Genomic DNA, 63,447 nt, shown 5'->3' with positions numbered 1-63,447 from the left:
AGGCTCTGGGGGCGGGGCCGCCAGTCTTGGGGGGGGGGGGGGGGCGTGGTCGCCACCATCGCCCCACCCCCCCCCCCCCCCCATCCCCCTCCCCCAACACACACACTCACATTGTCCCTGCGCCATGTGGCTTTGGCCCATCTCTCACCCACCAGCCCCACCCCCAACCCCACCCCCACCCCCACTCACTCCATGCCGCACACCGTGTTCAAGTCCCAGTCCCTGGGGCTTGACCCCACCCCCCCCCCCCCACCCCCACTCGCCCCCCCCCCCCCCCCCCCCCCCTCTCCCCCTCACTCTGTGTCAGGCACTGTGTTCAAATCCCACCCCCCTGGGCTTCACCCCCCTCACCCCTGCTCACTCTGTGCCAGACTCGCCACAGTCAAGCCCCTTTTCCCAGTTGGACTGTCTCCCCCCCCCACCCTCCCCCCCCTCCGGCCCCTCTCACCCACTCACTCCATACCACGCACCGTGTTCAAGTCCCTTTCTCTGGGGCTTACCTCCCTTCACCCCCACCCGCCCCCCCCTCTCTCACTCACTCTGTGCTAAGCACCATGTTCAAGTCCCACTCCCTGGGGCTTGACTCCCTTCACCCCCACCTGCCCCCTCCCACCCACTCACTCCCTGCCATGCACCGCGTTCAAAAACCACGCCCCAGGGCTTGTCTCCCCTTCACCCCCTCTTACTCAGTCACTCCGTTCCATGCACCGCGTTTAAGCCCCTTTCCCCGGGACTTGAACCCTCCCCTCCCCCACCTCACTCATTCACCCTGTGCCACATTCCACATTCAAGACCCACCCCCCAGGACTCGACTCCCCCTCACCCCTCTTGCTCACTCACTCCGTGCTATGCACCACGTTCAAACCTCTTTCCCTGGTGCAGTGCTGCGGGTGCTCTGCGCTGTTGGGTGTACTGTTTCCTGCATGAGACATCTTTTTAATTGACAAGGGAGTTGAGGGTTACAGTGAGACGGGGTGGAGGGAGCTGGCAGACAGGAAAGTGGAGTTGAGGCCACAATCAGATCAGCCATGATCTTATCATATGCTCTTCTCCCTTCACAATGGGCATGGGTGGTCGGGTTGAAGTGGGGTTTAGCAAGGAAGTTATGTTAAATCCGTTTAAAACATTCGTTCAGCCTCAACTAGAGTATTGAGCCCAGTTCTGGGCATCACACTTTAGTAAGGGTGTGAAGGCATTAGAGAGGGTGCAGAAAAGAGTCACGACAGATAGGCCGAATAGTCTCCAGTGCTGTAACCACTCTCTTGTCGAATGGCGGAACAGGCTCAAGGGGCCAAATGGCCTACTCCTGCTCCTAATTCTACGTGATCTTGTGTGTAAACCCGTCGGCCTGCTTGGTTGAATGTAAAATAACCCGTGGCACTATTTTGAAGAAGAGCAAGTGTCTTGGCCAATATTTATCCCACAATCGACATCACAAAAACAGATTATCTGGTCGTTATCACATTGCTGTTTGTGGGAGCTTGCTGTGTGCATACTGTACTGAATCCCCACATTTCCTACAACAGTGACGACACTTCAAAAAATATTTCATTGGCTGTAAAATGTGTTGAGACGTCCGTAGTCATTAAAAGTGCTATATAAATGCAAGAATGTTTTCTTTTCCCTTTTGGTTTCCCTTTTAGAGAAACACACGGACTCAGAGTAAGTTTGTGCTATGCCAGCCTTATAGATGGGGCAATTGGTCGTGGGGTGGGGGGGGGAGGGGGGAGCTTAGTCTAAAATATACAGGGTGATTTGGATCACAGTTTTCTAGATAGCGTGGGGATCCGATAGGGTGGATTGCGACTTACCCTGATTGCGTGTCTAGGACCAAGGTGGAGGAGGGCATAATCTAAAACGTGGAGCCTTTCAGGATAAGTGGTGATTTGATCAAAGTTTTCAAGATATTAAAATTTTGATCAAAGTTTTCAAGATATTAAAGGGAACTGATTAAGGTAGATTGGGAGTTCCATTGGTTAAGGAGTCTAGTTCCAATTGGGGTGAAGGCATTGCTTAAAACCTAGCTTAAATCAAATATTTCAAAATATTAAGGGGAACCGATAAGATAGATTGGGAGTCCTACTGGTTGATGAGTCTAGCACTGAGAGGGAGGCATAGTTTAAAACTTAGAGCCTTTCATTATCATATTGCTGTTTGTGGGAGTTTGCTGTGTACAAAAGGGCTACCACATTTTCCTACATAACAATAGTGACAACAATGCAAAAGTACCTCACTGTCTGCAAAGCACTTAGGAAAGTCCTGACATTGTGAAAGGTACTTTTATGTTAGTTTTCCTTTTAACCCTCCAAAATTATCTGAGGATTCTCCAGAAAGTAAACGATTTATCATTTTCTAGACACCAGCTGCAAGCAAATCAAGGGAAAGAAAGAAAAGCATCTTCAAATAGTATGATTCCCCCCTCCCCATGCTTTTTTCTTTGAACACTTCTTTATTAGTTAAAAAATATTGGAGTTCATAGAATGATACAATTCAGAAGGAGGCCATTCATTCCATCCTGCCTGTGCTGGCTTGTTAAAAGCAATATTCAATTAATTAATACCCTCACCCCAACTGCTCCCGCTCTTTGCTTGTCAGTCTATTTTTAGCATGTTTAGGATGACTATTGTGTAGAATGTCAGCTGTGTCTCAGTTGGTAGCACTCTTGTCTGAGTCACAGGTTTGTGTGTTCAGGACCCACTCCAGGACTTAAGCACAAATATCGAAGATGACATTTCAGTGCAGTATTGAGGAAGAGCTGCGCTGTTAGCGGTGCCATCTTTCAGGTAAGATGTTAAACTGAGGCCCTCCTTGGGCAGGTGTAAAAGATCCTGTGGCCATTATTCCGAAGAAGAGCACAGGAGTTATCCCTGGTGTCCTGGCCAATACTTATATCTCAATCAACCTCACAAAAACTGGTTATCTGGTCATTATCATGTTACTGTTTGTGGGATTTTGTTGTCATTGCAACAGAGACTACATTTCAAAATGTACGATATTTCAATGCCTGTAAATGCTTTGAGAAATCCGGTGATCATGAAAAGCATGGTACAAATGCAAGTCTTTCTTTCTTTTCCACACAATTTTCCTCTCCAAATATTTGTCCAATCTGCTTCTACCACCCTTTCAAGCATTGCGTTCCAGATCATAAGAACTCTCTGCATGATTTTTTCCCTTATGTCGCCTCTGGTTCATTTGCCAAAGATGCGGAAAAAATGTTGTTTGACTGGGTTGGGTAGTTGGAGGTGACAAAGCCTCCAGGGACATGACCGAATATGGTTAGCACCTTAACACACAGCAAAATGCCCTTTTGTAATAAAATCATAAGGAGACATTGGATTTGCTCCAGTGACATCAAACGAAAAATGGCCCCTTATTAAGATGGGCATAACTAATAAAAATTCAAAACCATAACACAAAAGGAAGCTTGTAAAATTAAATATTATCTCCTATGTCCGGTACACATTCCAATCCCTCTGTGTTGCTGCACCTCCTTTTTACGTTTTGAAGAGATGGGGAAACAATCAGTTTTTTTTTACGGTGGGCAATAAACACTGCTCTACAGAAAACATGAAAAATGTCACCTGTTTAAATGAGCTTGTGTTGAGTTTCTCACTTCAGAAAAAAAGACATTCATTTTTATAGTACACTGTAACCTCTCCAGTCTGGAAATCTATCGTTAGAAAACACCAATTGTCCAGAAGCTTTTAGAGCAGACCCAAGTAAGTCACGGCATCACTTTATTACATACTTTGAGAGCGGATACGTGGAAAATACCCTATTTGGATAATTGAATCAATTTTTGTTGCTGTTTACCTGAAACTTAAAACAGTGTTTTCCAGTTCACATACTTGTGGTTAGGCGTTCTGGATTCTACGACGCAGGAAATTCCAAAATCCAGAAATGACTTGGTCCCAAACATTTGGGATTGGAGAGGTTACAGTGTAGTACATCTTACACCCTGGGGATGTTCTAAAAAGTTTCACAGCCAATTAGTTACCCTTAGATCATTGCTGCATAGTCGAAGGCAGGAGCCAATTGTGCATAAACAGGTCCGAAAGACAGCAATGAGATAAATAAGCAGTTCTTCTGTTTTGGCGATGATGTAGGCTGAGGGATAAATGTTGATCGGAAGAACTCCCATACGTGTGTGGAATCAGTCACATCGCAAACAGGGCATCAGCTTAAATTTAACATCTCATCCCAAAAGAGAATCTTATATCACAAAATGAAGCTCTGCACTTAAATGTCAGGGGGAATAGCGTGCTCAAACCTCTAAGAGTGAAACTTAAACCCAGAACCATGTGACTCAGAACGCCACCACTTAACCAAACAGACACCCCTTGAGCAGCACTTCAGTCATGCAACAGACACCAAAGTATCTTAAGTCTGGAGTACAGTCTTGATAGCTGCTAACCTGGCCTGTCCCTTTTAAGACCACTGCTTGAATATTTCCTATGGGCAAATGATCTACATAGGTAAATGTGTTATTTCCTGATATCAACTGCAAGGTATCTAAATTTTTGCAGCTTTTTTGACTGCAGGTTAAAAGAGGCAATTATAAAACATTCAGCTTTCTTATATTAAACGTGTTTTAAATCTGTGACCATAGTGTAATGACTGGAATTTAATGGATGCAGAATTTTATATATATCTATATAGATATAATTGTCCAGTTACATTGCAAACTCATTTAACAAAGTTTATTTTTGGAACAAGAGTGATATGCATTAAAAATGTTGCTTAAAAATATCTGCCATTCCTAGCAAATGTGTTTTGGATAGTTTGCTTGTCCCTTGCTTTGTTAGATACACATCTGAAACAAAATCCGTCCCCTTCCACTCCACCAATTCCACCACCCACCCACCGCACCCCCCCCACCACCACCCCCCCCCGGCCCCCAGACCCTTCCTCCCCCCCCCAATTTTCTCCACTTTCTGGAAAGTTCTATCATACCGTACAGTTGTCAAAATTGTCAGTCCCCATCATAGTACATTGCCCAAGAGGCCAATCCTCATGAGATAGCCTTGAGTGAATTTTAACAGGCTACTTTATAGAAAGGTAAAAGTTAACAGAACAGAATGAGGCCATTCAGCCCATTGTGCCTTTGCCAGCTCTTTGGAAGAATCCAGTCTCACTCCCTCGCTCTTTCCCCACAACCCAGCAAAGGTTTTCCTTTCCAAGAATACATCCAATTCCCTTTTGAAAGTTATTATTAAGTCTGCTTCCAGCATCCATTAAGGTAAGGCATTCCACATCAAGAAAACATTTTAAAAATCCCAATTTACCTCTGCTTCTTTTACCACAAAGTCAAGCCTAACCCTGTCCTTGTCAAATGTCCCCACAATTGGATTTTCCAACAGGATAGCAATATAGAACAGGAACCCTGAACAATATAATGAGGTCCGTGTACTGACGCCAGCCTTTGATCACTACTGCCACACAACTCAGATCAGCAGTTGCAACTTGATTTAGCAATTGGTTTTTCCAAGTCTGTAAACTCAACCGAGAGGCTGCACATTTACCAATTAAGCCACTGGGAGAGCAGATTTTTGAGTGAGAGTGGTCATAAACTCTACTCAACAATAAAGCTGTTTTCTGTAGTGACTACAGTACTACTGTTAACAGCTGTAAAGACTTTATGGCATTTAGAAAGAGCTTCAAAACATACTTCACCCAGCAGGTGTAATAGGAAAATAAACGTGTACAATGCAAATCTCATCCGAAAAATATGATCCACTTTGATGTACATTACTTGTAAAAGTAAACACTTCCACATGTTCAGTCTTTCTTACCCTTAAAAATTCCCCTCTGTTGACAGATCTTTGTGTCTTAGAACAATAAAATGGAAAAAAAATGCGACAATTGGCAATAATTTAAAGAAATTGCCAGATTAAAGTGAAATAAATCAGGTTTTAAATATGTCAACATGTAGTATTTGAGAAGCAAAATAAGGAGAATCCACTGACATTGTCACTCTTTACATTCATGAACTGACACTGAAATAGCAATATTTTGCATATTGCTCAAGCTAATTTTCTCCATTCATCAGTTGCTGATTTTTGGGTGATTCTCAAGAACCTGGCATAAGATTAAAGATACTTTTGCAGCTGGTAACTCCACAGGCTGTCTTGTCAGCTGCACAAGGCATCTAGTGTAGAAAAAGAGAGGGAGAGCGAGAGACTTAATTTGTCACTACCTGATGGTAGCATGAGGTGGGTCCACTCCTGGTTTCTATTGGTGATTGTCAACATCAGACAAAAAAAATTGCTGTTGTTTCAATTCATTAGTTACCCATTACAGGCACAATACTTGCGAATGGCCAACTATGCTGTAAGATTGCATACCAGATATTGCTAATAAATTGTGCTGACTTCTTGAGAAGGGAAGCAGTAACTGTCTTGAATCACTAAGGAGTAAACTTCACTATGATTAGAATATGGTGAAGTATAAAAGTAGAGAAGTCTACAACTGCACAGGGCTTTGGTGAGACCACACCTAGAGTATCGTATACCAATTTAGACTCCCTACTTAAGAAGGGATATACTTGCATTGGAAGCAGTTCAGAGAAGATTGACTAGGCTGATTCCAGGTATGAAGGGGTTGTCTTATGAGGAAAGGTTGAGCAGATTGAGCCTATGTTCACTGGAGTTTAGAAGAATGAGGTGCTTTTATTGAAACATAAAAGATTCTGAGGAGACATGATAGGGCAAGATGCTGAATGTTTCTCCTTGTGGGGAATCTGGAACTAGGGGGCACAGTTTGAAAATAAGGGATCTCCCATTTAAAACTGAAATGAGGGGAATTTTTTTTTATGATTGCTGTCTTTGTAATTCTCTTCCACAGAGAGCAGAAGCTTGGTCATAGAATACATGCAAAGCAGACTTAGACAAGGGAGTTGAGGGTTATGTAAGCAGGCTTGTGGAATTGTGATCACAATCTGACCAGCCATGATCCTTGTGAATGGTGGAGCAGGCTTGAGGGACCAAATGGCCTACTCCTGATTCTATTTCTTATATTATGATAGACAGGGCAAAACAGTCATTCATTGGATCTGAGCATCATATATGCTACCACTACTGTAATATGAGGATTCTATGAGTGTGGAATAGAGCATCATATACCTCTGTAACTGTCACAAGTGGTGTAGTATCTTTTACTGCTAATGAAGCAGATTGAATGAGTCACTTTTGTTAGCCCATGTCTTAGAAGGATATTCAGATATTCATTTATGTAACGTATCAATTGAGCAGCAATATACGTACAAAGAATATGAGGATAGTGAATAAAGGTCCTGAGATAATGGGGAACTGAGGCACCTAGGGTCTCAGGATCCTTCCCCACTCATACTGAAGTAGCTAATCTGAGCCAGGGCACTGGGTGAAACACCACAACTGTCATTAGCACTCCTTGACTAGGGAGGGGGAAAGAGAAATTAACCAAGTCTTGATTACTACCCAGTGATCCCAGTTGCAAAGTACATCACGTGTGGCCATCTGATTAGGGAAAGCCTATTTCAGTAATCTCCTCCAGACCTACAACCTCTGGGAGCCCTGCCTTACTCCAATTCAAACCTCTTGTGCATTGCTCACCTCCTTTGACCTACCATTGCCATGGCTTCAGCGGTTTAGTTCAACTCCCTCCTTAAACCTTTCCTCCTCCTTTAAATTCTTGAAATCTACCTCTCTGCTCACGCTTTGGGTCACCTATCCTATTTGTTGGTTAGATATTGTTGACTTATGCTCTTGTGAAGTGTCGAGATATTTTACTATATTAAAGTATATATAAAAAATGCAGATTATTGATTCAGCTTAGATGTGATGCTCTTCACTGCTGAATAACCATGACAACATTCCATCTAAGGTGGCACTTGCCATAGGAGAAGTAGGCTCAAGCCTGCAATATCATGGCTGATCGGGTTGTGGTCTCAACTCCTGTCTGTCATCCAAAACTCTCAACTTCCTTGTCTATCAAATATATGTCTAACTCTGCCTTGAATAAATTCAATGACACAGCCTCCACTGCTTTCTGGGAAGAGAATTCCACATAGTAACAACCCTCAGGGGAAAGAAATTCTCATCTCCATCTTAAGAGGAGACCTCCTATTCTTAAACCATGTCCCCTATTTGCTATACCTGCAGACTACCCTTTTGAGATTCATGCACAAGGTCACCCAGATCCCTCTGTACCACCAAGATCTACAATCTCGCTCCATTTAAATAGTATATTGCTTTGCCAACGTCATACACCATCTGCCAATTTTTTTTTGTCCACTCTTAACCTGTCTCTATCCCTTTGGAGACTCGCTACCTCCTCTTGACAACTTACTTTCCTATCTTGGAGTTATCAGCAAATTTAACTACCATACATTCACTCCTATCATCTAAATCATTGATGTAGATTGTAAATAGTTGAGGCCCCAGCATTGATCGCTGTGGCACTCCACTATTTACAGCTTACCAACCCAAGAAAGACTCATTTATCCCTACTCTCTCCCTACACTGAAGAATGTCCATGTGTTACTGGAGGGTTAGAAATGCCTCTTCCTTATCCCAAAAATAGAATCAATATAAGAACAGGAATGAAAGTTGAAGTGGGGCAAAAAGGATAGTAAAACATCACAGACCAGACTAAACTTCAGACATGCAACAGAACTGGCTTCTCCACACATCGTAGACAATGTGAACGTTTCCAGCATTTTATTTTTGTATTAAATTTCCAGCATAGTCACAGTTTTTGTTTTGTTTTCTGCAGACAGGTTGCTTGGCTTGTCTTATTTGTTCAGTTAAATAAATTTCATCATTACTGCTCAGCAGACCACGTGGGAAACAATATCACATCATAAATCCAACAGTTCCGTTCCAGCAATCCGCAGCATCAAAATGAGGAGGAAAGCTTTAGGTTAGACACACTGTAAATATAACATTTTTGAAAGGGCTTCAGAACATCAACACCTCCCAAGATTGACATAGTTAGTAAGTCACTTCAAGGTTTGCTCTTGTGGTTTATGACATTATCTCAACCTCAGGCAGTAGGGAAGTGGTGTGGCCCATCAATGAATTATTTTTTCCACAAACAGATAAAAACCATCAACTGCTATACAGAAATGCAACATGCTATATAACACAGTCTGGGATAGCTTTGAACAAGGGAGTACAGAGAGCTGTAATGTACTTTGGAATTAAGGCATACAAAGACTCAGTGCAGTATGAATCAGATTTCCTCTGTTCCCCACTGTACTGGTATTATACTGGTATAAATTGTAATCACCTACAAGAGAAAAAGTTCAGTCACTCAACAAGCAAAAAGATAACCCATCAAATTCTTTTAATCATTTTTAAAAACATTTTCATTAGACTGTTTCAGCAGTGGATACAAATGTACAAAGACTTAACAGCCAAAATTCAGAAACGCACACAGCACCAGCAGTTCTTGCTGGTACCTCAGACAAGGGACCATTCATGTGTAAATCTACTGAGCAAACCACAGCAGGCTGTTTGGTCACATGGACCATTACAGTTAGATCTTGCCCTCTCCAGAAGGCCACATGCAAGTTCTCCATTGGGAGTCAATCGACTGATCAAAAATGGGAATACTAGCTGTACATTGTTTTAAACTCCCTCCCAGCCTGGCAGCACTGAGACTAAATGTGCCAGTGCTTTTGATTCAGCTTAGATTTTAACACTAACCAAGCTTTGAGTGACTAACACTGCCAAGCTATAAAGCTCACTAAGTGCATTTACCTATTAAACCATCATAACAAAGGAGTTACAAAGACCAATGCAACCTTTCAGTTCTAATCTAAAGCAATGCAATTTATTTTCATTGAGCTGGTTGTCTGTGCAGTCGCACAGGAAGACATTAAAGGTTATTTTAACAAAACAGAAAATGCAGGCAAACACACGAGCCAGGCAGCATCTGTGGAGAGAGAAAGAGTAAATATTTCAGTTTGATGACCTTTCATCAGAATATTTCTCTCTCTACAGATGCTGCCTAACCTGCTGAGAACGTCTAGCATTTTCAGTTATCATCTCAGATTTCCAGCGTTGCTTTTGTTTAAGGGTTATATTGCTGTCAGGAGCAAGAGACCTTTCCACTCTTTGCATCTTCCTCTGCTGCTTATGACTTCAATATTACACACTGTCTTCAACCAATCACTCATGTGACTTACAAATTGGTCACTGGATATGCGTGAGGACAGATAGGGCTGTACTCCCTGAAAATCTTCCCTGTATCCTTGTGAACAACTGGCTTCCACTCTTTCACAGTGGTATGGCTGAAATTGCGAAAGCTGTGGATGCAAACTTGAGTCAGCAGAATTCATCACATCAGGACTCTGCCTATTTTTAATTGAATGATCCTGGCCCCAAAACGCTGCAGTTATACAAGGGAGTACACACAAGCCTTGTTTGGGGGAGATTTAAAATTAATTACAGGGAAATTTTGCAGGTCAGTTTAGAACACCACCACCCAAATGTTGAGCAGCCACTATCAGCAGAGATGGAAACCATCTTTCTTTACTCCACATTCCACTCTTTTTAAACAGGAAGTATTGTGTAACATTTTTGTAGCACCTTGAGTGAATCCAAAGACATTCCATATTGAAAATGTGATCTTACTGTGATTCAATCTAGTAAGAATCAGCTTCACATTTTTAAAAATGAAACAAAACATAGAAAGTATGAAGTCCATATGTGGCTTAACGCAGATTTTCTACATCAAAGCAGACTATCTAATTCCGGATACTGGGGCCTGTTGTTGTTTCCGAATTTTATTGAACAGTTCCATATACTGAATAGCCGTGTCTGTCGGTGTATAAACCCCATCATGTTTTGATGAGAACACAGAAGGAGTTCCTGGTGTATGACTTCCCATGAAACTCTGCATGAATTCCATCATGAGATTCCAACAGTCATTGGATACAATGCAAGGGCAGTATTCCACCTAGAATTATGAAAAACACAGTATTTACTCTTTTATAAAAGATCCTATTTAACTGCAAATTATATCTACAGTATGCATCCTTGATCCTGGTCAGGTCCTCAGCAGAATGCGCCAAGTGGAGATCAAAGAACACATTTCCCAGTGAAAGAAGGGCAAAAAGAATACATCAGTGACATTAACCTAGCTCCCTCCTCAAACAGATGGATCAGGAGTTATTGAACTACTTTGTTTTTACATCACCCAGTCGCCTTGTAGTTTTCTTGATAATGTTGTAATTACCAAAAAGGATCAATCGATTTTTCACTACCCCCACACCCCACCCCCCGCCCCAGGATTTCAGGCCATTACTTGGTAACTATGCACGTGCATCATGCAGCTGTTTCTCACTGCGTTTGCAATGCCAAACCCAACTTCAAAAAACAAAACAAACTTCACAAATCAGCTGTCTCAGAATCATTCATGTAAATGGACCATGTGATTTTTAGACCATTTAACTGTCACCCAAAATAAAGGGAACCCCAAAATTCAGAGCGTCCTCAATAGAAGCCGAATATCACTTAAAAAGTATACTGAATTTTTGCTGGATGCAGACAGCCGCTTTCCCATTTGCCACAAGTAGCAATTCATCTTTGCTCGTCGATGGGTGGCATCAACATAGATCACACCTTCAACCACATGGGTCATACAGAGATACAGAATAAAATTCTATGGGGGAGGCACTGAGATTGCACCCAACATGGAGTATTTTAGCAAGTATACGCTTTGTGAAAACAGTATTAAGCAATCGCTATTTACTTCAAGCATTTTATTTGTTCCTTTAAAGTTCTTCACTCAGAAAACACATTGCTTTATTGTCAACAAAAAAATCTCCTAATTGTTTATTGCTGCATTAATCCGTCTTTTTTTGTTTTAACCACTGAATTCAGGATAAAATACCATATTGTACCTGAGATCATCCAAAACGCTGCAGCCTATACCTTAACTCACACCAAGCCTGTTCCCCTATCACCCTGTACTCGCTGATCTACACTGCTTGACTAGGAGCCAAAGTCTTGATTTTAAAATTCTGATCCTTGTTTTCAAATCCCTCCGTGGCCTCACTCCTCCCTATCTATGCAATCTCCTCTAGCCCCACAAGCTTCTGAGATATTTGAACTCCTTTAATTCTGGCCTCTTATGCATCCCCAATTTTAAATGCTCAATCATTGGTGGCTGTGTCTTCATTTGACTAAGCCTTAGGCTCTGGAATACCTGCCTTAAATCTCTCCAACTCTCTTTCCCTCTTTAAAACACTCCTTAAAACGTCCCCCTCTTTGACCAAGCTTTTGATCATGTGACGTAATATCCCTTTATATGGCTCGGTGTCATATTTTGTTTTATAATGCTCCCGTGAAATGCTTTGGAACATTCTAATACATTAAAGGTGCTATATAAATATAAATTGTTCTTATTATGTGGCATGTGGTCCCAGGATACTTCACAAAGTTCAGGGTCAAGAAATTATGGAGAAAATCTAGGGAAGGTGGCCCAAGGAGAAACATTTTTAAAAAAGGCTTTGTGATAATGACTAGATAATCTGTTTTTGTGATGTTGATTGAAGGATAACTGCCCTGCTCTTTGTTGAAATGGTGCAATGGGATCTTTTACATCCACCTGAGGGGGTAGACGGGGCCGTGGTTTAACATCATATCTGAAACACAGCACCTTTGACAGTGCAGCACCCCCTCGGTACTGTACTGGAGTGTCGGCCTTGACTTTTGTGCACAAATTCTGACCATAAGTCTCCAATCTATGCTCTTCCCTTCTTATAACTGCACAACCACCTTTGATAAAATAGAATGCATCAATCTTTCACCATGCTTAATTGGGCCCTTTCACAGATTAGAAACCAAAAGTTACTGAGCAAATTAAGTGTAGTAAGACAGTTACAATCATAATTGGAACACATTGCAGTACAGAGTAAGCTAAACAGCAACGTAAGTAAGGCAGGCAGTCCATCATTGTTCCTTTGTAGTCAAACAAGTAATGATAGAAAATGTTGGAAACACTCTCCATGGGTCAGGCAGCATCTGTGAAGAGAGGAAGGTCAGACTAACGTTACCCTGCCTTTCCCTCTTCACAGATGCTGCTTAGCTGTGTTTCCCATTCATAATGACATATGGAAAAAAACAACTCCAGGAAGAAATCAATGGGTAAATTTACTAGCACTCGCAGCTGCACTACTTTGTAGAATTATTTCTGTATCATTTCTTAAAAAAAAAGACTTCATAAAGTCCTATGGGCTCCCAATGGATAAAAGTCTAATGTTTTATTAGACTGAAACAGGAAGAGTTACAAGGCTGCTCGCTGTTCTGAATGAGCCAGTCCCAACTGGATTACTGGCGGAGGGTAATCGACCTCAGGGGCTTTAGACCTGGAAGGGTCAAACACAAAAGAAAAAGCACACCAGGGTTCTCACTTCTGACCGCATCCTGGGAAAATCACAAATGCTGGATGAAGGCAGGACTGTACTCAGTCATGATTGCACCCACAAGCAGGCTGTGTCGGTTCACAGATTAAAAATGGATACCTGGACAAGCTATTGGTGGGGCTGGTGATCTTCACTGGCAAATAGCCAGAGAGGGAGAGAAAACCTGGGATGAGGAGGAAGTTACGAAGGCAGAGCTCGAGACTTTTGGCTTGGAGATCACAGTTCAAGATTAAATTCCCATCTGTGGTTCACCAGCCAGGTTTCCCCTAGAGATTAGGACTTGCCAGACCAGGCAGGGGGTGGGGGTAAAGAGAGAGGAGCTGCGCATTGCTTGGCATTTGTTTTCACATCACAACTTTCGTTACTGTCAACCTACTGAACATGGAAAAATAAAAATGGGCATTGTAGGTGAGCAAATGGAGCAATTTTCTTCTTTACTAGCACAGAAGTGAAAATTTAAAATAAATGTTTCGATATATAACCCTGTAGAAACAATGCCAGAAAAATATAAAAAGTTATGAAGAGCAAGGAGCTACAGCTGAAATCAAGGCAAATAGTGAACGTACCTCAACAGATATGCCACGTACACTGGGTCCCATTGTGACTGTCCCAACCTTTACTAGGAAGTCACCGTACAGGTAGCGAGGTCCCCGGCTCTCTATCTTGCTGCTTTTTGCATTCTGGAAAAACCCCTTCAGTTTGATCATTAGCGTGTCAAAGTTTGAGTCTGCCACCAAGTAGGGGCCATTTTCGAAAAGAGCAAAGCAGCTGAGAGGGTATTCCGTGTTGTGCATAATATACATGAACTTTGCAGCCTGCCCTGATGAAAAGTAGGATGGATATCATTAGAATTAATGAGCACAAGGCTGATGAAGAGATTTGAGCCCTCGTTATACTTCCAGCCCCACAAGAGGTCACACTCAGTTCAGGCTGGGTGCTGCTGCTGTTTAACAAAGATGCAGTAAATTACTCACCCAACACACACACGCAGCATCTAGAGTTCTCACTTCACTCAGCAGGAGATTTACATCAGTTATTAATTGAGCTGCTTCCTCTTTTGAAAGCACTCACTCATTCATGCTAGCTTAAAATTCCATGGGCATTGATCACCTGCTGGTATTTCACCCCAGTAGCCATTCCTCATGTGTGTATTTCGATGGTAAGAGCTAGTAGGCTATTCAACCATGCAAGTTATCAGATCCATTTTCACGATTCCATCCTCACTCTGCACGCACAATTCCAATAGGAGTCAATGGACAGCAAACGAAAACCAGAATTCCAGCTGATTGCGCCCCCTCCCTAACCCAGGAACATCGAAGTCAAATGCAGATGTTCACCCATCTGACATCTCCGGCTGAGATTCACTTTCAGAAAATAAAGTTTAAGAGAATCCAGTGGACTGGAAACACTTAAGCAAGACAAAATTGTATTGTAGGAAGACTTGTGAAATATAGTCAGAGTTTTTTAAAGCTCTAATACATTTTATATAGTTATTAAAAAGAAAAAAAATTCTAAAAACAGTGTTCAGTTCTGGGCACCACACCCTCAGGAAAGGTGTATCAGCCTTGGAAGGGGTGCAGTGTAGAGGGATTTTTTTTCCCCTAGAAGGATGGCATTCTGTGAGTGAATCACCTGAAATCTTGAAGGCTGAGACTGCATGTCTCAACATCAATGGAAATTGCATTCAAAGACCAAGTTCTACTGCATTCCTGAATAGGTAAGCCCAAGGCATTAGAAGCATGAAAAACTGTTCAATGTTTCGACCAGCTCAGTCTTTCATGGCAACACTGAACCTCTGTACTTATTATAACAATCTTAGGGCCAATGTGATGGTTGTGAATGTGAATGGGCTTAACATTACAGAAGTCATCGTATGTACATCAATGCCAGCAAGCATTATACATAAAATGGTATGTGCTGTTGTAAGCAGCTGCAGTGAGGCAGACCAGTGAGAAACGCACAAAACTGAAGACGATCATTCCTTCTGTGCTGTTCTGACTGTGCAAATTGTGACTTTGAGAATGAGCAATGAACGTTGATGGCAGCATTCTAACTAACCTGATTGATCACACATGCACACACCCCTAATAAAAACCTATCAATCCCAGTTTTAAAATGTTCAATTGACCACCGAAGTCTCAACAGCTCCTTGGGGGAGAGAGTTCCAGATTTCCACTACTTGTGTGAAGACATGCTTCCTGACATCACCACTGAATGGCCAAGCTCAAATTTTTCAGCAATGCCTCGGAGTTCTGGACTTCCCCCATCAGGGAAAAATAAATAGGAGAGAAACTATCAACTCCTTTAATCATTTTAAATACTTCAGCTAGATCATTCTTTAATTTTCTACACTCAAGTTTGCAAATCTAGTCTATGCAACTTGTCTTCCTAATGTAACCCTTTTAGCTCCAGTGTCATTCTGGTGGATCATGGAAGAAATCTACAGAACAGGAAGAGGCCTTTTGGGCCATCATATCCACATACTCCTCAAGTAGCCATCCAGGCTAATCCTATTTTCCAGCTCTTAGTCCGTAGCCTTGCAGGGTATAGCATGCTGGTACTGTCTGTCTTTCATCTGTCCCCATTGCAAGGATTAGCCGCACCATGAACAATCTTTCTCCACTGTTTTCTATTCTCTGCTGCCATATTTGCCTGTCCCATAGAGAGGCCAGTCCACGTTCTGAAATTATCCATCCATCTTGGGGTCTTCCTTGTGCACGCTTTCCAGCTGTTTTGTCTTGCATTACCTTTTATTCCAAACGCATGTCCAAAAAATGAGAGCTTAGAACCATAGAAAGAGGCCATTCAGCCCCTTCATGTCTGCGCCAACCAAAAAAAAAAGAAAAAAGAAACTAGCTGCTCATTTTACTCCCACTTTCTAGCACCTGGTCGGTAGCCTTGCAGGCTACGGCACTTCAGGTGTCTTTTAAAGTGAGTTGAGCGTTTCAGCCTCAACCACCAACTTAGGCAGTGAATTCCATACACCCACCACCCTCTGGGTGAAAAACTTTTCCCCTCATGTCCCCTCTAATTTTTCTACCAATCACCTTAAATCTATGTCCCCAGGTAATTGACCTCTCAGCTAGGAGAAACAAGTCTTTCCTGTCTACCCTATCTAGGCCCCTCCTAATTTTGTACACCTCAATTAGGTCACCCCTTAGCCTCCTCTGTCCTAAGGAAAACAACCGTAGCCTGTACAATCTCTCCTCATAGCTGCAATTTTCAAGCATTGACATCATCCTTACAAATCTCCTCTGCACTCCCTCCAGAGCTATCATGTCCATCCTGTAATGTGGTGACCAGAACTGTACACAAAATTGCAGCTGTGGCCTAACCAGTGTTTTATACAGTTCCAGCATTACATCACTGCTTTTGTATTCAATACCTCGTCCAACATAGGAAAGCATTCCATTTGCTTTCTTTACCACCTTGTTCACCTACCCCATCACCTTCAAGGACTGGTGGACATGCATTCCAAGGTGTCTCACTTCTTCAATCCTTCTCAATAACTTCCCGCTTACTGAGTATTCCCTTGCTTTGTCTGCCCTCCCCAAGTGCATTACCTACACTTTTCCCGATTGAATTCCATTTGCCACTTCTCCAGCCACTCTTCACTGTCAACGATAAGGTAAATTTTGTGTCATCTGCAAATTTCCCAATCGTGCCTCCCACATTTAAGTCTAAATCATTAATATATATAACAAACAGCAAGGGACCCAACACTGAGCCCTGTGGAACACCACTGGAAACCGTTTTCCATCCACAAAAACATCAATCGACCTTTGTTTCGTGTCACTGAATCAATTTTGGATCCAACCTTCCATCTTCCCCTGTATCCCATGAGATCTCACTTTCCTGACCAGTCTGCCATGTGGGACCTTGTCAAATGCCTTACTGAAATCCATGTAGACAACATCCACTGCACAACCCTTACCAATTCTGCTTGTTACTTCCTCAAAATATTCTATTAAGTTAGTAAGGCACGATTTTCCCCTAACAAAACCAATATCCCTGATCAATCTATGCCTTTCTCAGTGACAGTTTATCCTGTGTCTTAGAATTGTTTCCAATAATTTGCCCACCACCGAAGTCAGGCTGACCTGCCTATAATATTCTAGCCTATCCCTTGCATTATTTTTAAATAATGGTACAACGTTTGCAGACCTCCAATCTTCTGGGACCTCGCCTGTATCTAGTGAAGATTCGAAAATGATCCTCAGAGCATATTCAATTTCCTCCCTGGCTTCCTTCAACAGCCTGGGATACAATCCATTTGGCCCTGGTGATTTATCCACATTCATGGATGCCTGTCCCTCCAGTACTTCCTCTCTCACTATGCTTATTGTATCTAATATTTCACACTTCCTTGACATCATGGTCTCTCAACACCAGCTTTCTTGAGCACCTGCTCATCTGTCCACTTGGCCATCCTTGACATGTGCTATCCATCCGAGTCTTTTAATTTTAATGCTCTTATTTGCGCCTTATCACTCTTCTTGATGGTCCAGCCTTTACTGCCATACGTTGTCACCTGCCACACAAGGGTTTTCAAAAGATGAATGTTCATTGTGATCAAGGAGTTGTGGCTACTCCATATTCTTTTAAGTGAGTTCACAACCCCATGACCCTTGATAAGTCTAGCTCGAATTTCTTTAATAGATTCTGCATCTTCCGTGGTGAGTGACCCAAGCTGCAGAAGGTAGGAACCTGATTAAGCTGAACTCCGTTAATCAGAACTCCAGTACTATCCAAGTTTTAAATGTTGATGGTTTCAGCCTCTACCACCCTTTCAGCCAGTAAGTTCCAAACCCCCACAACCCCCGGGTGAAAAAAATGTCCCTCCGCACTGCACCCCTTCCAAGGCCTTCATTCCTGAGAGTGCGGTGCCCAGAACTGAACACAGTACTTTAAGGAAAAACAAAGTGCTGGAAATTTTCTGTAGGTCTGGCAGCATCTGTGAAGTGAGAAGCAGAGTTAACGTTTTGAGTTGAATATGACTTTTCTTCAGAACAGTACTTTAAAATGGGGGTCTAACCAAAGCTTTATATAACAGTAACTTCCACTTCGTTGTATTCTAGCCCCTTGAGATAAAGGCCAACGTTCTGCTAACGTTTTTAATTATTTTTATTGCCAACCCAATGGAGATCAACCGTTTTAGCACAAAGCAAAGGATGGTGATCTTGTTTCATTTATACATGCAGAATTAATGTTCCTGGGGCTGTAGCATGGATGTATTAGAAATTGCAGCTCAACTGTTGGGTTTTATAGGAAGACAGTAAAATTCTCAGTCCACCACAATGTCGAATTGAATCACTAAATGCTGAAAGATTTACAGCTGGAGATTTTTCCGGTTTACTCTTTTGCAGTGTTATCAGGTTCTGGTTGTGAGAGGTTTTATTTATTTATCCAGGGTTCCTTTTGAGGCCATGCAGCCAATGTGGAGGCAGCGACTGGGGGACAAGCTTTGGCTGCTGCAGAAAACAATTTCAAGATGTGCACTAATGTTCTGCAGATAACTCATCCCATTTCACGCCTCTCACAGCAGGTAACTGACTGCCTGTCGGCCATTTGGTGTTTACTGGCTGTAATGAGGTTACGACTGAACATTTAGCAGCCTAAGGGGAAAAGAACATGACCTGCATCCCACCACATCCAACCCTTTAGCACTCAGTGCTCCCTGACTGACTTAGTTGCAATGAACAATTGGATGTGCTTTCGCCAATAAAACGATTTTGACTATTTGCACCTCAGTTTGCTGATGTATTTTCTGGAGGTGGGGTGGGGGTGGGGAGGAGGGTTCTTGGTAATTCTAGTCTGAGTACCTAGGAGATTTTGTAGTCTGGTTTTTCATCTTCTGTATGCACCACAACTTCAGCTGGTCAAAAGCCAAAAATAAGTCAGAGAAGCCAAACCATAACTTTAGTAGGTAATAGGTTCTGACCATCAGCGTATCATGTAATACAGCTGGTCAAAATTGGACACAAACTCCCAATGGCTGTGGCTACAACAGACCCACAGGGTTATGATCTAGGGTGGGCTATCCAATGGGGGATCTGGTTGGATTCTGGCTCCTAACCACGTCCAGTTTGCACTGGACCAGGATTGCAAGGTGAAAATAATTCTTTTGCTTTTCACCCTCAATGACTCTCCTAAAAGCAAAGGCTTCATTAGAGCTGAGTTCCACAGTTGACAATATCATCCTGAACAAGCAGCTAGTGTTCAAATGCAAGTCTTAACCATGAAAAGAAGCATCACAACCAAGCCAAACGCAGTCTTCACCTGCCACGTACACAACTTCCCTTCCAGCAGGCGTTGCAGGAGAGCTACAAAAAAAAAAGTGGGGTGCAGTGTCGTTTTCTCCCCTCTGACTCCAGGGCACTAAGGTCAATGTAATGCCCGCAGTACTGATCAACTAACACAGCAGAGGCTTGAGATCAAACCACAGACCTTTGTTGATTTGTACATTTCAACCATGAACACTTTGTACAGCTTGGGAAATCCTGCAAAATGAGTCTTAGAAATTGCTCCATTTATCAAAAAATTAGAAAAGTTACATGAAACTCCTACTTGCTTTGTGCTTCAAGTTTCAAAGAGAGTAGCGAGGGTGGTACAGAATCTACAACAATAATATACAGTTTTTGTTCATCCGCACTGTTCTGATTGGTTGGTGGGTCCAGTTGGTGGGTGAAGCCTGGCAGACGCAGAAGCACCTGGAGCGCGCAGAGGGCTGCAGCTCATGGTGCACGCGTGGCAGCCAATGGTCAGTGACAGCAGTGGGGTGGGGGAGGTTGGTGGGGAAAAAAAAAGAGCAGTGGGAGTAGAGGGGATCTCAACAACAAAGTACAAAGCCTGGGCGGTGGGGTGGGCTTGATGGGCTGGGGCTGCGCAGGAGGGGGAAATGACGAATGGAAATGAGATGGCATAGGAGGAATGGGGTTGCGATGGCACAGGGAAGAAGGGATGGGATGGGGATGGTATGAGGGTGATGAAAGGAATGGGATAGGTATGGCATGGGAGGGTTGGTACTGGGGGGGGGGGATACAATGGCATGGAATGGGGATTTAAAGTAGCACTGTTGCAATAAAGTTACGGATATTGCTGCAGATGTTTTGCAGGTCTCTGCTAGTTGTGTCTATTCATCTCATTATATTTCAAGTTTGCGAAGGAAAGATCAAATGTTTTGCGGCAGGCAAGGAGTTGTGGGCCATCAGTGTTTGTGATAATTACCTGGGATTGTCACAGTTGGTCCTGCATGATAGGTTTCACAATCCACGCAAAATGTTCCCTGCTTAACAGCACCCAGTATTTCCAGTTTTTTGGTAAGCAGTTCCACTGCTTGCTGAACACTCTTCCCCTCAACTGCTGGAATCTGGGAAACACTGCAAAAGACAATTAACAGATGAGCAAAACTCAGCACACATTCATGGGCAGCATTTGGCAAGGGAGAACAGTGTGCGGTGGGGGCTGTGAATTTAACATTTCCATTCTATTCCCCCCCTCCTCTACTGAAGGTGATGCTCTCTTTGCGACACAAATGCAGAGTGTTTTGGTAACCAGCCCAAAGAGCTATTTTTTCCCAACTTGGCAGGCTATTCAACCACAGAATGCATCACAGGCTTGTCTGATCAGTTTAAAAGCAAGGTTTACCATTTCCCTGATCAGCTCAACTAAGAATTTAAAAAAAATATATTATTCATTCACAGGATATGGGCTTCGCTGGCTGGGCCAGCATTTATTGTCCATCCCTAGTTGACCTTGTGATGGCGGTGGTGAGCTGCCTATGCTGACCATTCCAGTTCTCTGATATATTGAGCTGGAAAAATCCTACTGGTAAACAACCAGTTCAAATTCTGCAATTAATCACGGCTCAATTTTTTTTCCAAAGTGGCTCCACCAACCATATGGGCTCAATATAGCCATTCAAATAAAATCTACTCAGACCTACAAGCTAACCCGGACAGGCACTACAAGCAACCGAAAGACTGAAACATTCTACTTCTGGCATACAACTCTCACCTTGATTAATATAAAGTTCACAAAATATTAAAAAGCTAGCAGTTAACCAACATTCAGCTGGACTTACCAAATCCATTGGTTAATAGTTCTGGTCAGGAAACAAAGTTAGAAGTCACGACTTGCTGAATAGTGAGAAACACAATCGCCTGGAATTATCTACACACTGCACTCGAGAGTGTTTGAATAGATTTCACACACAGCAACAAAAACAATCGAGGATCTGAGGGTGGGGAGACATCTGCTGGAAGTTACTGATGTCTCCACCAGGGACGAGGGGAGAACAAACAGGTAGGTCTTCACCCCCAGACGATTGCCTGTACATCTCCCAATAGCAAGGCCATTCTAGTTCACAGATCCAGACAGAACCTACAATTCACCATCACAGCATCCAGCTCTTCTTAAATGTTTCCAGGGTTGTGACCCGAACTACCCTACCTGCAGGTCCACCTAAAGTATTGATCACTCTTTGTGTAAAGAACGCAGGACAAGAACTGACATTGGCCTGGAGATGATTTTTGAAATTTTAGCTGATTTTGTAGTGCAATCACTATTGCTTTCCCTTGTCAGAGGTAAAACAACACTATCTTTTTTTTTTAAATTCACCTTCAGAATGCTAGCAAGGTTGCATTTACAATCAATTCCCAATAATCCAAAAATTGTGGCGCTTTCTTGCTTCACAGTGGCTACTTCAGACAACAATAGTCCCACATGATGTAATGGATTCCTAGCATGACACGCAGGGCGAGCAGACTGCCTTCCCCGGAGGTTGGAGTGGTTTGCAGGAAGGTGGGGGGGGGGGGGGCGCCAGGCGGTTACTCATGACAACTCTGAAGCTTTCCCTCCTGGTGCCTGCACACAAATTCTATTTCACAATTTATCACTGTGGAATTTGAATGCATGACCATTCGATTTCTAGCCCAGAGCCGTTATAACAATTATTGTGCCTCAGCACCAATTAGCAATTAGTCCTGATTCTTGCACAGTGCAGTGGATAGCCACCTCGCAAGTTCCTGATGCTGGCCCCTTACAGCAGACCCCTAGATACACGGGTCTCCCTCTATATTGCACAAAAACCGTCAACATCTCAACCTACGGGCCAGTATTTGACAATAAAAATCACCAGATTAGTGGTTGTTGATACAAACCAGATCCGTTCGAAGGCAGGAAATGAGAACTGTCTGATCCAATCAGATCAATTAGAGAGCAAGAATAGAATCTGACAGAACCAATCAGATCGGTTTGAGGGTGAAACTGGACCCTGCCTGAATCATATTATATTCTCCTACTTCAAGCACTTGAGGATTCTAAAGTTAAGAAATAGGAGCAGGAGGCCATTCAGCCCCTCAAACCTGCTCTGCTATTCAATAAGATCACGGCTGATCGTCTACCTCAGCAACACCTTCTTGCACACTCTATATCCTTCAATTCCCCTAGTGTCCAAAAATCTGTCAACCTACACCTTGAATATACTCACTGACTGAGCAAAGACAGCTCTCAGACACACCACCCTTTGAATGAAGGAAGTTTTCCTTATCTCAGAGCTAAACATCTGACCCTTACTCAGACTGTGATCCCGAGTTCTAGTTACCCCAGCCAGGGGAAATATCCTCCCAACATCTATCCTGCAGAATCCCTTAAGAATTTTATATATTTTAATGAGATTACTTTTCATTATTCTAAGCTCTAGTGAACATAAGTTTAGGCTACTCCATCTCTCCTCTTGGGACTATCCCCCCATATGCCTGAAACTTTTATTGCACATCCTCAAAAATGAGTATATCCTTCCTTAGGCAAGACAACCAAAACCTAGTACCCTGGGAGTGAGTATCACTAAGGTTCTGTACAACAGCACAATATACTACACTCTAATCCCTCTGTAATAAAGGCAAACAGCATTCGCTTCCCTAACTGCTTGCTGTGTCCATGTGTTAAGTGTGAGGTCATACATTTAGGGAGGTCAAACAGTTACAGGGATTGCAGAATAAATGGGAATATACTAAGAGGGGTAGATGAAATGAGAGATCTTGGCGTACAAGTACACAGGTCCCTGAAGGCAGCAGTTCAAGTAGACAAGGTTGTAAAAAAGGCATATGGAATGCTCTCCTTCATTGGCAGGGGTATAGAATATAAAAGTAAGGATATAATGTTGAATTGTATAAAAACACTGGAGAGGCCACAACTGGAGTATTGTGTACAGTTCTGGTCACCACATTACAGGAAGGACGTAATAGCTCTGGAGACGGTGCAGAGGTGGTTTACAAGAATGTTGCTAGGGTTAGAAAAGTGTAGCTACAAGGAGAGATTGGATAGGTTGGGGTTATTTTCCTTCGAACAAAGGAGGCTGAGAGGTGACTTGATTGGGGTGTACAAAATTATGAGAGAAATAGATAGAGTGGACAGGATGAAATTGTTTCCCTTGGTGGAGAATTCTAGAACCGGGGACATAGATTCAAGATAAGTGGCAGAAGGTGTGGGGGGGGCATGAGGAAGAACTTTTTTATGCAGAGGGTAGTGGGTGTCTGGAATTCACTGCCCAAGTTGGTGATAGAGGCAGAAACTTTAAACTCTTAAGTACCTGGATCTGCACCTAAAGTGCTATAAGCTGCAGGGCTATGGGCCGGGTGCAAGAAGGTGGGATTAGAAAGGGCACCTGGGTGTCCTCGGGCTGGCATGGACAAGATGGGCCAAATGGCCTCCTTCTGTGCTGTAACTTTTCTATGGTTAACTTCCTGTGATTTGTGTACGGACACCCAGGTCTGTCTGAATACCAGCATTCCCCAGTCTCGTGCCATTTAAAATATATTCTGCTTTTTGATTTTTCCTACCAAAGTAGATAGCTTCACATCATATTCCATCTTGTTCCTGCGCACTCACTTCCCGTCTAAACCCTTTTGCAGCCTATTGGTGTTCTCCTCCCCACTTGGAAAGCCCAAATGCACTATATCCACTGGTTCCCCCTTATCGACCCAACTCACTATATCCTCAAAAAACTTGAGGGATTTGTTAAACACCATTTACCTTTCATAAATTAGTGTTGGCTCCACTTAATCATATCATGATTTTCCAACTCTCTATAATCATGCCTCTACTACTACTACTACTCTACTACTGATGTCAGGCTAACTGGCTCGGTTTCCTCTTTCCCTCCTTTCTTGAACAGCGGGGATAGTTTTTCCACCTTCCAAATCATGGGGACCATTCTAAAACCTAGGGAATTCCAAAGAATTTGCAAAACGAGTGGATGGTTTTGAACAGCTATGGTGTACTTATTGCCAAAGAAACCTACAGATAATAACCACCTACTAAAAATTCAGGTTTTTAAATCTTTTCTTTTCCCTGAAAGGTAATTTTCCCCAGCTTGGCTGGTGCTATCTTCATTAGCTTGATACAGCTGCAGCCACTAACAAGTGAGATATTCCTGGGAAGGAAACTGGCTTTATTTGAATATTCCAGTCACTGTGCTCACAGAAGAAAATCAGAAATAAACCAAGGATTAGTGTTGGAATGATCTGAAAGCAACCAGATGGAGATTACCAGGTTTAGGATTGCACTTGTGTGTCTAGTGTGATGAGTGATGCAGACTGGCGCTAAGTTTCAGCAGCCATTTCTGATTCCGTCATTTTGAAAGCTTTCAAGTTTTTTGAAGCTTTTTTTGTTCCTTTATACCATTAGAAGAAATCGGTTTGTTACTTTGAAATAACTGTGACAAAGAGAGACTGAACCATCAGAACTCTGGCATGCGCCAGAAGGGAAAAAATAGTATGAGAGAGTGCAACTCCACCATTGAAAGCAGTCAGATTCTGTTCCCTGAGCAGACTATCAGTCACTTGGTTGAACACCTCATCATCCAAACTTTGAAATAAGGAGCAAGACGCAGCTTGACTGGTGGTGAGAAGCTCCCTCCGAGTCAGAGCCTTCCTGCACACATAGAGTCTCACCCCCTCCGCGCACTGCCCTCGAGGCGGCTACGGTAGGGAAGAGACTGTTGCCCATCTCCTGGGATGTGCCTTTGCAAAGCAGGTCTGGGGAGGGATGTAGTATTTACCGAGGTTCATCCTGAGCAGCTCCACGACATAGGGCTGTGTGCTCTCCACTATCCAGGGATGCACAACGAGATTAACTTCAATTACTGCTAGAGGACCATCAAATCGGTGAAGATGCTCTTTAGCCTACCTCAAAATTGTTGGCCTTCCAGTGCAAGGAACTGTCCACGACTGAGTGTTGCAGGCTGGCACATTCGAAGGTGCAGGACAACGTGCTGAGGGATGTACTAAAGCTGGGGGCAGCTGCTGTAAAGGCTTACTGGGAAAAAGGGCAATGTCTAAGGCCCTGCCACCATGGTGCACCAAGAGGCCGAAACCCTCGGGCTGTATGTTTAACATGAAATGAATATTGTAAATATAATCTGTAACGGAAGATGAGGTACCTCAGAGTGCCAGCGTATGGAAAGAAATGGATCTGTTTTGCATTGTATGCAGTGTAAACTTTGAACTAATATGTAATGTACTTTTACAAATTTTATGAATAAAGTAATTTTTTGGAAAAAAGTTAAATCCAAAATCCAAGTCCCGTGTCTATTCCTACGGATCACAGTGTTGCGCACTACAATTTATAATAAGCGCTATCATTTTAAAAATGCAATTGTATCGATTAATATTCTCAGCACAAGAAAATGAACAGTCAATACCACCGATTAGGTAGAGGTTATAGCTAATTAACCCCCACCCCCCCCCACAAAGCACCTTGGCACGTTTTACAACAACAACGTATTTATATATCACTTTTAATGTAATAAAACATCCCAAAGTGCTTCACAGGAGCATTATAAAACAAAATATGATATCAAGCAACATAATGATTAGGTGACCAAAAGTTTGATCAAAGAGATGGGTTTTAATGTGTGCCTTAAAGCAGGAAAGCGAGTTAGAGGGGCAGAGAGGTGTAGGCAGGGTAGTCCAGAGTTTAGGGCAAGGCAACTAAAGGCACAGCCACCAGCGGTGGAGCAATTAAAATCAGGGTGCACAATGGAATTAGAGGGTCACAGACATCTCAGAGGATTATGGGGCTGGAAGAGGTTAGAGAGAAAGAAAGAGGTGAGGCCATGGAAAGATTTAAAAACAAGGATGAGAATTTTAAAATCAAGATGTTGCCTGACCGAGAGCCAATGTAGGTCAGTGAACACAGGAGTGACAGGTGAACAAGAGTTGTTGCAAGTTAAGATATGGGCAGCAGAGTTTTGGGTGATCTCAAGTTCAGGGTGGGGAGAATGTGGGAGAGCAGCCAAGAGTGCATTGGAATAGTCAAGTCTAGAGGTAACGAAAGAATGAACAAACTAAATTAAAGGCGCTAAACGTGTTTATTTCAAATGGGTTCATGCCTCCTTTAAAATATCAGATAGACAAAGCCATGAGCCATTATCAGTATCGAAAGGATCTAGCCTCATGGTTGAAGGTTTTGAAAGATTAAATGTTTGAATTACAAGGCAGGCTGAACAGCAACAAACAAAGCTTATGGCCATGAGTTCTTAATCAGTATCAGATTGTGACATTTTTATTTTCCAAGAGACTCTCGACACCAGTATTCCTCCCTTTGGAAAAGAACATTAATGCAAAGTAATTAAAATCAGCAGAACCTTAATCCCCAATGTGCCTTGGTGTTGTCTTGTCAATGCTCTAGAACTGGTTTGGAGCCTCCAGGAAGTAAAGACTAAATCTCCAAGATTGCTGCAAGCAACCGTGGAGAAAAATCATCATGGCGTTAAAATAAATTGTACATAGTGTTCATTTTGTTTACTGCCTCTAATTATTGATTGTAAAAATACAGGCAATGGGAAAACTGGCTGTTTGACTGACAATCAAGAATCATCCAATTGAGTAACATAGTCTGTTTATGTTACACTTGCTTTGGGAAAGGGGGATCAGCGCGAGGATGGATATTGGGCAACCAATCGGGGAAGTATGGGGGCAAGGGATCGTGCGATGAAACCTCCAGGATTACCTCCCACCAGAGTTGGCAACCCAACTTGGGGTCCATAACAAGGGCAAGTGCAATTGCTCTACATAGCTCTACTTGTGAATGTTGAATGCTGTGCTGGTCAGGCATATGCTGGCTTGTGAATAAACTTTTTCCCAGACGTAGTCAGGATTGGCGATGAAAGGAATGGCTCCATTGATACAACGCTTTGCGATTTTAAAATATTCAACCTTTCACTGATCACTGTTGACTTGAAAGGCTGACTTACAGTATGCTCCACAATGCTGAAAAGTGGACAAAACACTGTTTTCTGTAGAGCATAACCCTAAACTCTGCCAGAAGTCATGCTATCAGCACTTGTCACCTTTCTTGGAATTTCGGCTATCAACTGCACTTTGTTGTACTTCTGGTTACACAAAGTTCAAGCGTTTGGTATATTTACAGTTAAAGTTAAAATAAGCCTGTGTCCTGCTGCCCAGTCAGTGCAAATCTTTGGGTTTGACTTTCGAATCAGGATTGGGAGCCCAATGCCCAGATAATTTTAAGGTTCTGACTCCACGCTACAACTGCGTTGCTATTTTGCAATGTAAACATCCTAACAGGTCAGGAGGCAAGTTCAACATCCAATTAGGGGCACCGAGCATTACCAGGAGGTTGGAGCAGCAAAGGCAGACGGCAGCCATGATGGGGTCTGCTGCTGCCTTGAAGATTGCATCTCAAAGGGCCAGCAGCCTAAACACACATCAAAGCAACTATACGGCCATGTGAGGGGTAATACGCATAATTTGGTACAGGATACCACCCCCCACCACCCACTCCCGAGTCCTGAAAAATTTCTGCCATATATATATATATATATATATATATAAAAAAACAAACTTTCACTTCTCCCCACGTTGAACCTCACAGCTAACGTGCTCCAGTCTATTCAGGTTTGTCGATTTCACATTGAAAATTACATTCTTATTCTCTCCCCCCACAAGCCAATTAACAAGCTCAAGGAGTTTTACTGGTCGCTAATTGGAGACAACGTGTTTCCCTGATCCACCACACACACACCCCCGCCCCATTAAAAACTGGAGTGCGTCCTGGAGATTTTGGGATCCAATGCCGGCCTCTGGGAACACAATTTAGAAATCACACCCATGGCTGTTCCCATTCCCATAGGTTATGAAAATCCAGCCTCTTGTTTCAAATGTCCAAGCCTTTTACTCAAGGCTGTTCGTTCAAGGCATCGGCTTTATGAGGCAGGGGGCAGAGAGATAAGGTCAACTTTTGCTGGTTTTCTACATGGACATTTACACCTCTGATAATCCCTTGTCCCAACACCCTCTCAAGTACAGAAAATTTATAGTACAGGAGGCCATTCAGCCCTTCGTGCCTGTGCCACTCTCCAGCTCTTGGTCTGTACCTCTGTAGGTTACAGCACTTCGAGTGCATATCCAAGTTACTTTTAACGTAATAAGGGTTTCTACCCTTGTCAGGCAGCGAGTTCCTCAGCCCCCACCACTCTCTGGCTGCAAAAAAAAAATCTCAACTCCCTGTCCAATGCAACTCAAGAGCAGAAACAGTGAAGCAAGTCTTGAATCTGCAGCCCTCCTCGCTCCCAGGGGCCTAAATGTTAACAGGCACATTGATCTCAGCAACACCTCCCTCCCCCCACCCCTGACAGCACAGGGAGCAGCTGGTCAGAATATATAATCAGGGCAGAAAGAAATAATTTAAAATAAAACAGATTAAATCTACCACATGCATGATCTTGGAATAGATGCAAAATACACTCAAACTGCAAACGGAAATTAAACCTTTAAGAAATGCTGGAGTTCTTCAGTACTGGCACACACGAACATTATTTGTGTGTGTGTGTTGGCGGGGTGGGGGTGGAGGGGGGGCGGTGGTGTGTAGGGGGAGAGAGGAGGTTTGGTCTATGAAACACAAATTGAACATTTTAAATTGCTTTGGAGCCCTGGGTGGCTGAATGCAGTTGAATTCAGGTCTGGATTACAGGGGTGGGGGTTACAGAAGGAGTTAATGCCAAAGGCTCCCCCCTTGGACTGGGGGCTCCCCCTCTGGACTGGGGTCTCCTCCTGCCTCTTCCCCCATCTCCTCCCCCCTCCTCCTCCCTCTTCCCCCTCCTCGATCTTCCCCCTCTTACTCTCCCCTCTTCCCCCTCCTCCTCCTCCCTCTTCCCCCTCGCCCTCCCTCTTCCCCTGCCCCCTCCCTCTTCCCCCATCCTCCCCCTTCATCTTCCCCCATTCTTCTCCTCCATCTTCCCCCATTCTCCTCCTCCCTCCCTCCATCTTCCCCCCCTCCTCCTCCTGCCCCCTCTTCCCCTCCTCCCACCCTCCTCCCTCTTCCCCCATCTTCCCCCTCCCCCATGTTCCCCCTCCTCCTCCCTCTTCCCCCTCCTCCTCCACCCTCTTCCCCCTCCTCCTCCACCCTCTTCCCCCTCCTCCTCCACCCTCTCCCCCTCCTCCTCCACCCTCTTCCCCTCCTCCTCCACCCTCTTCCCCTCCTCCTCCACCCTCTTCCCCTCCTCCTCCACCCTCTTCCCCCCCTCCTCCACCCTCTTCCCCCCCTCCTCCACCCTCTTCCCCCCCTCCTCCACCCTCTTCCCCCCTTCTCCTCCACCCTCTTCCCCTCCACCCTCTTCCCCCCCTCCTCCTCCACCCTCTTCCCCCCCTCCTCCTCCACCCTCTTCCCCCCCTCCTCCTCCACCCTCTTCCCCCCTTCTCCTCCACCTTCTTCCCCCTCCTCCTCCACCCTCTTCCCCCTCCCCTCTTCCTCCCTCCTCCTCCACCCTCTTCCCCCTCCCCCTCCATCCTCTCCCTCCATCCTCTCCCCCCTCCTGCTCCCCCTTACCCCCATCTCCCTCTTCCACCTCCCACCTCCTCCTCCCTCTTCCCCTCCTCCCACTTCACTTCCTTCCCCCAACCTACCCCTCTTCCCCATCCCCCTATTCCCCCACTTCCTCTTCCTCTTCCCCCTCCTCCCTCCCTCCTTCTTCCCCCACCCCTCCTCCCCCCTCTTCCCCCTCCCCCATCTTCCCCCACCTCCTCCACCCTCTTCCCCCACCTCCTCCACCCTCTTCCCCCACCTCCTCCACCCTCTTCCCCTCCTCCTCCACCCTCTTCCCCCCCTCCTCCTCCACCCTCTTCCCCCCCCCTCCTCCACCCTCTTCCCCCCCATCTCCTCCACCCTCTTCCCCCCTTCTCCTCCACCTTCTTCCCCCTCCTCCTCCACCCTCTTCCCCCTCCCCCTCCATCCTCTCCCTCCATCCTCTCCCTCTCCCCCCTCCTGCTCCCCCTTACCCCCATCTCCCTCTTCCACCTCCCACCTCCTCCTCCCTCTTCCCCTCCTCCCACTTCACTTCCTTCCCCCAACCTACCCCTCTTCCCCATCCCCCTATTCCCCCACTTCCTCTTCCTCTTCCCCCTCCTCCCTCCCTCCTTCTTCCCCCACCCCTCCTCCCCCCTCTTCCCCCACCCCTCCTCCCCCATCTTCCCCCACCCCTCCTCCCCCATCTTCCCCCACCCCTCCTCCCCCATCTTCCCCCACCCCTCCTCCCCCATCTTCCCCCACCCCTCCTCCCCCATCTTCCCCCACCCCTCCTCCCCCATCTTCCCCCACCCCTCCTCCTCCCCCTCCCTCTTACCCCCTCCTCCATCTTACCCCCTCCTCCTCCTCCCACTCCTCCACCATCTTACCCCCTCCTCCCTAGCTCCTCCATCATCTTACCCCCTCCTCCCTAGCTCCTCCATCATCTTACCCCCTCCTCCCTAGCTCCTCCATCTACCCCCTCCTCCTCCCCCTCCCTCTTCCCCTCCCCCCTCCTTCTCCCTCTTCCCCTCCCCCCTCCTTCTCCCTCTTCCCCCTCCCCCATCTTCTCCCACCCCTCCTCCTCCCTCTTCCCCCACCCCTCCTCCTCCCCTCCTCCACTATCTTACCGCCTCCTCCTCCCCCCTCCACCATCTTAGCCCCTCCTCCTCCCCCTTCCTCCCCTCCTCCTCCCTCCCTCCTAACCCTCCATCTTCCCCCTCCCCCTCCTCCTCCCTCTTCCCCCTCCTCCTCCCTCTTCCCCCTCCCACGTCCTCCTCCCCCCGTCCTCCTCCCTCTTCATACCCTCCTCCTCCAGCTCTTCCCCCTTCTCCCTCTTCCCCGCTCCCCTCCTCCTCCCTCTTCACCCCTCCTCCTCCCCTCTCTTCCACCCCTCCTCCTCCCCCTCCTCCCTCTTCCTCATCCTCCCCCTCCTCCCTCTTCCCCCTCCTCCTCCCCCTCCCTCTTCCCCATCCTCCTCCTCCCTCCCTCCTCCGCCCCCCTCCCCACTCCTCCCTCTTCCCCATCCTCCTCCTCCTGCTTCCCCCCTCCCCCCTCCTCCTCCACCCCATTCCCCCCCTCCTCCACCCTCTTCACCCCTCCCCCTCCACCCTCTTCCCCCTCCTCCTCCACCCTCTTCCCCCTCCTCCTCCACCCACTTTCCCCCTCCTCCTCCACTCTCTTCCCCCCTCCGCCTCGATCCTCTTCCCACCTCCTCCTCCACCCTCTTCCCCCTCCTCCACCCTCTTCCCCCTCCTCCACGCTCTTCCCCCTTCTCCACGCTCTTCCCCCCTCCTCCTCCCCCTCCCACCTCCTCTCCCCGTCCCCTCCCCTCCTCCCACTTCCCTCACCCTTCCTCCCCCTCCCTCTTTGCCCTCCTCCTCCTCCCCCTTCCCCCTCCTCCTCCCCCTTCCCCCTCCTCCTCCACCCTCTTCCCCTCTCCTCCTCCACCCTCTTCCCCTCTCCTCCTCCACCCTCTTCCCCCTCCTTCTCCACCCTCTTCCCCCCTCCTTCTCCACCCTCTTCCCCCCTCCTTCTCCACCCTCTTCCCCCCTCCTTCTCCACCCTCTTCCCCCCTCCTTCTCCACCCTCTTCCCCCCTCCTCCTCCACCCTCTTCCACCCTCCTTCTCCACCCTCTTCCCCCCTCCTTCTCCACCCTCTTCCCCCTCCTTCTCCACCCTCTTCCACCTCCTTCTCCACCCTCTTCCCCCTCCTCCTCCCACCCTCTTCCCCTCCTCCTACTCCACCCTCTTCCCTTCCTCCTCCACCACCCTCTTCACCCCCTCCTCCTCCACCCTCTTCCCCCTCCTCCTCCACCACCCTCTTCCCCCTCCTCCTCCACCACCCTCTTCCCCCTCCTCCTCCACCACCCTCTTCCCCCTCCTCCTCCTCCCACCCTCTTCCCTCCCTCCTCCTCGACCCTCTTCCCCCTCCCTCTTCCCCGTCCTCCTCCTTCTCCTTCTTCACCCCTCCTCCTCCCTCTTTCCCCGCCTCCTCCTCCTCCACCCTCTTCCCCCTCCTCCTCGTCCCCCCTCCTCCTCCACCCTCTTCCCCCTCCTCCTCCAACCTCTTCCTCCTCCACCCTCTTCCCCCCTCCTGCTCCACCCTCTTCCCCCCCCTCCTGCTCCGCCACCCGCTTCCCCCCGCCTCCATCCTCTTCCCCCCGCCTCCACCCTCTTCCCCCCGCCTCCACCCTCTTCCCCCCGCCTCCACCCTCTTCCCCCCTCCCCTCCTCCTCCTCCATCTTCTCCCTCCTCCCCATCTCCGCCATCTTCTCCCTCCTCCCCCCCCTCCTCTCCCCATCCCCTCTCCTCCTCCCTCTTCCCTCACCCTTCCTCCCCTTCTCTTGCCCCCTCCTCCCCCCCCCCCCCCCCCCCCCCCCCCCGGGGTAAAAGTGAGTGCCTGAAGAAGGAGCCTCTCACCAGGTAACACCCATTCTCTCAGCTCCAGCGCCGCCAGGCCTCCAGCGCCCTCCCCAGTCACCCTCCTGCTGCGAAAGACACCATCAGAACGCTTCCTTCCCGCTTCCAGCGCCAAATCTGCGGCCCCCTCCCCCAACGGTCTCTCCACAAAGGAGGTCACAAACCCGCGAAGAGGGAATCACTCGTCTGTGCTCCAGCGACTCTCCCGCAACTGCTCCCCTAGTGGACAGGAGGAGCACACCCACCCCCCCCCCCCCCCCCCCCCCCCCCCTTTCCCAGTTGCAACTGGGTTTCAGAATCAGGGCCCCCTCCACAGGGTTACCTGGCATTGACATTCCTGATCACACAGCCCAAGTTGGTTGCAACTCTGCTCTTGAGACAAGTTTGACCACATCCACACGCCAAGGCTTGTGAAGTGAGGAGCCTATCCGAAACAAATCTCTGTACAAATTTATAAAATTGTAAGGAGCGCGCCATGCCATCTACGGTATGTTTCCTAAATTACAACAGTGAACACACTTCAAAAGGGTTTCACTGACTGGAAGTATAATTGCAAGCCTTTCTTTCTTATTTCTTGTTATGCCAATTCAACGCCAACTCAAGAAGTCCCACGCAGAAACAAAAAATAAAAACGCCTGGAAAAACTCAGCAGGTCTGACAGCATCTGCGGCGAGGAACACAGCTAACGTTTCGAGTCCGTACGACCCTTCAGCAGAACAAGAAGTCCCATGCACTGCCAATGAGCGTACTGTCTAAACTAATATCTGCAAGCAAATAATCCAGAAAACAGACAGAGACTGAATAATGAAATAGAGTTCACTTTTGAGCGCCGTAGAGTTCAGTAATAAACCACTAAACCTAGTGAAAATCAACAGACCCTTTAAATTATTATACAGGTAGATTTACAACTGTTGCCTCAATGGCCCTTCACAGTTAAAAGTGTCAAAAGTATTTTTTAAAAATGGAGCAAAGGTAGTTATTTCTTACTCGTTTCTTTTGCCCTAAAAATTGACAAGTGCTTGCAAGTTTCTCCACAAATAGCAATTAAGTTTTAATTGAATTCAGGATTTACAGCAATTGGACTTTATAGCCCTACAAGGAATAGAATATTTTAACAAGTCTCTACATTACTAACAGAATCTGTTGTACTACATGATATAAACCTTCTGTTATTAAGTTATAAATAAACATTTATCCAATTTACCATGATCTAAATCACCTATACAGCTTCTATGAAATATATTTTTCCAACTGTCTAAATTAGATTGAGTGTGGAGGTTGATGGTAAACAGTTAAAAGAGTAGTGGTGTAGAAAGCTCAGTAAAAATGATCTTTGCTATTTTCACAAGAGCCCTTTTAAAAACACAAAAATATAGAAAGAGGGTTCAAACCTATTTGCTTCAACAATGGTGAAGGTGCAAACCAGCTTTGCCCCATCAAAGACAGATTTTTCTAATATCATAAAGGAAGTGACTTTCAAATACCTTTCTACCAATTCTCAAAAGTAATGGTGCAAAAGTACAAAATATCTATTTATCTTCCCCCTCCATCTCGGACCATGATTGACTTTTTTTCAAAGTAACATTTACCTGACTCAGCAGAAGAGTAAAACTCTTATAACACTGATTATTCACTTATCAAGATTTTTCTGTCCAACCTTCAATCCCATTCTTGACCTGAAATATATACAGTTTTTTATTAAAAATATATATAATGTTCATTTCTCCATGGAAGCTACTCTTGATTTATATTATTCTATGGGAAAAATATTATTTCTTGTAGGAAGGATGTGCAATACACCAAAAGCAGATGGTAATTTTCTACCTTGGAAAAGTGCTGAAGGAAATAAAATCTGTGATACATAGCAAAATTAGGGGCATTACTTTGAATGAAACAAGCCCCCTAGGCTTTGCTTCATTGACAATGAACAGTGACTTCCTTCCTAAAAAGTAGCCTTGTGCATGGATGCATAAGTCGGTGTAGTCTGGACCAACTAAAGGATGGCACCAAATCAGAAATTATTAGAAATGAAGACATCAGCCGAGGTAAGCTCATCTACAAGCAGCTTTTTGTCAAACAGACACATAAAATAAGCATGGATCCCCTACATTGTTAGAAATCAACTGTTGCTCCATACAAAGGACTCAGACTACCTAACAACTGTTGGAACTTTACCATATCTGCCATGAAGTAGAAGAGTACCAATTCCAGTTGCAATTTATCTCGAACTCTTGGCATGTTGACATCTTAACAAAATCTAGTTGCACAGTACTTATTCATGTCCACACATCTTCACAGACACACAAAATGGTGCTGTATCAGGGGCACAATGCCACAATATGTTCCCCACACCTCCAAAATCTCAACATCGTTTCTCTGCTTACAGGACAAGGTGGCACAATACAGATTGGAGCAGACTGGAACCAGCTGCCACTTATCCCTTGGGCTGTTTGCCCCGGTGAATGAATAATCAGTGACTGGTCTGATGCAACTGTGCACCACAGATTGATTGATGCTGTAGTTATCCCCCTGTGCTAGTCAAAAGGAGCAGGATGCATAGAAGTCGGAGGTGGTTGTGACCTTGAGAGCCGCTGTCAGTGCTGCTCCTGTTCCAGAGTTTTCAGCAGATTAGCCTGAATAGATGACATAACTTTGTTATGGTTGCCATAGTAAACCTTAGCTTGACATGTCAAACTTTTTCTGAAAATCTCTGCTCCTGAGTTTTGTGAAGATTCAAGAAGAAAGGGACTATCAGGGAGATTCATGAACGAGCTGCTATTATCCACAGATCCATATTTATTGCCCCAAATAGGAGGAAGTTGCAGCCATTTTCACCACCTTGGTTGCAGTAATGGAATTGCAACTTTTAAGAAGAAAATACTTACTGAGAAACCCAGGATTTTCCTGACCTTCAGCAGACATATTACTAAGCAATTGTTATTGAATCATAGAATCATATAGCACAGAAGGAACCTGTCTGGCCTAGTATGCATGTGCCGGCTCTTTGGAAGAGTTATCCAATCAATGCCAATACCTGCTCTTTCCTCCTAACTCTGCTAATTTTCCCCTTCAAGTAATTAACTTACATGGAATTATATTGAATTATCTAATTCCTTTTTCAAAGTTACTGTTGAATCTGCTTCCACCACCCTTTCTGGCAGCATGTTTCAGATCATTAGTCACCACATAAAAATATTCTCCTCATCTCCCACCTGGATTTGAAAGAAGTGTAAGCATTTTGAAATTGGCACCCTTGGGTCTGATGGCTCATGTGAGCTTGCAGATTGTGGTGGGAGAGTGAGCCTTTGTGCAGGCCTGTCTGATTTTGGATGAGTTGAAGCTTATGGAGGATCAAGGCTGGGCCGCTTGCTCTGGACCCATTAGAAGAGTAGAGAGTTGAGGTAATGGGCATGGACTAAAGTTGTGGATATAGGAAATTGACAAAATAACCAGAGGGACTTTATTTTATGCAACAACAACTACAGCAACTTGTATTCATATAGCACCTTTAATGTTATTTAAAAAAATCCCAGAATGCTTCACAGGAGTACTATGAAAGATTCACAAGAATGGTTCCAGGGATGAGGAACTTCAGATATGAAGATAGATTGGAGAAGGTGGACTGTTTTCCTTGGGGGGAAGACTGCTGAGAGATTTGATAGAGGTGTTCAAAATCAAGTGATGCCTGGGCAGAGTAGATATGGAGACAGTGTTCCCACTCCTGAAAGGGCTGAGAACAAGGGGGCACAGATTTAAAGTAGTTAGTGAAAGCGACTTGAGGAAAAACTTTTTCATGCAGCGAGTGGTTAGGGTCTAGAATGCAGTGCCTGAGAGTGTGGTGGAGGTAGGTTCAATCGAGGCATTCACTGTTATATGAAAAGGAACAATGTGCAGTGTTACGGGGGTAAGGCGGGGGGAGTGGCAATAGGTGAATGGCTCATGTAGAGACCAGGTGCAGACATGATGGGCCAAATGGCCTCGTTCTGCACTGTATCAATTCTGTGAAAACGAAATATGGCACTGAGCCACAGAAATCTTGGTCAAAGGGGTCGGTTCTAAGGAGAGTTTAGAAAGGGGAAAGCAAGGTAGAGACGTGGGGAAGTGTAGGGAGGGTATTCTAGAGCTTAGGTCCTTGGCAATTGGAGGCACGGCCACCAGTGGTGAAGTGATTAAAATCAGGGACGCTCAAGAGGTCAGAATGAGAGGGGCGCAGGTCGTGGGGCTGGAGGAAAGTTATGATCTGCCTGAAAAGCTGGTGGAATCCAGTTCGATAACACCGGATGAGTATTTGAAGGGGGAAAAGTTTGTAGGGTTAAGATGTGGGGGGTCATGGCCTGAAAAGCTGGTGGAATCCAGTTTGATAACACCGGATGAGTATTTGAAGGGGGAAAAGTTTGTAGGGTTAAGATGTGGGGGGTCATGGCCTGAAAAGCTGGTGGAATCCAGTTCGATAACACCGGATGAGTATTTGAAGGGGGAAAAGTTTGTAGGGTTAAGATGTGGGGGGTCATGGCCTGAAAAGCTGGTGGAATCCAGTTCGATAACACCGGATGAGTATTTGAAGGGGGAAAAGTTTGTAGGGTTAAGATGTGGGGGGTCATTGTGAGACTAACTGGGTGAGCTTGGAAGAGCCAACAGAGGCGCGATGGGCTGAACGGCCTCTTTCTGGGGCTGCGTGGAATCTCTATGATTTCAAGAGACAACAGGAGGTCAGAAACAAAAATAAACACAAACAGGAGGGCCTGGGTGGACCAGGGGATAGAAAGGCAGCGGCGGGGGGGGGGAGGGGGGGGGGGGCGGCAGGGAGGGTCAATTTGCATGAAATTGACTATGCTAATGAGTGGAACGCGGTGTGTTGCAGGGAAATAGTTACATGCCGCGCAGGCGCAGTGGGCGGGTGTCCGGGCCACGTGGGCTGGCCGGGAGTGTGGCTGTTTAATCCTGTCCGGCGGTGTTGGCGGGGGGGGGGGGGGTTTCCCTGGAATCGGGGGATCGGGGATCCGGGGATCGGGGGATCGGGAGGGAGTGGGGAGGAGGGGGAGCAGCTTTTTTTTTTAAAGGGTCGGTGGTGAGTTTCAGCGGGAAATGCCGAAGGTTAGAGCGGCTAGAAGTGGCCCGGAGCCCCGGAACCTGGCCTTGGCCGATCAGATCCTGCAGGGAGCCGCCGTCAAAGCCGTCAGCCGCATCAAGAAGCGGGGCCGGGGCCGGGGCCGCGGGCAGGGGCCGGGGCCGGAGGCCGAGGAGGATGAGTACGTCGATGAGAAGCTGTCCCGCCGGATCCTGGAGCAGGCCAGGATTCAGCAGGAGGAGCTGGAGGCAGAGCACGGGGTCGGCAAGAGGAAGGGAGGCGAGAGAGCCCAAACCACGGTCCTGGGTAGGTCTGAAATAGAAACACAGACAGAGAGAGAGAGAGAGAGAACCACCCCCTCCCCCCCCCCCTCTCCCCCTCCCCCCACCCCCCCCCCCCCCCCACCTGCCCCCCCCACCCCCCCCCGCCTCTCCCCCCCCCCCACCCCCCCCCCGCCTCTCCCCCCACCCCCCCCCCCCGCCTCTCCCCCCAGCAGCAGCAGCGCCTGTGGAGAGGAGAATCTGCCTCCCGAGTCCTTTGGAATTGGGTCTGACTGCACCAGACCACCAGCAGGGAGGGAGAGGAGGAGGGGGAGAGGGAGAGAGAGGGAGAGGGAGAGGGAGAGAGAGAGAGGGGGAGAGGGAGAGGGGGAGAGGGAGAGGGGGGAGAGGGAGAGAGGGAGAGAGGGAGAGAGAGAGAGGGGGAGGGGGAGAGGGAGAGAGAGAGAGAGGGAGAGAGGGGGAGAGGGAGAGAGGGAGAGAGGGAGAGAGGGGGAGAGGGAGAGGGAGAGGGAGAGAGAGAGGGGGAGAGGGAGAGAGGGGGAGAGGGAGAGGGGGAGAGGGGGAGAGGGAGAGAGGGAGAGAGAGAGAGGGGGAGGGGGAGAGGGAGAGAGAGAGAGAAGGAGAGAGAGAGGGAGGGAGACAGAGGGAGAGGGGGAGAGGGGGAGAGGGAGAGGGAGAGGGGGGAGAGGGAGAGAGAGAGGGAGAGAGAGGGAGAGAGAGAGGGAGAGAGAGGGGGGTCGAGAGAGGGAGAGAGAGGGGGGTCGAGAGAGGGAGAGAGAGGGGGGTCGAGAGAGGGAGAGAGAGGGGGGTCGAGAGAGGGAGAGAGAGGGGGGTCGAGAGAGAGAAAGAGAGGAGGGGTAGAGAGAGAGGGGGGCAGAGAGAGAGAGGGAGAGAGGGAGAGAGGGGGAGAGGGAGAGAGAGAGAGAGAGAGAGGGAGGTCGAGAGAGGGGGAGAGAGGGGGGGTCGAGAGAGGGAGAGAGAGGGGGGTCGAGAGAGGGAGAGAGAGGGGGGTCGAGAGAGGGGGGTCGAGAGAGAGAAAGAGAGGAGGGGTAGAGAGAGATGGGGGTTAGAGAGAGGGGGGGAGAGGGAGAGAGAGGAGGCAGAGAGGGAGGAGAGGGAGGGAGAGAGAAGGGGGAGGGGAGGGGAGGGGGGGGGGGGGCGGAGGATGCTACAGACACTCACAGGATTTGTCTTAAACCTGCATCACCCCAGCCTCTCCAAGGTGGATGTAAAATTAGTTTCTTTTGATCAGAACTCCCCCCCACCCCCCCCCACCCTCGCCTCAAAAAAGAAACATTTTGAATTTTGAAGGAGTTGGAATTCTAACCAGGTTAAGGAGAGGCTAGTTAAGCACAGGAGGGAGAAAGAAAGCTGGAGATGTTGTTAGATGAAGTAAGGTGAGAAGAAAACGGTGCGGAGCATAAACGGCAGCATAGACCAGTCGGGCTGAATGGCCGGCTGTAGATCCTGCGGGTGTTCAGTGGGAACCATTATCCTGTTTCTTTACAGAAACTGACAAAACTACCATCTATTGACAACCTTTTCTATGTGTTGGAGCAATTGTATGACCACGGCTGACAAATATAAACCACACTTTTTGTGTTTTCATACAATTGTACAGCACAGAAGGTGACCATTTGTCCTATTGAGTCTGCGCTGGTTCTTTCAATGAACGATCCAGTTAGCCCCACTCCCTCGCTCTTTCCCTTATATGGCTGGATAACTGTTCATCCAATTCTCTTTTGATTGTTATTATTGAATCTGTATCCATCACCCTATTAGACAGTGCATTCCAAATCCTAACCACTCATGTTTTTTTTAAAAAAATGTTCTTCCTCCTGTTGCCTTGGACTCTTTAGTGAATCACCTTAAATCTGTGCCCTCTGGTTATCGATTGGGAACAGATTCTGTTTGTATACTTGTCTAAGCTCTTGACTTTTAGACACCTCCCTCGAATCTCTCTTAACCTCTGCTCTAAGGAAAACGACCGAAGATTCTCCAGCCCATTCATGTAACTAATTCCTCATCCCTGGATCCATTCTAGTGAATCCCATTCCACCCTCTCCAAAGCCTTCAAATTCCCTCCCAAAATGTGGTGCACAGAAACTCGAACAATTCTTCAGCAGAAGTAGGTCGTCCTCTCTTCAAAAACATTCCAAGTTGTCCAAGTAATTGGACTTAGAACCATAGATCACTGCAGCACAGAAAACAGGCCATTCGGCCCTTCTAGTCTGTGCCGAAATATTATTCCGCTAATCCCATTGACCTGCACCTAGTCTATAACCCTCCAGACCTCTCCCACTTGTAAAACAAGAGGCTGCGTTACGCTCTGAATGTTGAAACATTGGGACTTTATTGGACCGGTTTTTCTGCTAACGGACACTTGGATCCTTCAGAATATTTAAATGATTTTCTAGTATTAGTAAGATCAGAAAAAGGTGTAGTTGGTCATTCAGAAACCAAGGGGGGGAGGGACTGTTAAGGTTTTGGATTGGGACTGTCATGTGATTTTTTTTTTCATTTGTTGTACCAGTATGTTGTACAACTGACTGAGGTGAATTGCTTCAGTGCACAGTTTGTTCAAACTCCTGTCACACTTGCGGGACTTTTAGAAAAAAATTCATTCATGGTATGTGGGCGCCACTGGCTAGACCTGCGTTTATTGCCCATCCCTAATTGCCCTTGAGAAGGTGGGTGGTGAGCTGCCTTCTCAAACTGCTGCAGACCGCGTGGTGTAGCTACATTGACAGTGCTGGTCGGGACGGAGTTCCAGGATTTTGACCCAGCGACAGTGAAGGGACGGCGATATATTTCCAGGCAGGATGGTGGTGCCTTGGGTGGGAACCTCTAGGTGGCGGTGTTCCCATGCATTGATCATTTCTCTCCCCGCCCCCACCAGGAATTTGTAAAAAGTTACATTTTAAATCGTGGGGCTTTAAAGCAAAACATATTCACAAAGTATTAAGACAAAAGGTTGATTAAAATGTTAATGAATGACATTGGTTCCACAAAATGCTGAAAGCAAGCAATCTGTTATCTTCCCATGGTAATTGGTTGTGAGATGTTTATCAATGTGTAGGAAGGTTCCTGGTCCTAGACCCTGCCCTCCAGCTGTCAAACAGTGATATAAAAACATGGACCAAACCAGGGGTGCAATCAAAAAGGTTACTAGAGTACTCCAGATTGTGAGGGTAGAGCAAGAGAGTTGTTAAGTGTTATTTTTCAAATTGGGCCAGAGATGGGGAAGTGCAATGTGCTCATTATTCTTTGAAATCAAGTTGATTGTATAAAGTCATTCCGGCCTTAACTGCTATTCTGAATGTTCACCTTGCTGTTTATGAAGGCTTGGCCTGAATAGCCAAGTGGTTATGGTACTGGGTTTGTAACCCCAAGATCAAGAGTTCAAATCTCACAATGGCAAACTATGAAACAATGTAACTTCATCTGTATAAACAGATGGAAATGGGTTTGTACTCGAAAGAGTTGCTGTTTATGAAATCAAATAGCTTAACAATTTACACCTGGTCTCATCTTGGCCAGACTTTGAAATGGTCTGAGGTACATGTGTGCACATGAGGAAGTAGTTCAGGTCACAAGGGGGTCTTGTTGTGACATCACCTTCAGTTGGTTTGAAACTGGGTGACTGGGGGGAAAACTCCGAAAGGTAGGACTGCTGATGGGAATGATCAGTCCTGCTGTACCCTAGAGAATATCCATGACACTGCATATTTGTGACTCTTTTAGAGGAAACTCAAAGCAGCATGCAAAATTACAGAGTATGTTGGTTTGGTACACCTCAAAATGACACCTTGTAGATGACTTTACATGGTGGGATGCACGTACACAATGATTGTCTATGGTTTGTCAGAGTTTAAGGCCTGTGGAATTGTACCCCAACGTTAATTGAACTTTTAGGAGAATGGGAAGGGAAATCTATAATCATTTCATTAATTAAAGTGAAAATGGTAAGATTTAATCATGGATGGGCATATTTCCTTATATTTCAATGTTTTTAAATAACTATATTTTCTTGATTTCACATTGGTCTCCTGGTAGTCTGAAACAGGGCACATGGAAGCTGGTGAAAAAAGTGGAGTACTGTGCACAGTACTGGTCACCTTATTTAAGGAATGATGTAAATGTGTTGGAAGCAATTCAGAGAAAATTTATCAGACTTACACCTGGAATGGGCGGGCTGTCTTATGAGGGAAGGTTGGACAGGTTAGGCTTGTATCTGCTGGAGTTTAGAAGAGTAAGAGATGGACTTGATTGAAATATATAAGATCTTGAGGGGTCTTGACAGGGTGGATGTGGAGGGGATGTTTCCTGTTGTGGGAGAATCTAGAACTAGGGGGTCACTGTTTAAAAATAAGGGGTCACCCACTTAAAACGGAGATGAGGTGAAACTTTTTCACTCAGGGTCATGAGTCTTTGGAACTCTCTTCCTGAAAAGATGGTGAATATTTTTAAGGCAGAGGTGGATAGATTCTTGTTAAGCAAAGGGATGATAGGTTATTGAGGGGAGGCAGGATTTGAGCAGATTTGAGCTTACTATCAGATCAGCCATGATCTTATTAACTGGCCGAGCAGGCTCGAGGGGCTGAATGGCCTACTCCTGCTCCTTGTTCGTATGTTCGTAAATATACAGGAGATCTCTTAGCATCTGAAAAGGCTGGTAAATGGTAACCCTTTCCTTTTGAGGTGGTGATGCAACGTGTTCTGTTTTATTTCAGAGTCGCAGGGCCCTGAGCCCATTTTATTTACCATTCCTAAGCATTGGTCGTAATGTTGGTGGCGAATGCGCTTGAGGTTCCTATTTTACCTGCTACTCCTAAAGATACAGGGCTGGGCATGGGTAAAAACAATGCCTTGAAATTTGTAACATTCGTTTAACCAGTGTTAGGTAATCTTGGAAAAACAACAAGACCCAATTGCATCAGCTGCTAAACTATTTTCAGTCCTTGGCAGCAATATTGCTAAAAACCCTTCTTGTAGGAAAGTCAAAGACCATTACAGTACGGTTTGCAGTACAGAATTTAACAATCTAGGGGCCGTTAAATTTCTGTTATCCGGCACTCAATCAACTGGAATTCTCTATTAACCGGAATTCTGGGGTCGGGTTTGAAAAAAAACAGAACTTGCCTTGCATCTCGTTAACTGGCGCCTCCCACTCCCAGAGTACGCCGGATAACCGAGGTTTTCCTGTAGGTAGATGGGAAGAAACGGTTTCCATCGGCGGAACGGTGAAGAACCAATATACGGTGATTGGCGAAAGATTGAACGGTGATACGAGGAGAAACCCTTTTCTCAGTGGCTGGCTAAGAGCTGGAATGCATTGCCTTAGATGGTGGTGAAGGTGGAGGCAGATTCAATCGAGGCTTTCAAGAGGGAATTGGATAAGCCCCAAAGAGTGAATTTGCAGGGCTGTGGCGAGAGGACAGGGGAGAGAGGGATTTGCTGAGTCTCTCTTGAGGAGAGCCGGCACAGCTCAACTACTGAATGGCCTCCCCTTGCATTGTAAGCATTAGAATGATTCCGTCTACGTTTATGTTCAATGTTATCCAGAGTTGCAAGTCTGGAACTGTTGAATGTACGCTGAAGGAGGAACACCACCTTAAGACAAGACTTCAACAGAAAGGCTGAAGGATTGTGCACATAGAAAGATCTGCTTGCCATATTTAATAGAGTTACCACAAGAAAACACTTACAGATACTGCACTGCAGGGGCTCAGCAGCTCTATTCAATATGGCAAGTTCGCATCTTGGCTGGTGACACTTCCCCCTCTGCGTTGCCTTATCAATTGCTGCTTTATATTTGGAAATAAGTAATCCTTGGACGCCCACAGAAGTTTGGTTAAGGAGCCATGAAAGAGGTCACTAGCTGACCTCTTTCGAAAGGTCAGAGGAAGCTAAACCAAGAGGGTGAGAACAAAAAGTGACCATTTAAAGTAGGAAAAAAGTAATTGGATGAATAGTTTTGAAGAGGTGCCCTGTGCCAGAGTGTTTGTGGCTATTCAACATGTTTTGATATTGTAGGCACAAGTTCAAAAGGTCAAGGTCCGGACTCTGACTCAGATGATGAATGGCCGACGCTGGACAGAGCTGCAGCAATCGCAAAGGAAGGGTATTGTGAGGAGGTCATCGTGAGCCCTGAGGATGAAAAGGCAATTGATATGTTCATGAGCAAAAATCCACCACTGAGGTAATGTCAGATAAATAGGCAGGCAGGCCCTATGCTTTTTGATATTTCTGCTGGGAAGAAGAGCCACTTCCACACAAAACTCTGCAAGTTGTGCTGTGTGCCTGCTGCATTCTGGAGTTCCTGATGCTGACTGATTTTCTCTCTCTCTCTCTCTCTCTCTCTCTCTCTCCCCTCCCCTCCCCCACCCCCACCCACGATTTAGGCTATTTTTAATTATTGTCATGCTGGATTCTCCCCTTCAGCGGGGGAGATGGGGAGAGATTCCTGTGGACGGCCTCTGGTGCCTGTCGTTGTGTAGCGTGACCAGTGTCTCTATGGTAGTCAGAGAGCGGTGCCAGATTTTTAAGGGATGGAGGAGCTGAATCGAATCACTTTCCCCCCTCACCACAGCAGTGATGTTTTTAGTGCACAGCATTGCTATTTGAAATGATAAGTACATTATTTACATGTTTTGAATATGCCTCACCCTTACAAGAGACTAGCAGAGAATCATGGAAAGCTTGTGGTCAAATCAGTACACTTGACCAATTCCATCATCTCATCCGCTGCTCCCATTCCCATCCCACCTCCCATTCCCATCCCACCCCCCATTCCAATCCCACCCCCCATTCCCATCCCACCCCCTCCCTCCATAAACCCTGTCTTTCACTGTGATTGTCAGCAGGCCATTTGTCTGTGAGTGGCCATGGAATAGGGTGAACATCGTAGCTTGAGCTTTATTATTTTCTCTTCTGATGTGAGCGTTTGCATGGTTTCCAGCAGGGATCATTGTGTAGTGATCAGGAGCAGCTGCCAGCAGGTTGATTTTCCATATTTTTCGATCAGCTCAGCTCACCTGCCTTCCCTTGAATACTGAAGCTAAATGTAAATACCCCACTGCAGGAGTTGAATTTGGGCTTTTTTGTTCCTGTATGGGAACATCACATGGGGCAATGAATTTATCCTTCGAACTGCTTTGACTGAGGTTAAGTCGTACTTAATGACGTTATAATGTACTTGAGGCCTTCGATGTCTTGTTCCTTATACTATCACTAGCTGTGGAGTTGGAAGATGTTGTCAGAGTTATCAGCCCTACTATTTTGAGCCCAAGCATCAATTGGATGTAAATCTATTTTGGCTGCACGTGTGCACTGGTCAGTTAACTTTTTTTGTTCTGCACTAAAGGCGTACTCTTGCTGACATCATTATGGAGAAGATCACAGAGAAGCAGACGGAAGTGGCGACAGCCATGTCTGAATTCTCTGGCCGGCCTATGCCTCAGCTTGACCCCAGAGTCCTGGAAGTGTACAAGGGAGTTCGTGAGGTAAAGGGTTCCGCCATGTTCATAGTAAATTGTATTTTATTCACCCAAGGCAGCAGGTTTAGCAATAGAGTATTGTACCTCGAGGGCGCACGTTCTTATATTGGGTGCTATTTGTAATAATTTACTATATTGAGTCTTGCCAGTAGAGGGAGTGTTGTGTTGGCTAGCAAGTGAGAAAAGTGGATAGAATGACCAAAATTGCTTCATACTTCTTAACATAGGATATGTAATATGACATTGAGACCAACGCTGCACAAGTAGCTTCCCGTGCTAGCATGTATTGAAACTCTTGATGTCCGCAGGAAAAACATCTCCTCCTCAAAGAACCCCACTAGCTGATGGCTAATGAAATGCTCCCATTGACACAGAACCTCAAAAAAAAACCCCACACACTCCTCTGAAATCCTACTGGAACACACTCCATGAGCTACAAACATGCAACAGCCCTACCTCTCGATGGCACATCTCTGGGTACGTCGCCAACTACAACCTGGTAACTGACCCGAGTGGTGGAGGCCCAGGTTTCCACAGAAAATCTGGACAACCCCTCAATGGCTTGAGGACGGGCCGGGGAATATGTGGCCACTCACTCCTCAAGGGGAACATGAGGAACAGCTTTAATTGTGACAGTGGCCATCCAAGCGAGACCATCGTCCATACACTGGACTTCTGCCCTGAGAGATCCATTCCTGGTGGCATCACAACACTGTGTCGGTGGCAAGCGTTAAATTAATTGCTAATATCAACATCGTTTATAACTGCTTTCCCAGCTAAATGAATAAAAGAAAAGTAGGATATACATCACTGAAACAGGCCATGCTGGTATTTATGATCCACTTAAACTTCTTCCCATCTTTTCTCATCAATGGTAATCATCTAGTCCCTTCTCCCTCATACCTGTATAGTTTCCCCTTAAACGCATCCATACCATTCCCTCCAACCACTCCCTGTGCTTATGGTTATAGGAGGCAGGAAAGTGGAGTTAAGGCCACAATCAGATCAGCCATGATCTTATTGAATGGTGGAACAGGTTCGAGGGGTCAAATGGCCTTCACCTGCTCCTATTTCTTATGGTCTTATTTTATGATTTGTGGTGGTGTGTTCCACTCTTTGGGTGGATAAGTTTCTTCTAAATTCCCTATTGGAATTTTTGGGAATAACTTGCATTGATGTCCTCGAGTTATGCTGTTCCTCACCGGAGAAAACATCCTCCCTCTATCCGCTTTAACGAAACATTTCATAATTTTAAAGACTCCTATGAAGTAAACCCTCAGCTTTTATTTCAAGAGAGAAGAAAGCCAGCCTGCTGGTCTTTTCCTGATGTGGATATCCATGCATTTCTAACATCATCTTTATTAATGAAGGAAGAAACATGGTGGCACTAATTGAATGATTTTCTGTGTAACCACAAACACATTTGCGTAACTCTTGTTTGTGAAGCATGATTCTTATTTCTTTTACATTTAAAATTATTTTCTTGACTCTCTCTCCCAGACGAACGCCACCTCAGCCTGAGAAGCCTTGTAGATGATTTGCTAGGATTTTACCTGGGAATAGGTATTTCTGAGGCAGGTTAATGTTTCTTCCCTTTGATGGGGGGAGTACATGTGCCTCCCCACAGCCTAGTAGCTGGGAGCTCTGAGGACTTGAACCTACATTCTGTCTCTCTCATAGTGCAATATTAAAGTGTTATCTATGTTACTTCCTCTATCTTTACAACGGCATCCCCCTGCAGGAACCTTCAGCCCTGTCTATTCTCTCTCCTTTGCCCCACCCATTAGCCAGCTGTGCCCTGGAATTTCTCCCACTAAACATTCTCCACCTTTTTTGAGACTGTCCTTTAAAACTCAGTTCTTTGACTTGAGCATATGGTCACTCCACCCTCCTCGCAACCGCCGCCCCCCCACCCAGTCACAAGCTGCCCCCCCGGTGCAATTTGTCACAGCTGCCAAAATGGGAGCAGGTTGTTGGATGTGGATTGGCCTGAAGCTTCCTCAGTGAGATGGAAGCTCTTAATAAAAAGGATTTCTTTTTCAGCTTTGTAGTTACAGAGCATCAACCAGGCAGGGGAGAAGCCTCAAGGAAGATCTGCATAATTGTAATAACGTTGAGTTAACACAGCATGGTGGAGTCGTGCACACTACTGAGTGCTCTCTTCTCTCGTTTGCATCTTGTGATTATGTACATGTGTGCTGCCCAACGGAAACAATCTATCGCTTACTTTATCAAAAGCCTCCATAAACTTGAAAGAGCCTTTAATCATGTCATCTTCTTACTTGCTCAGCTCCAGTGAAAAAAACACGTCTTAGTTTTTCGTCATAACACCAATTTCTCACCTGTGGTAACACCCAGTGGAGTTGAGCATTATCCTTCCTGTAAGGATGTCCAAAACTGTATTCCAGTTGCAACTTAACTCAGGCCTTGTACAAGTTCGATATTACCTCATCGTTTTTTCATCTGGCGCCTCCAGATACAAAACCAACGAAACCGCTAATTGCATTTGCTTCATCTACTTAATTAAACTGGTACCTGAAATGATCTGACATGTCATGTCATGTGTGCTCTGCCTGAAGGCAGTTCCTTGACTCATTGGCTGCTGATGCTTCATCCTGGCCTATTTCTTGGCAGCTTTTGTCAGTGATGGTAGGTAACTCCATTTTCAGGTCCCTCCGTTTCATTTGAAATTTTAAGATTTAAGTTTCCTTCCCCCATTCTTATTTCCAAAAGGTTTTACTTCATGCTTCTCTGAATTAAACTGCATTTTCCACCTATCATACTAGGCTGTCTACTTCCCCTTGTGGTCTTTAACAGTCTAAATCATTATTTGCCATTTTCTCCACCTGAAAGTTGGTCTCATCAGGAAATTTTGATATATTTGATATTCCCTCAATTCCTAATTATTGTATGTTGTTAATAAATGGTCCCTGTGAAACACCTCTCACTAAACATTTCCAGTCCAAAACATTTCCTTTACCCCTTTAAAAAAAAACCTAGAAAAGGTTGTACAGAGGTTAAAAGATCAGATACATAAAGATGTTTTGAAGTATAATGACACACATTCTTTAAATATATTAATTAAATTACTATCTCTACCTTCATGTTTACCTTATGCATCAATCTCAGGTGAGCTGAATGAACAGCTATCATTTTTTAAGTTCATTCACGGGATGTGGGCTTCGCTGGCTGGACCAGCATTTACTGCCCATCCCTAGTTGCCCTTGAGAAGGTGGTGGTGAGCTGCCTTCCTGAACCGCTGCAGTCCCTGAGGTGTAGGTACACCCACAGTGCTGTTAGGGAGGGAGTTCCAGGATTTTGACCCAGAGACAGTAAAGGAACGGCGATATATTTCCAAGTCAAGATGGTGAGTGACTTGGAGGGGAACTTCTGGCTTATGGTGTTCCCATCTAACTGTTGCCCTTGTCCTTCTTAGTGGTAGTGGTCATGGGTTTGGAAGGTGCTGTTGGAGGTGCCTTGGTGAATTCCTGCAGTGCATCTTGTAGATGGTACACACTGTTGCTACCGTGTGTCAGTGGTGGAGGGAGTGGATGTGGTGCCAATCAAGTGGGCTACTTTGTCCTGGACGGTGTCCAGCTTCCTCAGTGTTGTGGGAGCTGCACTCATCCATGCAAATGGACAGTATTCCATCACACTCCTGTCTTGTGCCTTGTAGATGACGGACAGGCCTTAGGGAGTCAGGATGTGAGTTACTCGTCGCATGACTCCGAGCCTCTGAACTGCTCTTGTAGCCACAGTATTTGTATGGCTAGTCCAGTTCAGTTTCTGGTCAGTGGTAACCCCAGGATGTTGATAGTGGGGAATTCAGTGCCATTGAACATCTAGGGGCAATGGTTGGATTCTCTCTTGTTGGAGATGGTCATTGCCTGACACTTGTGTGGTGTGAATGTTACTTGCCACTTGTCAGCCCAAGCCTGGATATTGTGATTCATTGATTGAGAATTAGTTAGCAGACAGGAAACTGAGAGTAGGAATAAATGGGTCTTTTTTTGGAGTGGTAGGCGGTGACTAGTGGGGTACCACAGGGATCAGTGCTTGGGCCCCAGCTATTCACAATATATATCAATGATTTGGATGAGGAAACCAAATGTAATATTTCCAAGTTTGCTGACAACATGAAACTTGGTAGGAATATGAGTGGTGAGGAGGATGTTAAGAGGCTTCAAGGCGATTTAGATAAGTTGAGTGAGTGAGTGGGCAAATACATGGCAGGTATAGTATAACGTGGATAAGTATGAAGTTATCCACTTCGATTGGAGAAACAGAATGGCAGAGTATTATTTCAATGGTGATAGATTGGGAAATGTTGATGTGCAAAGGGACCTGAGTGTCCTTGTACATCAGTCACTGAAAGCCAGCATGTAGGTGTAACAAGCAGTTAAGAAGACAAATGGTATGTTGGTCTCCATTGCGAGAGGACTTGAGTACAGGAGCAAAGATGTCTTACTGCAGCTATACAGGGCCTTGGTGAGACCACACCTGGAGTATTGTGTGCAATTTTGGTCTGCTTACTTAAGAAAGGATGTACTTACCACAGAAGGAGTGCAGCAAAGGTTCACCAGACTAATTCCTGGGATGGCAGGATTGTCATGTGAGGAGAGATTGGGCTGACTAGACCTGTATTCACTGGAGTTTAAAAGAATGAAGGGGATTTCATTGAAACGTATAAACTTCTGACAGGGCTGGACGGACTTGATGCGGAGATGATGCTTCCTCTGGCTGGGGTGTCTAGAACAAGGGGTCACAGACTCAGGATACAGGGCAGGTTATTTAGGATTGAGATGAGGGGAAACTTCTTCACTCAGAGGGTGGCGAACCCATGGAATTCTCTACCACAGAGGCTGTGGAGGCCAAGTCACTGAATATATTTAAGGAAATAGATTTCTAAGCTCTAAAGGGATCAAGGAGTATGGGGAGAGAGCAGGAGTGTGGCGTTGAGATAGAGGATCCGCTATGATCATATTGAAGGGCTGAATGACCTACTCTTTTCTATGTTTACAACTGAGTTGAGCATCTACAGACACTTAAGTTGATGACCTCTTCCTCTTCCTCTTGCCTTCCCCACCCTTCGTTTCTCAGGGAAAGGGCTTCTCTTGTGCTGGGGGAAAGTCTATGTCATGACCCAATTTGGGAGAGGAAATTTGGCATGCAGCAAGCAGTCGTGTGGGCAAACTTGCAATGGTATCAATTTCTGTATTCAGTTTATTGGAACGCAGCCCCATTTTTTTTAATTGAACCATTCACAGCCGGAATCTTCTTTCTCAGGTGTGCCTGGCGTTCAGTGTCCTTTGTGGCTGCGTGAATTTTTCTTCAAATATAATTTGTTAAAATAAGTCTTTTTTTTTACATTTAAAGTCTGAATGAAACAAGAGCATCGCACTGTATTCAGTGAATATAACACTGGCTGTGCTTGCTAAAATTTACATCTTGCTTTCCAAAAGGTATTGTGTAAGTATAGGAGTGGGAAACTTCCGAAAGCCTTTAAGATTATCCCGGCGTTGTCAAACTGGGAGCAGATCTTGTACATCACTGAACCAGAGACCTGGACAGCAGCAGCCATGTATCAGGCAACAAGGTAAGGGACCAGTATTCGTGTAACCCTTTGAGAACCAAAGTCCCTCTTCTGTTGTCCTTTTTGCTCAGTTTTGTAAAGCACGCTTATGCTTCGTTGGCAGAGGTTTATAAAACAATTGCACTCGCTTTATTTAAAGCTCTTTTAGGTTTAACCCCTTATTACAGAAGGGAAAGTGATTGCATTGTGGTGATACTGCTTCTGCTGAGGGTGGGATCCGTGCTGCTCTGTTGAGGTTAGTTGCTTGTGATGTTCTTAACCATGAGCTCAGGCTGGTAATCCGGTATCCAAAGCAGTTGACCCGCTGACACGTTGCTGCCTCTTTCCACCGGAGAGTGCTTCAATGTGACATCACCACCTTTGTGTCTTTATTTCTTTAAAAATCAATTTTGATGCAATGTTTGTATTATTTGTTCCCACCCCCACCCTCCCCAATTCCCTTCAGGATCTTTTCCGCCAATTTGAAGGCAAGGATGGCACAGAGATTCTATAACTTGGTGCTTTTGCCTCGAGTGAGAGATGATATTGCAGAATACAAACGCCTGAACTTTCACCTTTATACTTCCTTGAAAAAAGCACTTTTCAAACCTGGAGCTTGGTTTAAAGGTAAGGTTGGCTTTCATCTGGTAAAGGGAATTGAGAGAGCTAATGGAGCTATACCCATGGTTCTTTTTTAACTTGTCAATAAATGAGCTCTGTAACATTTACTTCTTGTCTGGCATCTTATTATAACACCAGGTGCATTCTACTTGGAAGTTTTTCTCTTCCAAACTACCCCTGATCAGCAGAATATGGTTGATTTGCAGTTTTGTGCATGTAGATCTGCATCGTTGTCCTTGGGACTGCTGTAAGGTGGAACTGGGGGCATTAACTTGAACTATGACAAATATGTTGCAGTAAATTGTATACTGTCCTTCTGCGCTTGGGTTCTGATTGGAGAGCATTTTGAATCTTGGAATATGTGATTGAAGCGCTGATGATCCCAATCCAGTCACTGATGGTAGCAACGAGAAAGCTATTGATATTTAAAAGCAAACCTATTTTACCCTGTTGTACTGAAGGTACTGGCTCTTGCTTTGGTGCCATTTGTCATTTCGTCCAAGTGACCATTTTTTTCAAGTGAGCCTGAACAGTGAGTGTTAACGGACAATTTGTGGGGCACATCCTATTTTAATTTCTTCATTTAAGAGCACTTGGCATTTGCATAAATGCATCTCTCTCTAATTGGTCTGTAACAAAGAAGATTACAGACCAATTAGAGACAACAGTAATAAGGACAGGGACCTTGCAAATCTGATGCTGGTTGTTGTTGGGAACACTTAAGACTTGGAGAAAATGTCTCAGGATACCAAAGAGAAGTGTCCAGCGAGTCATCAAGTCTGTTCATTCTTGGCTAAACAAGTAGATTTCTAATACAAAAGGACAAATGCTGTGGATGCTGGAAATTTGAAATAAACAAAGTGCTGGACATGCTCAGTGGGTCTGGCAACAACTGTGGAGAGAGAAGCCGAGTTAATATATCAGGTTATCTTTTGTTAGAACTGTTCAGAGGTGTATTGTCTAGCATTTTCTGTTTTTTAGTTTAGGTGAATTTCTAACTTTCCCTTTTGTGCAAGAGCAAAACAGGGGGTGGGGGAAAAATCTGGCTTGCAAGAAGGCGGCAAGAATAGATGCTTAATTGCAATTTTTTAAAACAACTTCTTCCATTCCCCAGGTATTCTACTTCCCTTGTGTGAATCCGGCACATGCACACTAAGAGAAGCTATCATTATCGGTAGCATTCTGACAAAATGCTCTATCCCAGTTCTGCACACCAGGTAATTGTTGGTTTGTATGTGGTGCTTTGTAAGTGGAGGGGGAGGGAATGAAAATTACACATCAGACTGTTTATTTGGTAACCCATGCGTGAAATACTTTTGGGTGTTTGTTTCTGTTAAAGGTGTTAGTTAAATGTTGGTTGTTACTCCTTTATGAAATTATGACACTGTTAGTAATGTATCACTTGCACTTTTGGTCACCCATCATAATACCTCCCCCCTCAGCTTGATGACATCGCTGTGAAGCACTTTGGAACATTTGTTCTCCGTTAAAAGCTCCTATATGAAGCAAGTTGTTGCTGCCCATAGTGATGAGAGCAGTTCTTCCTCTACCTTGTTTCTTCCCCACCTAATTATGTTTTTAAATAAGTAAACAAGCAACAATTTCCACTTTTGAATAATGTTTTTGTAGAGGGAGAAAACGGTTAATGGAACGCAAGTTATGTCTTGGTTCCAAAATGATTCATGATTAAAAATACCAATTCAGGTATTTTCTAAGCTAATTAAAACAGCCACTATAAGCTTCATTGGTGACTCATGATTTCTACAGTGCAGCCATATATACGTTTGATAATCTGTTTTGTGATATCAGTATCTCTATCTCTTTTACTATAATTCATCTTCTGTTAACAGTGCTGCAATGCTGAAGATTGCAGAAATGGAATATAATGGAGCAAACAGCATCTTCCTTCGACTGATGATTGACAAGAAGTACGCACTTCCCTTCCGAGTTATTGACGCTTTGGTGTTTCACTTTCTGCAGTTCAGGACTGATAAGCGAGACCTGCCTGTATTGTGGCACCAGTGTCTGCTTACCTTTGCCCAACGATATAAGGAGGACCTGTCCTCTGAACAGAAAGAGTCATTGCTGGAACTGCTGAGAATCCACTGCCATTCACAGATTTCACCTGAGATCAGGCGGGAACTTGTCAACTCCAAGTCGAGGGATGTAGAAGTGGGAATGACAGCGGAGTGACTTTGTGTCTCAGTTTTGACCGATTTATGTATTTTTGTGTGAATAAATACCTGGATTTGAAGTGAGGTTGATTGACCTGATCAGCTTTTGTTTTCTGTTCAATAACAAACTCTTACTAGAAAGCAGGGACAATTAATTATTTATCTGTTGCACATCACTTTTATGAATAATTATTTATTTTCCGCCATTTTTTTTTTGCCTTGTTTTTTCCCCTTCCTAAAGAGAGTGGTGCTGTTGTCCTCATATTCTGTTTTATCATAGCTCCTGTGAAGTGCCACTGGACATTTTATTACATAAATGGTGCTATATTTATATTTGTTGTTGTTTGTGGGCACTCTAACATTCACATAGCCACACTCTTGAGTAAAGATTAAGTGCGTGGAGTTGGTTTGGTTGCTACCCTGTGTCCCCAAGCACACTGAGGCCAATTATAGGTTCCTGGCTAAGCTGCTGGCTCACTGTATACAAGCAACTGTAACCGCTATCAACAGTAAGACTTGGATGACTTCTGCACTATGATTTTTGGAAATGTGCTTTATGTGTGGAATGTACTATCTCAATATCACTAACTTCAAATCAGTTAATCTTGTTAATAAGATTTTACTGCACTTGACCATAAGACGCAGGAGCAGAAGAAGGCCATTCGGCCCATCGAGTCTGCTCCGCCATTCAATTACATCATCACTGACCTTATAATCCTTAACTCCACTTTCCTGTCTTTTCCTCATCACCCTCGATTCCCTTACTGATTAAAAATCTGTCTATCTCAGCCTTGAATACACTGAACGACCCAGCTTCTACAACCCTCTGCAGTAAAGAATTCCACAGATTTACTAGCATCTGTGAGAAGAAATTCCTCGTCATTTCTGTTTTAAACGGGCGACCCCATACTCTGAGATTATGCCCACTTGTCCTACGCTCTCTCACAAGGGGAAACAACCTCTCAGCATCTACCCTGTTAAGCCCCCTAAGAATCTCATGTTTCAGTAAGGTCACCTCTCATTATTCTAAACTCCAATGAGTAAAGATCTCATAAACAGCAATGAAATCAATAACTAGTTAATTTGTTTTTAGTAGTGTCAGTTGAAAGCAGAATGCTGTTCGTAACACGAGAAGAACTCACTGCTCTTCTAATAGTGCCATAGGCTCTTTCTGACAGTACAGCATTCCATCAGCACTACACCGAGCTGGTAGCCTAGAGTTTCATCGTGGTTAAAACCAAACTGGTTTTGATAAAGGGATGATGCACAACGTTGACTGATGAAAATAGCTGTCAGCCTTGGCTGTTGCCCGAGTCAGAAGCTCATGGGTTCAACCTTTCAACCAAGAGGCTTGAACATGTAATCCAGAATGGCATTTCAGTGGAGTGCTGGAATGTTGCTTGGTTCTGTTTTTCAAATGAGAAGTTTAAACAGGCCAGTTCTATCCTCTGTACGTGTTTTATTCTGCAACAACATGAACTTATTTATTTCATTGTTTAGGATACCGTTGTTTGTGAGCTTTTAAACAAGCCTTTTGCGTTTCCTACACTAAAGCAGTGACTGTACTTCAAAAAAGATTTCATTGACTGTAAAGTCATGTCCTCGTGTTGTGAAAGATGCAGTATGAATTCAAATCCATTCCTTTTTGTTTCCCAAGACCAACCTGGCAAAGTTTGAGTATGTTCTGATTGTGGGTCAAAAGCAAGAAATTCTTCTTACACTACAATATTTTCTAATTATCTCCCTCACTGAAGGTGGGTGGAGGTAATGTTTTTGGCCCCGTTTGTCTATTTGACTGTAAACAATAGATCTTTTAGAAACTGACTCTCAGGTTTCATTGAAACTTGGTACACGGATAAGGGGTATGGCCCAAGTAAGAACTGATTAGCTTTTGATAAAGGTGTGGATCTGGATCCTAGATTTTTTTTAAGGATTCCTTAGCATTGGGAGATGGAGTGAATTGATTTTTTTCTTAGAATGTTGTGGGGGTTTTATTTAGAATATTGCAGATTGCTTCAGCTGCTGTGGTGCAATTTGTCACAGCTGTCAAAATGTGAGCAGAGTTTTCAAAGCAGGCTGTTGTATGTGGATTGGCCTGAAACCTGCTCAGTGAGGTGGAAGCTCTTAACAAAAAGATTTTTTTTTCTAGCTTTGCTTTTAGACCATTAACCAGGCAGGGAAAGCCTTAAGGATGTGCTGCATAATTGTAATAATGTTGAGTTAACACTGTGCGGTGGAGATGCGCACTCTATGTGGTGGCTTTTTCACTTATTTACATTTTGTGATATTCAAGATCCATCAATTCATTGTTCACACAGAAATCACAAACTAAATAATGCAATACAGGTATTAAAATATATCCCAAGAGTTCATTACATTAGAGTTATTAGATTAATTTTTATTCTCTTCAGAAAACTTGAGATGGGGAAGTTGTCTCATCATTTGGCAATTCACAGTGATTTGGAACCATTCACAAGTCCACTTCTGGATTTGCAATAAATAGTGTTTCTTTTTTCATTCAAAAACTACCTCACCGATCTCTGTAGGACTCGGCAATTGGCGCAGTGCTTTTATTTCCTATATGGGAACTTCATTGGGTTAAGAATAGGGCCTATTTTAAATGGAGCAACTGATGGAAGCATCTCTATCAGCCCACACGTGAATCATATCTTTTTGAGAGAAGCACCAAGAACAGCCACTGCACAATGAACTGGAGTCCAATGAGGGAATCTATAAGGGAGGGAAGAAAGATTTGACAATCCATGTGTGAAACATCTGACATTTGCCTGTTAATGGTGTTACTTAAATGCAGGCTGTTGCTACTTTTATGAAAATAAGCACCCTAAGAATAATTAGTGCTTCAGTCTCTGAATTTGTAAATCTATATTTAAGCACTAGCTTGCAGTGTTCAGCATTTAAGATATCTTTAGAAAGACTGCAAATGCTTCCTGTTTTGCTTTAGATTTCCACCATTTGAAGTTTTCTTGATATATATCGGATTCTGAACATAACTCAGTGCCAATCTTCTGTTTAGTAGGTAAGCTTTCCTGGCAATCTCCATAATCTGAGGCAGATAGGTTTGTAGTACTCTTGGATACCAATAATGAGTGATAGATTTCATTAATGATGGGGACCTCCTTGGCTCCAGATAACCCTACACAATAATGCCCTGGAAGGTAAATGTTCCCAGTTGGCATTGAGGCTCCCTTGATAGACTGTATGGCTTCAGCTCATCAAATTCCAACAATAGTCTTAAGGATCAGTGGGAGCCCCCAAGCCTTGGCTATTGCCAACCTGCATCTCATCTCTTTAGACTTGGATAAATAGGTTGTGTCTCTACCAGGAAAAACAATACAGTTTTTGGGGAAAGTAGTGTCGTGATAATGTTACTGAACTAGTAATCCAGAGGTCTGTCTAGGTTAATGTTCTGGGGACATGGGTTTAAACAGCACCGAGGCAACTAGTGCAATTTAAATTCAATTAATAAAAAATTTGTAATGTTGACCATGAAACTATCATCAATTGTTATAAAAACCCGTCAGGTTCAATAATGTCCTTTAGGGAGTTAAATCTGCCATCGTTACCTGGTGTGGCCTACATGTTGTATGATATGCCTGCATGTCATTGTAATGTAAAGGTGCTCAGCAAAGCAAAAGTTAAGCTGGGACTGGAGAATAGCACTGCACACAGTATGATGTATGGAGTCACATGGCGATAGGGAACACACTCAAGAAGCAGCCTACCTGCATAGCAACAGCACTACATGACAGCAACCTAGGGTCTGTGAACAGTTAAAGATTAACATTAAACAGTTCATGTTTAAAAATGTAAGTTGCAAGACTTTCTCATCAATGAGCTACAGTAGCTGACACCATATTACAGCATGTGACTCCAGATTCATAGCAATGTGGTTCACTCTTCCCTCTGAAATGGTGTGGCGAGCCACTCAGTTTAAGGGCAATTAGGGATGGGCAACAAATGCTGACCTTGCCAGGAACACCTACATCCCATGAAAGAATAAATAAATGAACAAACATTAAGTTCATCTCTGGGCATTTCAGAGGGATTGGGGTTGATGACACAAAGTTAGGCAATGGGTTTCTATGCATGTCACAAAAAGAGAGAAAGGATACTTTTGTTAACTTGTAATACACTACAGTAAAATTTCAAATGTGTTACTGCTGAAGTATAGTGACAGCACTTCACAGCAATTTAAAATGGAAATGAAAGGTTCTAAGATTCCATGATTTTTTTTAAAAAGAGCTTATTATCTAACCAGCTCCATAGACAAAATGGGAAGAAATATTATTGAGCATTAAATCCAGTTTTGAATAAAGTGGTAAAATATACACTTTTGAGAGTTTACTTTTTTTTTAATAAGCTATTAACAGTGTTGATCAAATTTCTAACTGCTACTTTAACACTGTTATTAGTGAGAGCAGTGCAGGCAGGGAGTTTAATGTGAAAACATTAAAGCATGCAGAAGAAAATAAATTAGTGGATAGATATATATTTGTGATGTGTTCAAGATGGCAATTGTATTCCATCTGCATGTGGTTCAAACCTACCCATCCACCTCCACTATTCCATACAATCCTAACTACATGTTGCTTGGGGTCAAAAGTGCAGTTGGCTAGCATGGTCCCAGCCCCTTGGTACAGCTTGGAGCAAGTACTCTGAGGTGGGTGTGTGACCTTTGAAAGACCACTTGTAGAGTCATAACAATACTAAATCTGAGCTGTGATTACAGCACTAATTATCAGCATGAACAACGAATACAACCCAGGACACGTTTAAGATAATTAGCAAAAAAAACAGATGGGAGAGAGAAATATTTTTGCACATTGAGTTATGTTTTGGAATGCACTACTTGAAAAGGTGGTGCCAACAGATTCAATAACTTTCAAAGGGGAGTTGGATATATACTTGAGAAGAAAATGTTTTCAGGCATGTGGGGTAAGAGTGGACTAATTGAATAGGTCAGGGGTTGCAACCATAATAGCAAGAAAATGTATTCTTAAAATTTAGTCAAAAACACAATTTCTTAAGAGCCACAATGCTGTTACTTAAAACCCCAATAACCATGAAAAACAAGACAGAGACACATTTTTGGATTTCTCTGCAATACCCCAAAAAATGATAATGAGAAAAAAAATGGGTTCAATTGATCAAAGTCAGGAGCTGCACAGGAACTCCTAATGGGCCGATTCGGCTCCAGCACTATAATGCAGAACTTGGGAAATTCCAATATAAATTTTAAATGTTCCTTTGGAGCAAGTTTGTTAAACCTTTTATTATAGAGAGAGCAACTTCCTGCATCATTTGAACACATCATTTGTGTACATGCTTTTCTATAGACATTGGGATGTGATTCATGCTTACGGTTCCCCATTGCAAATTCTCTATTTTAAGTAACTTAACTTGTTAGATTTCAGTGCGGTGCAGAAGCTAAGAATATTCAGAGCAGAAAAGGAAGGAAAAGCAGAGAGTTTGGGATGGTGGCCTATGGAATGGCAATGATCAAGTCTGCCTACCTACTGTTTTGATGGGTAGTGTGGTTTGGGATGGATTCCTATCAATGTATGACTTAAGAACTGTGTTCTTGCTGTTCTGATGCATCCAGTAATTGTGTTGCTTGCCCTTTGCTTCTAAGGAAATAGGAAGGACAGACTTGAAAACTACACATATATAAGGACGTTATGGCATGGAAAGAGGTCATTCGGCCCATCAAGTTCATGCCAGCTCTATAGAACAATCCAATCTGTCCCATTCCCCTGCTCTTTGCCCGTGGTCCTGTAAATTTATTACCCTTGAGTGTCCATTCAATTTCCTTTTGAAATCATTCATCATCTTTGCTTCCATCAACCCCGTGAGCAGTCAGTTCCAGGTCATTACCGCTTACTGCGTAAAAAGTTCTTCCTCCTTGCATCTCCTGCCCAAAACCTTAAATTTGTGTCACCTAGTCCTTGTACCATCAGCTAATGACAACTTTTCTTCGTCTACCTTATCTTAGCCTGCTTTTTGAGAATGTAACTAGTAGAGTAGATAAGGGGAACCTGTAGATGTAATATACTTGGATTTCCAAAAGGCATTTGATAAAGTCCATACAAAAGGTTAAGATACAAGGTAAGGGCTCATGGATTTGGGGGTAATACACTAGCATGGATGGAGGATTGGTTAACAGACAGGAAGCAAAGAGTAGGTATAAACATGGCATTTCGAAGAATGGCAGGAAGAATGGTGGAGTGCTGCAAGGATCAGTGCTGGGGCCTGAGCTATTTATAATCTATATTAAAGACTTAGATGAAGGGACAGGGAGTAATGTATCTACGTTTGCTGATGATAAAAGATGGGTAAGAATACAGGCTGTGAGGAGGAGACAAAGAGGCTGCAACGAGATGGGCAGGTTAGATGAATGGGTAACAATGTAGCAGATGGAGTCTAATGTGGGGAAGCATGAGTTTATTCACCTTGGTAGTAAGAATTGTTCTAATGCTAGACCAGACCCCCATGTTTTTGGTACCACCAGGTTAGGGACCAGTAACATTTTACTTAAAGTAGACAAAGTTTGAGATCCAAGACACCAAGAAGTAAAGCCACAAGATTCCACAGTTTTTGAACAAACAAAATAAACTTTATGATACAAGTTATACAAGTTCAGAAAAATAAAACAATTTACAATATCTATCTTATACTCTAACATCCAGGGTAATATGAATACAAGGTAATGTGAATTAACAGGCAGACTGAGGTCAAACACAGTACACTGTACAATAAATGGCAAATATGACCAAGACAGATCCCATGGATTTCTCAGCAACCCGCCCATATGTCAGTAAACACTGTGAGTCAACCGGTCTCACTGAAACTCTGTCTCACTCACAAGGGATTCCAATCTTCACCTTTGAAGATCTAAATGTTGATGTTCAGAGGGACTGGGTGTATTTGTACGAGGAACACAAAGTTAGCGTGCAGATTCAGAAGGCAAGTGGCATGTTGGTCTTTATTACAAGGGAATTGGAGTAAAGAAGTCTTGCTACAAGTGTACAGGGCTTAGGTGCAACCACAACTGGAGTACTGTGTGCAGTTTTGGTCTCCATATTTAAGGAAGCATATACTTAGAGTGGAGGTGGTACATGATTGGTCCCTAAGATGAGAAGGTTGTCCTATGATGCAAGGCTGAGTAAATTGGGTCTATACTCTTTGGAGGAGTTGAGAAGAATGAGAGGTGATCTCATTGAAACATACAAGATTCTGAAAGGACTTGACAGAGTAGACACTGAGAGGCTGATTCCCCTGGATGGGGAATCTAGTACATGGGGGCATGTTCTCATGATAAGGGGTCGATCATTTAGGATTGAGATGAGGAGAAATTTCTTCACTGAAATCTGAATCTTCGTAATGCTCTACCCCAGAGGGTTATTGATGCTCCATCGTTGAATATATCTAAAGCTGAGAAAGAGATATTTTTGGTCTCTCAGGAAATGAAAGGCTAAATGGAGCCAGTGGGAAAATGGAGCTGAAGCCGAAAATCTGAGTGGCAGAGCAGGCTCGATGGGTCATAAAGTCTACTCCTGCTCCTAATTCTTATGTTCTTATGTGATAATCTTGTACACTTCTATCAAATCTCCTTTCAGTCTTCTCTGTTCCAAGCAGAACAATCCCAGCTTCTCCCGCTAGCTAAAATCTCTCAGCCCTGGAACCATTCTGGTAAATTTCCTCTGCACCCTCTCAAGGTCCCTCACATCCTCCTTAAAGTGTGGTGAATGGGACTGGGGAGGTCTTGTGGTGCAGTGGCAGCATCCCTACCTCAGGGCCAGGGGCTCTAGGTTGAAGTCCCACTTCAGGACTTGATGGCCAGGCAAGGTGTATTGGTAATGAACCAGGTTGATTGTCAGTCTGTAAACCCTTCCAATACGCTTAATGGCAGGTGGTCAGAGTGGGAGAATTTCCTGGTCAGCCAGACTACAGAAGGCAATGGCAAACCACTGCAGTACTTTGCCAAACATAATCATGGACCAATCCAAAGGAAGTCCATGGTCACCAATGCCCTCTTTTGAGTATGGATCAGAACTGGATGCAATACTCTAGTTATGGATGTACCTGAGTTTTATGAGGGTTCAACATTAAACTATACAGAACATGGAGATGTCACATCTGTTATTATGCATGTTTGAAAAAAATAATGAAAGATTATAGTTGGGCTGCAATTTAATTTTGGAAAAGATAAAAGTCATTTTGTCTATGTTTAAATTTGATTACAGCCCAACCTAATATCCAATACTTTTGACACAGGTACAGTACTATACCTTTCAATAACATTATACTAAACTTGAAGACTAAGAAAAAATACAGATTGGGTCAAGAATATTTAGACATTGCACAACATTTTTCATAGTAATGGTCTCCAGGTATTAAATAAAAACCTCCACTTATTATAGAAACAATAATTATCCTGATAGGAGGTGATAAAATCAATGTTTAAAAGTTTGTAACCTTCACTTCTGAAGGGTTCTGTGGTTGTATTTTTACTAACTGCTGAAGTGCAGTAATGCCACTTTCCTGTCGTTTTTGGTAGATATAAAATGGGCCAGTAGATGTCACCTTTTCTCTTCCAAAGAAAGCCTATGCCCGCGGCAAAAAAGCTGCTTAATTTCTAAGTTAGAAACTGCGAATGGGGTGCCGGGCGGGGGTGTGGTGAGAGAGAAGGTGGAAATAAACGTTTAAAAATGTACTAAATAACTTTTTAATGCAAATACCTCATTGTGTATCATACCTCATTTCATAGTTCTCAACTAATCATTTCCAGATGGCTGAAATTCCACAATAATTTTAGCAAATAACTTTCTGTGAAGACTGGTTGCAACAAGGGGTTAAAGAGCCGGACACGAAATGCAGCGGATAACTTCTATGTAATGTTTCGTCTACATTAAACTCTACATTCTTCAATTCAGCCAGTGGCTTTTGTTGTTCAGTGAATAAAATTTTAAACAGTAAAGAAATTATATAGTTTTTTAAAAGTAACGTTCTGAGTTTTATTAAATATAATCTTAAACAATAGAGAATTTAATTTTTTAAACGTGAAGTCCTGGG

General features: G+C 44.5%; 2 protein-coding genes across 3 annotated transcripts; one reads left to right on the top strand and one right to left on the bottom strand.

Moving 5' to 3' along the window:
* Positions 1 to 8,633: 8,633 nt before the first annotated feature.
* On the bottom strand, positions 8,634 to 33,296 carry med20 (mediator complex subunit 20). 2 transcript variants are annotated; one of them, XM_041195803.1, is made up of 4 exons: positions 33,140 to 33,296; positions 20,639 to 20,790; positions 13,978 to 14,231; positions 8,634 to 10,941 (listed from the first exon to the last, which is right to left on the bottom strand). In XM_041195803.1, exons 1-4 carry the CDS (start codon positions 33,151 to 33,153, stop codon positions 10,726 to 10,728), a joined length of 636 nt encoding a protein of 211 aa, XP_041051737.1. In that variant the 5' UTR covers positions 33,154 to 33,296; the 3' UTR covers positions 8,634 to 10,725. The 2 variants fall into 2 exon arrangements, with proteins under 2 accessions (XP_041051737.1, XP_041051739.1); XM_041195805.1 differs by lacking the exon at positions 33,140 to 33,296 and having other exon boundaries at positions 13,978 to 14,226; positions 20,639 to 20,776.
* Positions 33,297 to 38,185: 4,889 nt separating this feature from the next.
* Positions 38,186 to 54,434, top strand: bysl (bystin-like). The gene is made up of 7 exons (XM_041196465.1): positions 38,186 to 38,513; positions 44,525 to 44,690; positions 45,855 to 45,993; positions 51,450 to 51,583; positions 52,026 to 52,186; positions 53,295 to 53,397; positions 54,031 to 54,434. The coding sequence occupies exons 1-7, from the start codon at positions 38,225 to 38,227 to the stop codon at positions 54,371 to 54,373; spliced, it is 1,335 nt and encodes a 444-aa protein (XP_041052399.1). The 5' UTR covers positions 38,186 to 38,224; the 3' UTR covers positions 54,374 to 54,434.
* The last annotated feature ends 9,013 nt before the right edge of the window (positions 54,435 to 63,447 follow it).

Source organism: Carcharodon carcharias, chromosome 9 (assembly GCF_017639515.1).
Source record: "Carcharodon carcharias isolate sCarCar2 chromosome 9, sCarCar2.pri, whole genome shotgun sequence".
Classification (NCBI taxonomy): domain Eukaryota; kingdom Metazoa; phylum Chordata; class Chondrichthyes; order Lamniformes; family Lamnidae; genus Carcharodon; species Carcharodon carcharias.
The sequence above is the reverse complement of the archived record's forward strand: the minus strand, read 5'-3'. Positions and strand labels throughout refer to the sequence as shown.

Coding starts and splice junctions, on each gene's coding strand:
- bysl (XM_041196465.1), top strand. CDS start 38,225: ATGCCGAAGGTTAGAGCGGCTAGAAGTGGCCCGGAGCCCCGGAACCTG. Junction 44,691..45,854: donor AGCAAAAATCCACCACTGAG/GTAATGTCAGAT, acceptor TCTGCACTAAAG/GCGTACTCTTGCTGACATCA. Junction 45,994..51,449: donor TGTACAAGGGAGTTCGTGAG/GTAAAGGGTTCC, acceptor GCTTTCCAAAAG/GTATTGTGTAAGTATAGGAG.
- med20 (XM_041195803.1), bottom strand. Junction 14,232..20,638: donor ACCAACTGTGACAATCCCAG/GTAATTATCACA, acceptor ACTTTTCATCAG/GGCAGGCTGCAAAGTTCATG. Junction 10,942..13,977: donor TACGTGGCATATCTGTTGAG/GTACGTTCACTA, acceptor TCATAATTCTAG/GTGGAATACTGCCCTTGCAT.